Genomic DNA, 64,550 nt, shown 5'->3' with positions numbered 1-64,550 from the left:
CCACATGAAATAACTGGAGGAAGTGGTATAAATTCACCACTTGCTTAAATTCAAATCTGCAAAAGAGAGGAGTCCCAGATACCCCTTCCTCCTGCCGGCCACGGCTTTTGGGCATAACGTGGTGCGTCCCCCCAGGGCTCTGTGCCGCGGTACCCATCCGACAGCGAGACTCGAGTGAGATAGAAGGACTTGGCTTCCCTCCACCTCCACCTCCTGGCGAGGCCGGTCTGGTGGGTGGTGATGGGAGCACACCAAACCCAGGCCTTGCGGGATTTGCCCTACCAGGAGAGGCGGCAACCGGTTGCGTTCCAAAACATCGGCAAAGTCTGTGGTGCCGCGTCTCTGCAGGGAGGCTGTTGTAGACCCAGGGAATGAGGAATTTTCCATTCTTCTGCTAAAAACACAAGGATTTAAAGTTTCTTTGGGCCAGCAGGTGAACTCAAGAGCCGGTCACCCCTTGGCGTAGGGGCTGGGGCTCTGCCGTTGCTGTTACGGCAGAGTTAGTTTCTCGGGAGAAGTGGGATGCAGCTTTGAACCTCCTGGGCTGAAGAGAGCACTGAATCCAGATCTTCCCTCTCCTAACTAGCCCAATACCGTGCAGCTGAGCGAAATGGGAACTTCTGCCCTGTGGCTGAAAAGAGAAGAGGCGTTTCATCCCTAGGTTTGAAAGGCCTGGGTTTCCTCTTCAATTCCAGCAGAGGAACACGGGCAACCCCAGATCTGGGCACCTCCGTGCACTAGGGTTAAATCCAGAGCCTGCCTTGAAGTTAACTTCAAACCATCCATCAAGCATTTTCCTTTTGCATTTGCCTGCACCCCATCCCTCCTGGATCAGCAGCTGCCTGCTGGGGACCCTTCCCTGGCACGTCAACTCCGTCCTCTGCCTTGCAAGGGGTGCGCAGGGCTCTGGCTCGGGGCTGTGCAATCCTCTCTACCTGCACGCTTGCAGTGAGGCCCTTCGTAGGAGCAAACGTTCAACTTTGGTCACAGGAGTCAAATTTATTGGGATGGCTCACATCAATGCCAATGACTGGTTTTGTAGGGCAAAGATCTAGATCATTACAGTTATATATTGCTAAGAGAACGTTTGCTTTTTTTTGATGCCTACTTTGAAATAATTTCTGAAATTTATTTTAATGCCGGTAAGATGGTATTTATTGCTAAATAATAAGCCAGAGCTTCAAGTATTTGCTGAAGGTCAAATTCTTGCCCAGTATAAATTCGAGTTTCTCCATTAAAAGCAGTATGTCTGTGTCTGTTAGCAACATCTGAAAGATCTGGTTTGGAAACTTGGGCAGGGGAGAAACAATTAGTGTGTTATTAAAAAAAATTAGTGTGTTATTAAAAAAAAAAAAGAAAAAAAGAAAAAAGTGAGAAGCAGAGAGGACTGTGCAACGCTGTGCGTGAAGTCTGTACAAAGCATCTCTGTGGCATTTCTCATCATTGGAAGAAGGAATTGAGAGCTGCAGTAGATTACTGAGAGCTCACATTTATCTCTGTAAATTCTTTTGCTCCTGGAAATTGCAAGATACTCTGAGAAAAAGACATCAAAATGTATTAGTGAAGTATATAGAGATGTAGTGGGTCTTGATTAATTATGTAGTCAATTATATTAAAATGTTGCATTATTCATGTTCCTTAAATGTGATTTGCCAAAAGTATTCCCATAGGGCACTGATATTTCATAGTATATTGCTTAGGATTAGGAGATGAAGTTCCCAGGTTAAGTTATTTACTGTTAATGAAAACACCACTCAGTATATACGGCTTGAAAATCCATTGTTAATTAACAGCATTCAATTCTTAATTGTTTTTTTTACCAGTTCAGTTGAAATCATTGACACAAAATACATTGTTAAACTGCTTAATCAATCATTGTAGAAAAATAGAGGTGTTTGATAGGGACATTCTAGTACAAAGATTACGTGAAGCTTCCCCGTTGAAAGCTTTGGAGGCTTCTATTTTTTTTTAAGCTTATGTTACAAAAATGAGATTTCATAAACTTTACAGTCCATACTACATTAATACCAAAGACAATAAAATACAGGGAGGGAGAGAGAGAAAGGACGAACACATACACCTTAAGCTTTAAGTGCCCTATTCACAAAAATATAGCTTACACATGCGCATGCCCCAGTGGCGGAAAGTCTATTTTTTTGTGCTAAAGGACAAAAAAAAGGTTTAATTAGGGCCCTGAGCTGCTGTTCTAATTAATGCAAACTTTTGTTAAACTGCAGCGATGAATTATAGAGTGGCCCAGTAAATTACAAGAGCAAAAAGCAGGTTTATCCTCAGAGGAATGGTTTGCTTTCGGCTCGCGCACCTTTCGCTAGGACTGACACACGTGGGCGGCTCGTCGCTACTGATGCTGCGCTCCCCCCGGCTCCTCTGCTAGAAGGCTTCTGTCTTCTAGTGGAGCTGTGGAGCCACCCTTCCTTCAAAATGCTCAGTACCTCTCACCGGTAACCTTACGGGTGGGCTGGGCTGGATGAACTGGAGCACTCGGCAGCTGCTGGTGCTGGGGCAGAACAAACTTTGAAAGGTCTGTAGCAAAATGAGTGTTATTTCACAAAAATTCAGTGTAAGTAACCTTTACTGAGTTGGCAGAATCAGCCGTGCCAGGTGGAGGGAACAAAAATCCATATTCTGCACCATTCCTTACATCATGCTGCTTTGTAAAAGCCTTTTAGGGAAAATGTTCAGAGCTGAAACAAAAAACTCTTTCCATCCAGCCTGATCTGCCAGTACCTGGTATGCAACCCTTTCCCCACACCCTATGCTGCCCGCCTCAGCTTGAGGACCTGCAGAAACCCCTGCCGATTAGCCACAGTCCGTGAAAGTTAACAAGGGGCAGTTGTTTCAGCAAAAAAAAAAAGGAAAATAGATGTGAATTTAACGTGAAAGCTATATCACAGTGCAAAATTTCCACCTGCCCACTGAGTTTCTCCTGAGGTTATTTTTTTTCTCTTCTATTTTAACGTAAATGTTTCTGTACAAAAATGCTTCAGATTCTCTTCAGTGTATTCTTTCTTTCCGGAGTAGGCAGGTATAAAAAAAAAGAAATTAAGGCTGCAGCTTCTTCTCCTTTGCTGACAGAAATGCTGTTCTCGACGGGCCTGAGTGAAAGCCCACCGAAAGCATTGCTTTTTTCAACAGGTAGTATTTTATGCGCGCAGGGCCTGGCTGAGCGGTCCTTAGCACTGGGCAATGCTGCACGGCGTGAGCAGCCCCCGACGGAGCGTGTCCGTGGAACTGTGACCGTACACGTCACCTCCCCTACTTGCGTGAGTGTTGCCGTGTAAGCAATGCAAATTATCGCTGCCCCGTTTATTTTAAAGTTGTCAAGTCGGAATGTGCAGGATTTACATGGGTTTACAACAGCCAAGGAGCTAACCCAAGGTGGAGAAAGTCGTTAGGGAACCACTCTCCTGAGCACGGGTGGCAGGAGCTGTGTGTTTGGCTGAGAAACCCTGCTGAAGCGTATACCCAGGGATGTTGCACCCTCCGTGACTCTGCCGGACCGGCCAAGCACCGGCGCTGTCAACAGATGAATTTCATTGATTACGGCTTCAAATGAAATTCAGCTGTTTCTCTCCCAGCTGAGTAGCTAAAAACCTACTTGCTAAGGTGCAACGTTGGGTTTTCAATGGCTTGTGCTGTTTGTGTAGCAAACTACTCCGCTGAAATCCCATGGTTCGGGTGGGGAGAAGGGAGAAGTTTCCCTAGATATTGCACATAAAGGATAATACCTCCACATGAAACATGCTTGCTATATTAAGAGTATACAGGAAATTCTGGCTTGCCATGAGTTTGCCACAGCCTAAATTTTAGGTTGAACTGCCAAAAAAAGGAACAGTTTGCCTTATTTGTAAACATTTTCACAGTATATCAGTAATTATGTTACAGTTTCTCTACTCTGCCCTCTCCCAGACTTATGGCTTTTTAGAGTCAGTGAAACGATCTGTTTGGCAAACAGTGAGGTACTCTAAATAGCTGCCAGTCTGGTACACTGAAGAAAATGTCATGCACTAGAAGAGCCATAGATATAGGGGGGAAAAGAAAAATCAATATTACACTCCAAATATTTGAAGAGAACTGCCTACTCAATGGGTAGTTAGTTTTTGCATCCCAATATTTCTAGAACTCTGTTTCTAAACCTACATTAATTACACATCTATGTACATTATTTAGAAGTTCTTTACTACAGTACTTTTGTACATGCGGTGTTTATTACTAAATGTAAAGAGAAAGTAATTACATAAGGCATATGTACAGTATTGTGTTGGATTGCAGATCCCTCTGCTCACCTTCGTCTTAAAGCTGCAAGGCCCATTTCATAGAGGCCTGTCACTCAGTTTGTGAAACTCTCCTGAAATACATCAAAACTGGAGCCAAGGCCCATTACTTTGATGAGCATTAGTTAGTTTTTCCTTTTAAATCCCTTGTATATATTCCCATTGCTTTGGGTTTTTTTTTTGTTGTTGATGTGAATAAACCTGGAGGTCTGAACTCAGAGAGGTGCTGAGGAAGCCAGCAGTCATTACCGGGGGGCGATCGAGATTCCACCATTGATAATGGGTATTGCAGCTCTAACTCACTTTGCTTAGTCTGTGAATCTCTTGAGTTTAAATTGGGCAGGTAGGTATTTCGCATCTTAAGTATTTATTTTCCTGGAATTAAGAATAACAAGGAAGAGAAAAAAAAAAAGCATGTTGGAGAAAGAAAAGGGGAGCAAAGAGGGAGAAGATAAAGGAGGTGGTGTGGCCCTTATGCCTCCGGTGGTTCTACACTTTGGACTCATTCTCCAAGTTGGCCACATCACCATTTCTTTCATTTTGGTCTTCTTGATTCTTTTCTTCCTCTTCAGTTTCCAGCTCAGCATGCTGGTCCAGCTTGCTGGAAACAGACCACGTCAGGGGCAGTTCTGCTCGGCTGGCCATCTCTGCCAGCTCTTTGGCACTGTAAACTGGTGTGTTGGTCTCATACGTTTCATGAAAACTGTTGTAGTCAACTTCATAAAATCCATCCTCCAGAGTGAGGACAGGGGTGAAACGGTAACCCCACAGGATCTCACTCGTAATGTATGAACTTCGAGCTTGGCAGGTCATTCCTGTAACAGAGAAGGAAGAAGTGCTGTAATAAAGACCCACTGCTTTCCCAGATCCTTAATTATTTTTTCATATAGGCAGAGAAGTGTATGTAAAAAGGCACATGCCAGAAAACAATTAGGTTTGACATCATATGAGGTTGAGCTTAGAAGGCAATTTTACAGTGTGTAACCTATTTGACGCCCTTTCCTTCTGTGTGTGCATAATAAGTGGTGAGTCTGTGGGCAAAGATTAACATTTCTTTATTAAATGCAGTTCTTTTTCCTGTATTTCATCAACGAGTCACTCACCCGCTGACGAGTCTCAGATGGCTTATTGAGAGCATATGTGACTTGCACCATGCCATCCTTTGATTCCCTGGCATGTAATGAACCCACGCTGCCATGTTCAGCACTTGCCCAGGCTAACTGAGGAACTCGTACAGAAGTTTTTCTCAGCTGGAGTCAGCCCCTGAGCCTGTGATCCATGTGTTGACTTGGTTCCCCTAAAGGTTGGAGCTGTCTCTTAGTTACACTGCTTGGAGGTTTGGGCTGGTGGCCAACACACAAACACCAGCAAAACTCCTGAAGGACATTGTGATAGTGTGTGGTGTCGAATTCAGGTAACTGGAACTAACTTCATTATTACCTTCCCTTCACAGCTCTGCTGAATCTCACTCTGGGAGCTGCTATAGACCAAAAAAATCTGTAAGATACTATATTTTGTTAAGAGGCATGGAGAGAGGCAGCTGTTCCAAGCTGAAAGTGTAGTCCGGAGTATCCTCCGGGTGAAGAAACACCTGGCCGTGGCAGGGACTTGTGACTTGGAGAACCTGCTCCATCTCAGACAAACAACTCAGGGAAACGCTACAATAAAATATTAATGCTCACTAGTGGAAGCGGAAACCCAGCTGACCAGGAAAAGGGTCAGAAGAAGTGAATTTAAGAGGCAAAAACTGTGCTGCCAACAAAACGGGAGTACACGGAGAGAATGTGATGGTTTTCCTTTAATTATTTGCATATTATTAACTATGTATTACTAAGCAGACATCAGCCAAGCAGTATATGTCAGATACTTAATAAGTAATGATACATAACCCCTGGACAAGCCTGCCACACATCAGTTATTTAGAAGGTAATCATAATTAAAATTGTTTAATTTTGGGGGCACAAATGGCAGCCTGTAGAAATACACATCTTTTCTCTACGCTGTTAGCATCATATAAAGGCACATGGAGAGTCTCAGGAAGAGCAAACATTGGCAGTTTAATGTCTCCAATCTTCTTCAGGGCTGTGTGAACTGCTTTAGATAATTCTGCCCTCATTCTCTTGAGCCTCCTCTCCAAGCTCAGATAACTTGCTTCCAATGGGTGAAAACTGCTATTTCTTGATACTCTATCTTTTTCACGATAACATTATGTTTAGAAAGACATTTACCAGCTGTTACCGCACTGTGATACTTCAACGCTTCTCCACCAATTCCCTCCTCTTCCCGCAGCACCTCAGACCCTGCGGAGGGGTGACTGTCACGGAAAGCTTTAGCATGAAAACTGCTGCACCGTACCTACCTGCTACAGCCAGGCAGAAAGGCAACCGTACTTCTACTGTGCTTACTGATCTTAATTTCTCTTTCTTTTTTCCTGACAGAAATCAACAAGCCTTCATTTTTCTCAGTTTTGCAGAGCAGGACATGTTTGCATTTCAATTCTCAAGTAATGCACAAATGGTAATACAAAGATCTTACCATTTTTCTGTTCATTTCACAGGTGGGAAGGGCTGAAGGACACAAAATCATGTCTTGTGAGATTTCCTGTGTGATTTTTAGTCTGAAGGAGATCTTCTTTCTCACAAAATGACAGAGGGAGATGAACTCGCCAGCTCACAGAGCACTATACATACGAGAAAGGCACTAGCTGTGCAGCAGCTTCCCCAAAGGGTCATTTGGGTTTTTTTGCAGTGCTCTTCTGGGCAGACCCAGAAGCGTGGGTGCAGTACTCGGTAGGGTCTCCTTGCCCCCGGGAGGGAGGCATCAGCAGGCTGGGGGGCAGGGAGGGCTGGCAGTGACCAGTGCTGGTCGCGATGTCTGCCCTGCTGTCTGGGGCATCCGTCTGGGCTGGTCTCCTACCAGCATCTTTGCGGCTCCTTGGTGGTGCTCTGAGACCAGTGACCCCCTGGATGGGTTTCCCCAAAGGAGTATGCTGTTCCTAAGACTCATGTGTTTCTAATCCCTTTCTCTGCTGCTGAAATTTAACTTCAAACTGAGTGGGAAATTTGGAGTTCTCATTAGAAGGGCAATGAGATTAAATAAAGAAAAAAAAAAAATTGAAGTCCCTCTGAAACAGTGTTACCTTCCTGTGCTCAGACCAAGTACTCAGTGATCCTGCTGCTTTGGTTGGAAAAATTCATTTCACTGGTGGGAAAGAGGGGGGCAATTTTCTGCAGAAGTCAAGAAGATTAATTGAATTACATTAGAGTTACAGCTCATTGAAAACAAACACTCATGTGAAATTTTGACCTGTCTTAGTTTTTAATTTAGTCTCCCATTTAGCAGTGATTGAATACCTGTTTCTTTTCCACAGCTAGACAAATTACTTTCAGAGCTAGCATGAAGAGTTAGGATTTTTCAAGCAAGTAAAGTTGAAATCAAGAAAAAGACTTTATCTAGTGAGGGACATGTGTATGAGAAAGACCTTCCAATGCTCTCTAAAGGTTTGAGAAAGCTAATACGGAAAAAATTTGTAAGTGGATCACAGGGATTCCAGATTAAAATGTGGCACAGTTGTGGAGACCCTTGAAGTGATTGCCAGTGCGCCTGCGTGGCTCTGGAAGCAGAACAGAGAGATTTCTGCAGTTCTCCATGGTGTGTCTTTACCAGCCTCTGCCTGTGCTGGTTCAGAGGTCCTTCAGCTCCACAGTCAGCAGAGCTTCTGGACCGTCTTTTCTGCACTTAAGCCCTTATCATATATTATGGTCCAACTGACACATGTCTCGTTATACTGCATGGTTTTAATTGTCCTGTAAAAGGAAATGTGACTTTTATTATTTGCTGTAATTTCTGAACATGCTCTTGGTTGACGAGGAAGGCTGCATCTTGAGTGAGGGTGTTTTAGGCTTTAGGTTTCCAAGTATTGCGTGATTTATTCAGTAATTGTGTGGTTTACATGTAGCCATAGATCTGTTGCACAATGGCTTTAAAAATGATTGTGGTTTGACATTTTGACTAGTGTCTCATTTTAATTGGATCCCTTCAGGGTCGATGAGAGCTAGGGAGCCTTTGGATATACTTAGCTCAGCATTAATTGGACTCTTTCAAAATAAGCCGGGAAATTAAGAGACCCAAATAATTCATTCTAAATTAATTAAAACTATAACTGGAAGGAACGGTCTATTTGAGATGGAGTGTCGGAGCCCAAAAAAACCTGGAGGCGGGACTCTCAGGCCCCGCTGTGACGGAGATGGAGTGAAGCCGGGGCAGCGGATGGTAGCGGAGGAGCATTCCCGCTGGGATGGGCAGCCGCTTGCCCCTGCACGTCCCGTGCGGCGGCTCTGCAGCTCCCAGCACCATCTGTCCCTGCTGCCCGGCACGCGGGGCCGGCAGCGGCAGGATTAGGTTGCAGTGCAGTGGGCTGGTTGCTTGCACCTGTTCACCTCGCCGCATGCTGTATTTTAAATACTCCGTGAGCTGATGAGACCTCTGATGGTCACCCGTAACTGCTGTCTCACTCCCTTAAACTCGAAGCATTTTTAATGAGTGGTAATGAGCCTTTGTATATGTTACAGCTTTCTGTTAGGTCTTAATGGCAGTGTTTCGGTCTGTTTGTTTTATGTTTGTACAGGCTAGGGAATCATGACCGAGTGTTGTGCAAATACTTGATTGCTGGACCAAGTTACTTAAGTTGTAAAATTAATTGCCATCTTACTTCATTGTGGGTTTTTTTATTATGTTTAATTTTCAGTTAGAGCTTTGTGGACTGTAACCAGCATCATAAGATTTACCACTTCTTTGTGAAAGACACACCATGGTGGACACTGTGCCTATTGCTCCCCTGTCCCCGTTCCTGGGTCAGAACTATGGAAGGCGAGTTGCAAGCTGAATTTTGGTCCTTGTTCAGGAGGACAAGGGGGGGCAAACTAAATTATGGGGATTGGGTGAAGGAGACTTTTTTTGAGACAGCCAAGCTAACATGGCAACATTTTTATTGTTTTGTTTTCAAATGGGAACAAAAAAAGTCCTGCTGACAGTGCTGGGATTAGCTCCATGTATCTGAAATCAGCAATTAGTTACTACTTTGGATAGTCTCGTTAACATACAACCAGTGTAATTAAAACTTATTTATCCTCTAAATGCTTATTATTCCTGTTCAACAGGTGAGTACCTGAACTGCACAGAGATTTTGGGTAACACTGCAGAGTTAAGAGTCGCTCGTGAGCAGGAGCCAGCCTGCTAAGCCACTTTCTGTCTGCATTGAATTTGTCACACAGCTGGGCTCCTGCGGCCAGGTACCTGTGCTGGGGTGGGGATGCTGTAGGGGGCTTGGTCACATCTGTGACACTATGTCCTGTTTGCTTCAACAAGGAGTTGGGACCACGCTCTGGTTCCTGATAACCTGTGGGCTGTTCCTCTCTGAGCACAGGCTGCAGCGGCTCCCTCTGCCTGACTGGGAGCGTGGACACTATTTCAGTGTACCCCATCAGCAATTTTCCTTGCAGCTAGAATGAAAGGTTTTATCAAGCTTAATGTTTGCACCACGCAGTCTAAGAAAATGACAGAATAATTCCCCTAAGCTGTTGCTGATATGCGGGTAAGGTTACAACCCCACCTTTGACTGATTAGAATTAATAACAAAGTTGATGCCACCTCCAGATTCATTACTCTTGAAAAGTTGCCCTGTGCAGTTATTTTGAGGTTACAGTTTGTTCATGCTGTCTACTGCTATTTAGACTTATGCTTTGCACTGTCTTACAGTGCTACAAGGGTTTGGTGTGGTGACCCAGAGTGACTTGATGCATTTCCTCACAGTGCACTTAATTTAAGATTTCATGGTAGCTTACACAATAATACGTTGTGTCATGCACTCTTACCATATATTATTTCACTTTGTGATGGGAGCCATCAAAAATAAAACGCTATTAAAAAGTCAGGGGAAAAAGGGTACTTCAGAATCACAGAATCAAATACATGTTTGGGCCGAAATACAGTGATTTTCAGCTCCAGGTCAGCCTACTGCAGATTGCACACAGACACAGCTTCATTCAGCTTTTGTTTTACTTGAGGTGGTCTTTATTACAGCAGGACTTTTTATTTTCGAAGTCCACTCCTGCGATAAAAAAAGGACTCTAAATGAAATGAAGGGGGCAAGAATTATGGCCCATTATTGACTGCATCTTTTGGCTGACAGCCACAACGTCAAGCCAATTTTGAGGTTCAGCGATTTCCTGCTGGCATTTAGCAGAACGAGGCAGACTTTCTGCTGCACAAAATTGAATGGGATTTCCCATAAGAATGACCCATTTTCAACCATTGCATGGGAAGTTTGCTTCACAGTTCAGCCTGGAGTAAGACCTCAGCGGCAGAGGACTCAGATGTGCACAGAAAACAGTGGTGGTCTCATTTCTGGGGTGAGTGGAGTTTTACTCTTGTACAGGAGTACAGAATTTGGTCTGGGGTCTCCAGCTGGGAGCTGAGACTTCCACGTGCGTTATGTTGCTTTCACCCTGTCCTTATTCATAACATCCTTTGCTGAGGTATCACTGTAGAAGTTTTGATCTACTTTGTCAAAAGGTTCATTTGTATTGTAAGAACCTTTTAAGAACAAAACCAAACATGTAGGAAATTCTCACCCCTTGAGATTAATTCCTACTGCCTCTGTGTCAGTGCTCAAGATGAAACTGTTTTGCTGTAGGAATTACGAAGAAGGAGGGGTTGCTGACCCATAGCATTAAAGCTGACTTTTGCACCTTGCCTGGGGCAAGGGTGTGAAGATGGGGGGGATTTTACTTAAACACTGTGATAATGGCACTAATATTGAGGTAATTAGATGAATGTGCAGCAAGTGTCTGAAACTTCAGTATGGTGCTCAAAAAACCTACAGTGACTTCTTGGGTTTGTATCTGAGCATTGCTCCTGTGTTCGTTAAGTATCACCAAGCAGCGTGCTACAAGGCAGAGAGACGGTGTCTGCCTGGATGACCTTTTGGTCTCAAAGATATTTGGTGCAAGATTTGTCACTCTGCTATTTTTAGATGTTAAAGAGAATGAGAATGCAATGTGTGCTATTAAAAACAAGCAAAAGGCTAGGAGTCAAGAACTCCTGATTGATACCTTGGTTCTCCTGCAGATATCGTGTGGGCTTTGGCAAATTACCTAGCTTTGCTGGGTCTTTTTTATTGGGGTGCCACAAGGGATATGCTGAGATTTAAAGGCAGTAGATGTGCTTGCAGTATATTGTCTTCCTCATCTAGACTTCCCCTGTCAAATTTGTACTAAGCAATTCTCCCTGGTGTGAAAAAGATTGTCTCAAAAAAGAACAGAGATTTAGAATAAAATTTTTATAGTGACACCAAGTTATTGTCAGAAACATTCCATATTAATTAATTTGTTATCTTTAATCAGGCTAAAAAAAAAGAAAAAAAGAAAAAAGTCATGTTGTACCCTGAATTCACCACTTTTTGCAAAGCCCAAAGTATCAGTGGTCATTGCTGGAAAATGTTGCAAATACCACGCTGTGGTAAGACATTTTCCCCCTCCTTTTTGTATTTGTGTACATCTGACAAGAAATCAGTGGTTTTTTTCAATTTTGAGTAAAAATAATTAAATACACATAACCTCTCATTCAGCACTAGCAATGGGTAATTCCCAGGGGTTCTGATAACTTGATTCAGAACACACCTGGGAATTGGATGCTTATCTCATCCTCAGCAATGTCTAAAGCTCTTGAAAGGAGTGAAAACTGGAAGGGTGCCAGTGACCATTTCAACGTATCTGTGTTTCAGCATGCCTGGGAATCTGCGCACGACATCCTCGTGTTGTGGGTTGTGAACAGTGTGCGTGTCTTCTCCACGTCCCAGCTACATCGCAGCATGGCTGCTCCTGGCTCTGGTGCAGTGACTGGAGAGAGGAGCGGGTGTGTGACTGGGAGAGGAGGGGACGGGGGACAGATGTTTTTTCCTGTTAGAATATAAGGAATTAACTTTCACTGGCTTTTTTTGTTTGTTTTCTTTTTCCTTTTCTAAAGTTAAAATTGGTGCTTTATTTTCTGTATATGAATTGAGTAATTTGGTATTTCTATTTTCACAATTCTTTCTTAATCAGACCAAGAAGCTGATCACTATATTTTAAATTTTATGGCTTTGACCTAATGCTATCTATGAATTCTGATCAAAGAGGTCTGTGGTAGCTGCTGTCTGTCTCACAGCTGATGACGGGACCAGGTACAAGCTCCACATCAGAAAATGCAAGTTGCCATGGAGTGGGCTGGAGCAGCTGGCCTGACCGCCACCAATAGTAATAAAATCACATCCCCTGCGGGAGAGGGTGTATATTATTAGGTCATGTTTGCACAAGAGGTGAATATGCATAGGAAATTGAGCTGGTGAGAAGCCATAATTTCAAGTCAGTGGGACTTTCTGACACTCCAAAATCTATTTCTTTCTAAACAAGGTGAAAACGAACAATAAGTATAAAAAAATGGAATTGATATTCAGTTAAATACTAAACAAAGTCTAACTTGAATCAGTCAAAGCATTCTGTTTTCATTCTGACTTCTTCAAATGTGATATATTGTATAATGCAGCATCTAAATTAGAAAAAGATGGCTATGTTTTAGTCTTTTTCAAAATATTAAAAAACCCCACATCCCCCCCAGTAGAAGATTCCAATGCCAGTAAAATTATATTTTCCAATAGCAAAATGCTGAGTTAGAAATGTTTGATATACTTGGATAATATTTCTCCTATCAGGAATTAAATATACCTCACTGACTATTTTGTGTCTAATTTCTTACCTTCTAACTGCATGTAGCTTAGTCTGAGAAATGGTATGCATAAGGCAGAAAAGATTGTCTGATTCAATCTCAGATGTGCTGCCACTTTTAGCTAACAGTACCATATACATTCTCAATAAACAGCTTCTCAAAGAGATGGTACAATTACTATTCAGCCAATATTTAACCTTCATTTAGCCTTATATTGAGGCCATGCCCAGCAGATCAAGCTGCCTGATGTTTATGAATTTTAATCATTTTTTCAGCTGTGCTTCTTCAAATGGATGATGATTACATTTTTCTGCCTAAATCTGTGAAATTTAATATATCAAATAACGCAGTGTCTGACCAGAGAGAGAAGCTTGTTTCAGAATTGGCACTGGGAGTCCTTGGAAACGGGAGACTCAATTCAGCGGAGCTGGAACATGAAGTACCAGGATTTTGTACCCTACTCTGTGTTTGACTGTTAGGATACATTTATAGATTCAGTGGTTTCTAAGACATCGAATCAGCACCACTCAAGTGCTTTATTTCTCCTAGCAGGTACCCACCACCGGAGGATAGAGGGGAATTTTGTTTAAAAGAAGCTGCAGCACACGGTTATATCTACGGTGGCTCTGCTTTCAAAATGCAAAGTGCTGAGTAAGCAGAAGAGCTGTCCTGACCTTTTAAAAATACATTGCTATTAATCCACGGGCTTCCTCCTGAATTCTGGCCTGCAGATGGGATGCTCTGTCCCGGCGCGGTGCGCAGGCAGCCTGCTCTACGATTCCCTGGCAAACGGCCGGGAGCAGGCAGCAGAGGCACCGGGCTCCAGCTGAGCCGCCTGCCGATGCCTCACCAGAGAAGGATCCTGGCAGGATTTTTCGCTAAGCAGTGCAACCTGACCCACCAGAGCGGAGGTACGTCATGGAGCAGAGAGGATCCGAGGTGGCAGGGGGTGTGGAGAAGACCCCTGGTGGTACCTGCAGGCTAATAGTCCTGTTTATGGTTTTGGACCTTTCCAGCTGTCTCGTTAGGCTGCTTCCATAAAAGAGAGGATGACCAGCCAGGAAGAATCACAGCCGTTGCATGAGTTCCTGTTGGCTCTGTGTTTCTTTTCCACAGTCATAAGCAACATCTTTAATTCTTATACCAGTGAACCTCAGAAAATACATAGTTCACACAAATATTCCGGTTTAGTTACCTTGGCATTTGAAAGCACTTTGGGCTTAGTCTGTTTTATGGTCTCTCTCCAGTCACTAGATTCACTGCCGTTGGGGAAAAACATCTCATAAAAGCACCAGGAGAGGAGAGGGTGCGGGATGCCCAGCCGCACACTGGTGTGCAGTGATGCTGGGCTACAGCTGGCTTCCTGCAGCATGATCTTAGGCCGAGAGGAGCTAAAGGGAGTCCCTTTTCCTCCAGGGGCTCTGAGTCCCCTGCCCTTTCCCTCTCCTTTTATGAAGAGGTGGAGGGCCACAGGAAAATCTAGTATTGGATAAAAGAAGGGTGAACAAGGAGCTGCCTGAGTTGCTGCATTGCTCATCTTGGGGAAGAAAGCAGTAGAACAGCTTCTGTTCTTCCCTGTTCTGCATAAACCCAAAGAGATCAGCACCTCAGAAGCAGGTTTCTCTCTCTCCACTCCTTTCTGGGGAGGCAGAAGATGGGAATGGGGTAGATATAAATTCCAGGCAGGAAATGAAGATGAGAAAAACCATCCTCTAACACTTCTAAACTTCACAGTTTGATAAAACCCTATGTCTTTCTGAAAACTCCAGTTTTGATGTGCAGTTTGGATGGGAACTGCTGCTTCTCCAAAATGTTCAGGCTAACATTGCAAGAAGCAATTGCTCTGATGCACCTGCAGCAAGCTTCCCAGGGCAATGCCCATGGATGGCATCAGTAGAGCTGGATGCTCTGCAGGTTGCCTGCTCAACTGCTGTGAATATAGACCCTAAATGCATTTGGTCTTGGAAAGGGCTAGACGCATTGTTCATGTGAAAACTCTTCTAAGATGGCATCCTTTAAGATGTATACCTAGAAAGCCAATCTTTTGTGGAAAATATAGCTGACTGCTATATTGGCTCTATGCTACCTAATGCATAGCATATGCCACCCTCTTGAGGAACGTGGATTTAGCACACAGTGGTAACTGAGACTGAGACTAGAACAAGGCGTGTTTGGGCATTGCTGAAATCCCACATTAACATTAATGCCAGGGGATGGCTGGGAGAAAACCCCCTTTAGCTGCTTGCTGTGAAAGAAGCATTTTCTGTAACAGCTTGTACCTGCTGCACACTTGTGCTGTCATGACTGTGAGATAAACATTTAATTAAAATAGATGTGTGATCTATTTCACCTCTTGCTGTGCAGACTTCTTAAACGTGTAATTTGAGTCTGCATGTTTAGATGGCTTTTGTTTCTCTTCTTAAAATGCTGCTTACAAAGAGAACAGAACATCCAAGGTTTGCTCTATCCTGAACTTCGCTGACTTAGAGCTTTTTATAAAAATGTCACATTTTACTGTGGAAATGTTTGTGAACCCAGGATTAAAGACAAAACAGTGTGAACACGCAGCTTGGCATGCTGTAAAATTCAGGAAATAAGGAAGATCACTAGCTTTTTGACAACAAAATCTGTGAATCACCCACAAAGTATTCTGGTGGTTGTTTCTAGGTTTGTGGCTAATGGCATTGCTGAAGCTTGGTTTAGCTGTTGTGAAATCGGAGGAGGAGATGAAAGAGACTTCGGGATAAAGCACTTGTTTCTGCCAGGCAGCTGTTGGTGAGAAGTGATGTTTGGAAATGCAACACAAATAAAGAGAAATTCTAGTCTACCCAAAATCACTTGGATGTTTGGTAAGCAACAAAACATTTCAGCGGGGTTGCCTGAGCAGTTTCGTAATCGTGCATCCTTTTAGGTGGGCTGGAAAACAAGCTAAATGTGGGTAGGTGGTACTTGCTTTTAGAAGAGACAACTTGAAGAAATCAGTTTTTCTAAAGATATCTTAGTTTCAGAGATTATGTTTTTGATTTATATTTCACCCGAAAGAGTACCAAGAGGACTGGTGTAGAGGTGCTTCATGGTTTTCAGGAGAAAGCTCTAAATCCTGACGGCATCACTGAAACCGTCATAGCTGCCATTTGAGAAGGCCAGCTACTATCGCACGTCAGCCTACAAAAACCAGCTGGGCATGGGGATGTGCGAGAATTGGGTCGATCCAGCTCCGTAGCACTGGCTAATAACAGCACAGCTGCTTTCTGGTTCTTTAATCAAGCAAACGAGCAACAGGCCCTTTCTCTGGGCATTTTGGATGAAGCTCAGCTCCTTGAAGGTGTTGTCCTTTGGTGATGGTGGTTGGACCTGGGCTTAATTCAGCTGGCAGCTCTTCCTCTCCATGGCTTAAGCATGGACCTGCCTCTAGCCCTGTTGCTGTTCCTATGACCTGTTGGCAGTATAGCCCTTGGCAGGTGGAGAAATTTTGCTCAGATACTTTGAAGCATGTCCCTGGTTTTATAAGTCTTCAGTGTAAGAGCTGAAGGGGCTCAGCGCTGCGGTCCTGTCTGAAGGACCCCCCCACTGTACATGGCCCAGAGCTAACTTACCTGCTCTGGGAGGAGGAGGAGGAATATCTGGGCTAGTTTTGTTAGTATTTCAAACAACGGGTTTGGATACTAGTCCTTATACCCTTTCATTTTCTTAATGGGCAAGAGTTTAAGCAACCAGTCATGTGTTCATGCTATTATTTAGCGTGATTGGTCAACTCCTTAACAAAAACCTTTCTAAGGGAAACCGTTAAACACACTAAGTTTAAAAATTCATCTGTCGTAACAATAATCTTTAATTAAAATTTAAATTAGGTTTATTGATTCAGCTATTGTTATCTTTATCATAACAAAAGAATCAGCCAATTCCAGACTTCATGCAGCTCTGATTTTTGATGAACTTTTGCAGGCCTTCTAGCAGTTATGCAAAGAAAATCATCTGCGCTGTTATATCCTCCCACTGAACAGCAAGTGGGTTTTGATTTTTTTCTTTTCAGTTTATAGGATGAGACTTATTAAGTTGATGCTTTCAGGTTAATAATATTGGCTATCTGTCAACGTTACCAGCACATTTTTGAAATGCAGGACTGAGCAAAAACTGGCTGCCTCAGGGAATGAGATGCAAAATCTTTCACTTCTGAAACACTATTTAATATTCAAGTTATGTCAAAATTTGTATCCACATTTTAGCTGCTTGGCATCCTGTCTGATAATAGGTGCTATTAATATACCTGCTAGTAGATCAATGACCATTTCAGAAAAATTAATACTTCACTTGGTTTTAATTGACTTTGGTTTTATTTGAGGTGGTGAGGAAGAAGCTGATTCTGATCTTTAATTATTGCCTAGCATTTAGCAATGAGTCCAGTAAAGGAGAATAGCAGCAGTAGAGTTGGGATTTTAGGAAAGCTTCAGTACTGCTCTCCTGATATTTCTATTCTGGGAAAATATAGGAACAACACATTTCAAGCTCTAGCCTTTTCAATGTAGCACTTTCCTTAATGGCTGAATTCATTTAAAAGGAAAAAAAAAAAAAGAAGCAAAAAACTAGCAAAAGCCTATTTTCCTCTATTCCTTGTTCATGTGTTGTAAATATTTAAAGTAACTGTTTCTGGGAGGAGCATAGACAAATCAATCCATGAGAATATGTGTCTGATTTTGCCATGAACATTTCCAAGTTGTGATGGAGCAGAGAAATTCTGAGTTTCTTTCACACATGCACCTCATATATGGAAGCAACAAAGAGTCATTAGGACTTTTTAGCACCCTGAAATTCTCCTTAGTTTAACAATATTTATCTCAGCTGGTGAGAAAAATTAGTTGTCTTAGTAAGGAAAAAATAATGAACTTGAGAAGAGGTGGCTATGTATGGAGAGAGCTATCTGAGGAAGCAAGTAGAAGAGGGTGCTCACACTCGAAATTGCATAGTTCTCAGAGGAGAGGTACCTGAGATAGCGCAGAGCAGTCTGAAAAAAAAATAAAATACCTGGCTTTTGAAGCAAGAAGCACCTTGTATGGAAGCCTGCAAAATGTCTGTTTCTCCTGAGTAATTAATTTCTGTTCAAGACTGAGGATGGGCTTGGTGTTCAGCAAAGATGCTAAGCTTTTTCTCCTGGAACACGAAACACTTGTTTGGCAACGGAGTGTTTGTCTCAGGGTGTTGCAGTGCTAGATGGTTGGGTACACAGGGCATGAGCTGTTCTTGTCCTCCCCGGCTGCGAGGACTCGAGTGCTTTCAGCTTTACTGCTGTGGGTTGTTTCATTCCTCTCTATCAGTCATGAGGTGGCACTCTTCTACCAGAAGAGATAGCTTACAAAGATTTTTGAAGCGTGCATATATCTAAACTAAGAAAAAAGAAGATGCCTGGAAAATATTGTTAAGAGATTATTGCAAAAGTTACTTTCAAAATGTCCGGCCCGGCAGGCAGATGAGACACCACCAGGATGCTGTGTGTTTGTGGCAGGAATGTAGTATTTGAAGGAGATACCTTGCTGAACTCTCTCTGAGCTAGAGGTTAGTAGCTTACTTGATTTTCTTCTGACTCCCATACAGATTTGAGGCATTTCTGTACACCAGCTGCAGACTATATTCTTCTTCATGACAAGCACAATTACACAGTCTCTTTCTTGCAGCTTTTATTACTGCTGCCAGACCACTGCTAATTTGGAGCACTTCATTGATATATGCTTTGTACAATGAGCACTTGGCTAAAACTGGACATCCTTCAGTCTGGTGGTGTCCTGCTTCACAGAAAATAAACTAGACCAGGCTCCCAGTTTCAGAGGTAAATGGGGGGGAAAAAAAAAACCCTCAGGCATTTCTGGCTAAAAAGATCTGTCTCTAACATCGCATACGAGTGTTTAACATGAGGTTTTAAAAAAATGTATGCCATAGCAAATGGAAAGCACGGCGCTAGATTCTAGTCTCAGTCAGCAGCAGTTCAAACCGGCACCATCTTCCGTCAGGATATAGCTGTTCCAGACTGTGGACCTGACTCAGATCTCCACAGTTTTACACCTCCATGGGATCCTTGCGACGTCCCAAGCAATCTAGCAGATGTCTGCTCGTGAGGCAGCATCCTCTGGGTCCTGCTGTGTTCCTAAGGCATGCTTAACCTCCAGGGTGGGAGAGAGAAATAAGACTTGGCATGCACTCTCCGAAAGCTTGCTGACCCCTTCTCTCCTTCATGCTTGCCATGAACCAGGCTTGGGTAGTAGGGGAGCTCAGGGGTGGCTTTAAAGCTAGTCGTGCTTCCTTCAAACAGTGTAAATCACAAAGCCTGGGAGGAATAATGCAAGAGTTTGGAGACAAGGCGGGCTGACGAAGGGGCTGTGAGTTTGGGAGGAGTTCAAGAAGGCATCGGAAGAATGCTGAATCCAACCAGCTCTGTGCCATGCAGTGAGCCCTTCTCTCTCCTCCCACCGTGATAGAAGTTTTCCCTGGCTGCCACATGAAATACACCACCACCGCCTTCACTTTGTACTTACTCCAGGCAGAGCTTTTTTTAACCAGAGAGATAAAAGAAGCAAAAACTCTGCATAAGGCACTTTGTTATCTAACCAAAACTGGGAGGTGCTCCTGGGACAGATGACAGATTGATAGGGCCACTTTGGCTTCTTCCCCTTGCTTCTCCTCAAAGTACAGCTGAGCATCTGGGCCCTGATGTAAGTGTTCATCACCCCCCCAAGGCTGAACTCCTGCCTGGCTAATCTGATATCGGCACGGGCAGAGCTGTCTCGAAGAATGAAGACTCTTTTTTTTCTTTTTAATCACACATTTCTAAAGAGAAAAGGGAGAAAAAAACCACAATTGCTTATTCCCTGCATGCATGTGAGTGCTGGAAATGAATTGAAAAATGCAGCTGCACCCCAAAAAGCCCAAACCCTGACATTACACATTGCTTTAAGAAGAGACTACAGAGCTGGCACATGCTGGGTCCTATGTGCATAGAGCATTAGCTGCAACTTATTCGGTACAACCTGAATTATTTGCCTCTTGTGTTTCCTATCAATTTTTAAATTACGTTTTATTCTGATTTTGCTGGAGATGGAGGTCAATGCAAATACAACAATACAAGCACAGAATGTATTATGCCAATAAGTTTGCATCAGAATCCAGGAGCCCAGTGGGGAACTAATTACTGAGGCTCAGAAAGGATAGTACTAGTAATGTTTGGCTCTTATTTACTGTGACCTTTTATCTGAAAGTCTCAAAGGAAGGGAAATATTATTATTTTGGTTTTACCAATGGGGAAATTGAGGCAAAGAATGGCGACTTGCCCTAAGGCTTCATAGAAGGTGTGTAGCAAAGAAAGGCTGCTGTGGTAAGGATACATACATTCTGATAGTCATTTTGGGGCATGCTGGCTATCTGCTCTCCTTTGATGTGAGCCAGGAGGAATTTTTGGCCTAAAGCACTAATTCAGTTTTCATGGAGAGCTAATGTTTTGGAACAGCATTTTTTTCAGATCCTGTTATTTCAACACAAGGCAAGCTTCTGCTTGTTACCAGGGTCTCAGCAGAGCTCAAAATCTTTCCTAAGACCATTTCTCTCCTTTGCTTTAAGCCATGCAGAGTATGGATGACAAAACTGGAGAGCTTGTTTTGGGAACAGAAGGCGGATGAGATGAATCACGTCATGGAATGTGAACGTGTTTTCCTGGAGTCACAATTGTGCTTCCTCAGCCTTTTCCTGTTCTCTGTGCAGCGGAGCTCTCCCCTTCTTTTAATCGTGATCGAAAAATTTCTACTATCAGAATAATGGAGATTTTGCCTGTGGGTTCTGTGACGACATGAGGCTGTGGCACGCGTACATGCATGCACACACATACAGATAGAGAGAGATGTACAGAGATACCGAGGTCAGTGATTTTGCATTTTTCCTATACCCAAAATAGCAAATCCTTGATGTGTGAGCTTTGGAAAGCCTCAGTCCCTTCAAATGCTTAATGAGATATGTTGATTATCATCAAATGAAAATTACTTCTGTCATATGAGGGGAGGAGAAGAGAATTTAACTGGCAGCAGTGAGAAGACAATTAACAGACTTCAGAGAGGTACTGGGACAGTTAAGACATTGTTACAAGAAAATAACGGGGAAATGATGGGTAGATCAGGCTATTATAAGCATATGGTGAAACGGAACAACAAATCACCACAAAATACTGTGGTATGATGGGATTAAATGAGCCAACACAATAAGCGAAGCTCGGTTGCACCATCACAGTGCAGAAATATTTGGGTTTTACATTTTTGGGAAAGTTTAATGACATTTCCTCCTTCTCCCCACACACAGAAACATTTGTCGTGCAGAAAGCTTCACTTGATTTCTAATTTGGGAAAACGCTGTACCAAAACTCGTAATTCTTTTTCTGCACAGTTTACCAGGGTAGTATTACACATTTTGGCTGCAAGAAAGCCCTGTAATAAATGATAGCTCTTTCAGCCTGTTGGCAGTATACGGTCCAGCCATCAGTCTTGTAAATGTTCCCATAACCATTGAAAAGTTGAAATAATTTGGAACTGTGGCTTAACACACTATTAATCACAGAGCAAAGGGTTTGCTCTGATTTCACCAGGCATACTAATGTAAAAAAAACTATGATCCTGTCAGATGTCAGCACAGGGATAAAAGCACAGCTAATCATATGCAGCTCCCATGATGGCATACAGGCTTCAAGTGCAGTATTTCAGGGAGAATTCCTCAAAGTTTGGTCAGGTATGAAGGCTTTCATTTAATAAATCCCTTTGTGAACTTGGCCAGGTTGTTTGCGTGTCGATGCGTGTTTGTGACTGAAGGAGAAGCTGATTAATATCGTTTGCTTTCCTGACTGATAAGGAGAAAGAGAAATATGATATGGTCCCCTCGTGAACTGACTGCTCTAGCTGTGATGTGTGCCTTTTGGGCTAACCAGTGATCGCATTTCTATAGGCTTTCAACCAGCCAGCTGATGGGTCCAAAGCCAATGACAAGGTGATGGCCCAATCCAAGCTTCAGAAAAGTTGAGAGTATCTTCTTACTGCATTTCTTGGCTTTTGGAAAGGAGTGGTTTAAGTCTGGATGAGAGTGGGTTGCAAAAGTCTCTATAGGAATGGCGTTGCTCTTCAGGATCCCTTGCCTTCGGGGAATTTCTCCAGGGTGACTGGAGAATGCGACTGGAGAATCACATGAATGTTTCTGAATCCAAGTGTGGTAATACATATGGAGTGACAACAAAAGAACTCATTCAAAGGAAATCAGCCCAAGGTAATGAGGGTGCCATGACTTGGGTTATTCATCCCTAAAAGGTATAATTCAGCTTCATGAACTCTGCAAGACCTAACAATAATACAACAGCTTTCCACTACATACAGTGCCACATTGAAGCCAGATCAGAGTGGCCTGCTGCTGTTTGGGTTATTGTTGTACCTTGAACTAAATTGCTGTGAACAAATATCTCAAAAGAAGGAGCACAATCAGAGCCCTGACACTGCAAAACTCCTGAATAATGCTGTAGCTTACAGCTCTGTTGCTAACGGGAGAAAGATGGAGATTAAGATGGCAGCTGCAGAAGAAAAATTCACTTTGCAGCCTTTTTACACCGTTACATTTGAGAGAAAGCTACAAGTACAACTGATGAGGTATGATGGTTTAGAGGAGGACGGTTTGGATTTGCAAGAAGCTTTGAATGTCTTGTTTTCCCACAAGTACTCCCATCTCCCTTGATAAGCTAATTTTAATAGTTAATGGACTAGATCCTTCAACGTGTTAATGCTGCATTGTACTGCTTCAGTGACGCGGAAGAGCTCTAAAGCAGTCTCCTTGTGTTGCTGGAGCTTTTTGCCTCTCCCAGGGAACTGCTGGGCAATACAGGTCAGCCAGAAGGGATCTTCCATGAGCCCTGATATGTCTGAAGCAAAGACTTCTGGGGAAGAAGTAGGATGAGAGGGGTAACCATACACCCTGATTCTGAGTGACTACTGCTTTAGGGCTGTAGACTGCCAGCAAAAATAATTTTACAAGCTACTGATACAGCAAATATTCCTAAGACTGGAGGAGCGCTGAAAGACTCCAAGCGGTGTTTTGCATTGCCACCGCTCCTCCGCCCAGTCAGGAGATGTGGGTCCCTGCTACTTTTGACTGCATACTTGGAAGGAGGCATGAAAAACCGTGAGGGATAAATGATTCTTTGCAACTTGTTTCCTCAGCTGTGCTGACTAAACAGCCGATTCCCCTTTTTGTGTGTGAGTTACGCCTACTGGCACTTGGCTGTGGTCGGTGCACACTGCGCTGAGTTAGGCACCAGCTGCTCTGGGATGGGGGGAGGATGCTGACCCAGCGGGGCCCCGACACATCTACTGTGCAGTCGAGGAGCAGTCTGAGCTAAAGGCTAGTGCTGTGGGCTGCACCACCTACCCAAATCCTGCAGTGCACCCACTTACCAACTTCATGCTTAACATGATCCGAGCCAGGGGTTTGGGAAGGTTTTTGTAGGTACCCTGGAAAACCGCAGGGTGCAGCAGCAGCGGTGTCCATTAAAACAGCACCGACTGTGACAACGTTTGTCAGAAAGAAGAGGAGGCTGGCAAGGAGCAGTAAAAACTTTAGCTGGCCAGGTTTAATCTGCTGTTTTAAGTCAGTCTGACTCCAAGCCAGGGAGAGGCACTGAAAGAGGGACTGACTGGACGGAGAGAGCCCTGAGCCCCACTCTCTGTTTGCCTCATCCTTCTGATGAAAACGCAAGCCCATGATAAACCAACATGAACGGGGCATCTAAAAAAGGAAACAGCAGTGAATAGGCAATCAGAGTGGTCACTGTTACAACTTGGTGCCATTATATAGTAATAGTTGAAACTTCCTGCAGCTTAATTCTGTCATCATTCAAGAGTCTAGGCAGGCTCCCTGCTCTTCTGATTCAGACTGGATGTTTTCCACACAAGAGCTTAAGGTTATTGTTGCTGTTTTTCAGTCGAAGGAACAATTTAATTGGAATTAGTCCAAAAGTAAAGATGTGGACAGGTCTTAAGCACAGCTGATGGTTCTCATCCATTTCAGGGAAATGGACTGACTTTGGGCCTAGATAGTCCTTCTTCATCTCCTACCTGGGCAATGCAACACAGTTTAGCAGGGCATAAACCCATGGGTCCAATCCATGCTGAATGCCGAAGAACTACCGGAGACACATCGCACCTGTCATTTCATCTCTACACCAGGAATAAAAACCTGTGCTTAGTTTCAAGGTGCTCATTCCCTGAGACCAGAATAACTGTGGACTGTTTCCATCTTGGGTAAGGGTGGTCAAAATGGAACTTTTCTGTTTTTACAGAAGGAAGAGACTGAGGAATAAACTCCAATGACAACTAAAACTCAGTAGTTTTCATCTGAAGCGCCAGACAGACATTTTTGACCTTGTCTTTTTAACACAAACACAGAATAGCATGGATCAAAGATTAAAAAGAACCAGCCATCACATCTGACACACACCTGATGCAGGGAGGCTACGGACCACTTATGATACATTTCAGTTGTGCTGCATAAAGTCTTTAGATGCTGCAGCAGCAGGGGTCTGTCTGAGAATGGGACAAAAAGGAGCTCCCTGGGTAGACAGTAACAAGACCAATAGGGAACACTTCTTCCTGGGAAAAGTATTACTTACAAAAGGTGTTCTTTATTGGGGCAGTCAGGAAGGGCCAGCGGAAAAGGATACAGCACTGAGAAATCTAAGGACAGAATAGCAACTTGACTGGTCAGAACCATCTTTGCTTTTTTTCCCCAGGGTACATGAGCTGCTGAGGACAGGATGAAAGGGCATATCTGAATTTTCCTTTTCTGTTCCTATTGTGCCAGATGTGAGGATGCAGAGGGTCAATCAGCTGCACCACCCATAAGCAGAGTTGATGGCTCAGTTGGACAAGCCCTCAGGATGCATGACCATCTAAGCAGGTGGGGTTGAGGGCTGATTCTTTGTTTTGCATTAGGCTTTGATACTCTAGAGGGGACAAAATCTCTAGGCTAACCCAAAGACTGCTGCTAACCCACTGCCATGCTGCACTTCCATGAAGGACTGCCATGCAGGAACAGCACAGGTAGATAGCATCCAGGCTAAGCAAAAATGCCGTGTGATTGAAAACTGAAGCTGTAGAGAAGTGGCTGGCATAGGAGCAGACATGCCCCTGTAGGCTAGTACAGCTTCACAGTGTGTCATGGAGAACTGGAGAAAGATGTTTCGATTCCAGAAAATGTTAGTCCTGAATCTCAGTGTTTTATGGCAACATGGAGAGTTATAACTCTCAGGGTGTACCTGTAGGTTGTCAGCACTAGAACACAACCTAGACTGTGAATAACAATAGCTGGAGAGGTTTTGAACTGTGCACACCAATGTGAACTACAAGAGCAGAGCAAGTTTCACAGGCTCAGGAAGGATGTGCATGCGTTTTCTGTGTCCTGAGCCATTCTGGTCCTGGTACCACTAACACTCCTGCTACCAGTTGTACAATTTAGTGTTTTGAGACGATCAACTCAGGTAAATCTGAGTTGAATGTAAATCTGGCCTCTGTGTGGCACATCTGTCTTAAGGGAGGGCAGAGGGGAACATAAGAAAACTTTCTTTACTTTTTCCTTTTGTCTGTTTTTTTCTCTTCCTCTCCTTGTCAGAGAATGACAGATGCCTGTGTGTCAAACTGACACACCATCAGGTATAATCTTGAGCTGAATGAAGGCTGTAATTTGATTAAGGGGCTCTGACAGGTTTTGAAACAATGGCAGTGTTTTAAGAATGAACCTGGAGGATTTAATTCATTAATAGTGTAGGTGCTGCATAATACAGTTTTCATAAACCTTTCCTACTGTAGCAGCTGGAACATCCCTCTGTCTACTCATCCTGCTGAATTCAGAGGGACTGAACAGAGCTGAAAGATCTTGTGAAAGGGCAGCTAATGAAGTGAAACTTCAGGGAGGTCAGATTCAGCAAATGGAGACCTGCAGTGATTTGACAGCTGCTGAGAGATCTGTGCAGAAAAGAAGCTGAGACTCTTACAAAACACAGAATTGGTTTGAGATTAATTTCTCAGCTCTCAATTCAGATCATTGTCACAAAATTAATAATCCACTGTTATTTGACAAAGTCTGTACTTACACGTGGGGGCTGGTATAAAACTGGTATAAGTTGAAACTCAGTAAAGTTGATTAAAGTCCATGATGCTGTCTGCACGGATACAAAGCTTGAGGTTAAAAGCTGTAAGTCAGAATTGAAGAGATTTTTTTCACTTCTGCTTCTTCAGAAAGTATTACAAAATTATTCTTCTGTGTCCAATATAAGGGGCTTAGCAGCTGGGTGGGAATCAGGCATATGGATCAGCCCTAATTGGTCTTAGCTCTAGCAGATCAGGTTCACTTGGACTGTGGTTCTCAGATAGGTAGATAGAATGGCTTTATGGAGCCTCAAGGGAAAGCTGGGTTCCTATATTGCCCATCATCTTAATGTTTTGGCTAGAATACTTTGGATGTAAGCAAGCTAGTTAAAATAACGGAGTAATTTTCTGTTCATCCAGCACCATGAAGGACACATGGAGGAAAGGTCTGCAGTTTCTTTCTATGGAGCCAGTGTTAGATCACTGGGGTCTCTGTGGGTCATGGGCTTCACTTTGGAGACAGCCAAAACATTGTAATAAATAAAGGTGTCTCCTGGCCCCAGAGAGAAGGAAGACCCAATCCTCTGGTAGAAGGGAGGGAATCTCTTTTTCATGCCTGAGAGTCTACTTCAGTAGTACCCACGCACTGTTCCTTGTATTGGAAACTTAATAACTTCACTTGAAAATCATGCCTTTTTGATGGCAGTGGAAATAACATGACTTTTAAACAAGTAGAGGAGACTGTCATTGAAGTCGAGCCAGTTATGTGGGAGTCAGATGATTAAGGTAGATATGATGTAGGAGGGAAGAAATACTATCATTTGGAAAAAAATACTGTATTTTGAACAGGTTTAATGTTCTCTTCCAGGGAAGCGGGGTTGTTATTATTAAGTGCATTACCAACATTAGATGCAGGGCTTGATTCTCTGTTGATGTGCCTTCTCTGTAATTATTCACATCCATGCAAACTGCCTACAAAATGAGTCTAAGTTGTTACTGAGTTGTACAGTTGAAGTCTAGGGGAACTGTGTGCTCACTTTTTCAGATGTAGAACCAAAGAGGCAGCAGGTGAGGTGAGAAAGAATTGCTCTTTCATCCAGGTCATGCCAGCCTGCCTGTCTGTAACGCAGCAGCCCAGGGATCTATTTTCCGATCTGGTCATAAGGCCTGTTTAATTCTTGTCAGCCCAATCTGAGTCCTAGCTCAAGGCTGCGTGATGCTGTTCCCATTTTTTTGGGGGGGGGGTGGGGGGGGTGGACAGTGCTGCTCCAGCATGGATAACTTGCCCCTTCCAGGGTTCTTGGACTTTGAGTCATGTGGGGGTCTCAAACTGGCCTCTGAGGCTGCAGCCTGTTGCATCGGTGTGTGCGAACAGCCCCATAAATTTTATGCCTTGGCTTAAGGCAGGTGCTCAGCTCATGCCCAAAGCTGGTGGCACCGCGGGCAGCTGAGTGCAGCGAGAGCAGCTGGAGGGCAGAGGCAACATCGCTGGGCGAGCGTGGTGCTGTGTGTGAGCTGGGCGCTGGCTGATGCTGAAAGGTCTCTTCTTGTTCTGAAGCAGGTTACACCTCTGAAGCTTGAGGCCCTCTGCTCCTCTCTTTGCTGCCCACTGAATACATCTCGCTTTTGGAGCATGGCTACTTCACTGGGCCTGTTCCTGGTTTCTCTCTGTGGGACCAACCCAAAGCCAAATGAGGCCAAAAGTCTTGGATCTGAGCATTTTTTTCCCCCCATATCTTATTCCAATGTGGAAGCAAAGAGCATTGTGCACAATTTGGGAGTTCAAATTTAGAGCTTGAGGTATTCATATTTAGGCTTAAAGTATTGCTCACATGGTACCTTTTGTTTTTCTAATCAAATGGTTTTGCATTCAATTACTCTAACATGAGAAAGAGAGGAGGAAGTAGAAAACCTGCACTGAAAACCTAATAAATACAACATCTGAGATAAATAGATGGAATGTAATATCTTATGGTCTGGATGCAATAAAATCTCAGTGTAATGATTATGCAAATGTAACAAGCCCCAGTGACGATGTGGTTAGACTTGACTCAAAGCAACAAGAGTCTTTCTGTTGATTTCAGGGAACTCGGGGTGTTCTCACACACCCTGGCAACCACGTCATCTTAGGGTCTCAACATTTTAATATAAACAAGTGCCCTCTGGGTAGCAGCCCATAGGAATACCTTTCAAAATGTTGTGTTTTACTATCAAAATGGTTTTGTGCTGTAAACAAAACTTCTCCACAAGCAAATTTCCTTTTCTCCTCCTTGACAAACTTGTACAACTTTCAGAAGTAGAAAAATAAGATAAACCATAATCTGTGTTCTAAATACTTTATGCCAGGTTGTAGAAAGCAGGTGCCTCCTTACTTAGCACAGTTACTGGTCTCTGAGTTTGCGGTGGAGGAGCTAATTGTCCCTGAACTATAACGAGAATGACAACCAACTGACTGCTGTATAACTCAGCCTCTGAGCCTGCAAGATGTTCTATGTTAGCAAGTATATTTTGATTTGTATCAGTTGCTCTACTTTTCTCTAGCCTTTTTTTCCCACATATGTAAACACCATAACCACAAAATGAGTTAGAGGACCCCATTACTCATTTGTTACTTTGCCTGGGATTTGAGTGACCATGTATATTTGAGTGGCCTCTGCCCAAACACTTTCCCTGGTGTTTATTGCAATCTTATAAACTCAGGGTTTTTTTAACAATCTGTAGTTAAAAATTCATTGAGAAAATTACGTTTCTTCATTGGCAGATTACAACTGTTTTCAGGGTCCCTTTAGCACCAGGCCTTCACACTCATGATAATGAAAGCTCAATTTTACAGTCTGGAGAACAGGATACTATCCCAGTATGAATATTACTTTTACAAGATTTTCTAGACTGAGCTTACTGTAATTACACGACGTATATGGAAAATACAGTTTCTGTATATTATCACCACCTGCTTGTTATATCCTCTTTATATCAGCATGGCTTCATCATTCAGTTGTAGTGTGATGCTACAAGGTCTCATGATAAAGATATTATAACACATATTATAAATGTCAGTATGGATTTATGAGACAACCTGCACTTTTTGCTTTCACAGCACCAGTTGTAGACTGAGTGCTAATCTTCTGCCAGTACACCTGTTCCTGCTCAGTGCTATTTTCTTCTCTTTTTGTTTAAACAACCTACAGGTATGTTATGTATTTTGTCCACTTAAGCAAGTTATGTCTGTCCTCAAATTAAATATTAAATTGCTTTAAAATTGATTCTTCCTTATCTTCTCCAGTCCTGCACAGCTGGAATAGTGGAGATAAGGCATTCTGTATTGTATTGTGCTGTTTTTGCCTGGAAGGTATCTGGCTGAAGTGTACTGCTCTCCCAGTGGCTGGTGATAGCTCTGTGTTGGCTTTTTTTGGGGAAATGAGGCTGAAGGGTGCTACTCAAGGGCAGACTCCAGCTGCCTCAGGACTGCCTGGACCTCCATGGGGTCCCACAGGTGTGGTACCTCCTGCATCCCTGCAGGAGAGTGCACTTTTTTTTTGGTGTCCTCACATCCTCCCAGGTGCTGGGGGGGGAACGCAGTGTGCTGTGGAGGGTCTCGACTGTGAGGAGGGAGAGAAGTGCCTGGCTGCCTGAAATAGAAGGTATCCATAAAAATTGGGTAGCGTCACTCAGTATCTATGGAATAGACTGCTGAGAGGCAAACCAGGCCTAGAAAGCTTGCCTTGGAGAGGATGCCAATTTGAGCCTCTATTCTCCTGTTGGGGCTTCTGCATTCTGCCTTGCTCATCTCTCCAGGCTCCCTCCCCTCCGGTCCCAAGCCATCAGCCTTTGTGTGACCAGTGTGTGGCAAGGAAACAGCTCTCCTGTGAGCTGGGTGTTTTGGCACCAATGCGCCGAACAATCTCTCTCACGTTTCCATCGCACACTCAAAGCAGCGGTTCATATTCAGCAGAAAGAACATTGGATATTTGTACATTTGGTTTTTAGGTGTTACTTTTTGCTCTGTCTTCATTCTTCCAAAGTTCGGGGGCTCTGTGGTAGTCTTGGCATAAATAATTTCTGAGATGGCAGAAGAAACAACTCATACAAGAAGCCAGTTTGGCTGAGCAGCTCTCTCACATCCTCAGGGACAGACGCCATGACTTAACTTAAATATTTTGTTTATATTTACATCCAGCTGTGTTATATATACGCGCACACACACACACATATGTATACTTACTTTACCCATATTAATGTATAAGATGTGGTATTGCTATAGTAAATTAAAGACATCATTCCTAATCTATGCCTAAATGCCTCTTAAGTGCCACATGCCATCCCTCCACTTTGTTGCAATTCCTCATACCAGTCTTCCTCAGCCACACACATCCTGTTTCAGCTCGGTGTGAATCAGCCTACAATATTTCACCTCTAGCTTGGCTGCTGGTATTGCATCACTGGAGATTTACATTTCTGTTTTGACCCTCAAAAGATGCATGTGGCCATTTTGTGTTCCCTCCACATGGGTTTCTACGCCACAGTGGGGCATCGCATAAAGCTGGAAATCAAAACTGGTTGAAGAACATGGGAATGGGAGACTCACAGCACTAACCTGTCTTGCCCTGACTGTTCTGTAGTCCTCAGGTGGACGATGCTGTATGAGTTTCTGGATGGAAATTACTATGATTATTTATTGCTTTCTGTGCATTTTATTTTGGTTGCTTTGTAGACTTCAGTAAAACTTGGCTGCTGTCTTTTCAGCATCACAGGTTGGGCTGTTGGACTCTTCAGAAGACTATTTTGAAATATTAAGATTGTCTGACTATTGGGTCCTCCTAAAAAGAAATGAGAATATAAAAAAATGAGGGGGAGGTGAGCATGGCAATGCTAGAAGAGTGATATCCAAACCTCATATTATAAACAGGGTTTCATGCTCAAGAAACCTCCTTGCCTCTGAAGGGAGAAGGGCTTAGTTTGGAAAAAATTTCCAGGGGAACTCCTGGAGATTCTTTAATTTTTTTTCTCTTGGTGTTCCTGTGGCCTGCTTGATGTGATATTTACATAGTGTAATGAAGAGTTTTGAGCGAGATCTGATCTCTGTCTTGGCTGCCATAAAGAGGATTAGCCTCGAGATCTGTGTGTGTTTACAAGAATCTCTAGCGCTCTGCTCTAGTTCTGTTATCTTTTAAATGAAATCATTAGCACATATTTGTAATGGACCTGCTATACCTGGTGAAATGTTGGCTCTTGGTTCCTTTCTTGGTAACAGATTATGCACTAAACCACATATGACAGATGGAAAGCGTGGTAGGAGGCGGTGAATCGAGTACATAAGAAAGGGAGATAGAGTAAGGTGTATTTTTATGGGCTGAGCATTTTTGTACATAGCAGTGTTTGTATTTGCAGCGAACAGTTTGTGTGATGAAATATTCAAGATTTTTTGGGCCTGTGTTTGTGGACGGCTTGTTCCATCCATACGCAGAAGGAACAGTGGCTGCAGAGAACAGAACAACTGCAGGACTGCTGCAATACAGCATGCCTGAGGGAAAGGTACCCTGCCTGATACCACCGTTCCTCCCATAGCTATGGAGTCTCCTCAAATGTCGTGAAGTCCCCTTTTAAGAGACAAAACTTCCAGTATGGGTACTTTATCTAGATTATAAACATTTATCTGCTTCTAATCTTCCATTTACCTTTTAATTAGAGTCCTAATTGCTTCTTCTCTGAGGCCATTAGGGAGCTGACAGGCATTGCACAGCTCAATTTATTCCTTTAGGGTCCTAATTCAAAAGCCACGAGAGACCGAGACCTGCTCCACAGGTTTGGGAGAGCTTTGGATCAGGCTCAAAGCTGTGTATTAAACATTTCATACACATTAGTAGGGGGTATTTCTGGACTGGATTTCTATCACTGATGGCTTTTGAATACTTGAACAGTATTTTGTATCCCTTTGGAGGGTAAAGGAAGGCAGATGTAGTAAGGTTAAGATTCATGTTTGTGTCTTAAAACCTGGATCTTGACTAATTTAACAGGATTTTAAAATCCTGTTGTAGTTGTGTTCAAGCCCTGAGGGGAGAGTCTTAAAGAGGGGTTTGAACACAGTTAGAGAACAAGCTGTTCTGGAGCACAGACAGGCAACTGGCATTCAACTGTTTCTAATTCATCTCTAAGTTGAAAAATGAGGACTGGATCTATTTTGCAAGATTTGTCTTTTGAAAGGACTTAGATCTTTGCCTTATTATTCTTTGCTAAAGAAAGAAAAAAAAAGCAGTTTAACTGTAAAATCAGAAAGGGGAACAGACCAGTTGTTGTTCTTCAGGGGGATAGTTGGAGGAGACCGGTTGTGAAGGGTGGGCTTGTGCTCATTCTGCACTAGCTGCTGTGATGCCTCCCTTGAGCTGATGTCAACCCCTCTCTCTTGGTGTCGACTCCCCTTCCTGCCCTGCCCCACACCGCAGATCATGGTGGAAGTGCTGTGAGTGACCGCTTTGCTGTAGTCTTGATGCACAACCGTAATGGTACTTACAGCCTGCATTTCTGAAATGAATACTCTGCAAAAGTGCTCTGGAAAGGCTTGAGCTGCTGTAATAAGGGCGCACAACGTGAGGCCAGATCAATCACTCGTAAAGCACCAAACTTGATTCGTCAGGTGCTGGTGAACTGTGGGGCAGTTGTGTTGTGAAGGCAGCTGCTGGCCTCTGTCTTCCCAAGAGAGCCTGCCCTTGACTCGTGGTAGGAGAAGGGCATTTTCCTCAGACTGCAAAGCTAAACCTCCTCCACTTCACAGCTGTCTAGATGTGGCTACTGCCTTTGAAGCAAATTTTTGGCCAGACAAGAATCCTTGACTGACTCTAAACCTTTGGCTTTGGACTCTTCTACACTTTTTCACGATATCTGTCATGGCTGTACTGGCAGTTAGAAACTCATTCCCGCACTTATTATCTGAAAAAGTAGCTCGTTTGTTGTCTTCTCACTTTAAAAAGAGACTAATGGAAAAAGAATCTGAAAATTATGAAGAGGGTAGGGGGATTTTCACATCCTGGGGATCTAAGTGTAATAAATTAATACTTCTTATGCAAGGGTGAAAAAAATTGAACCTAATGGCTGGTTAAAAAAAGTGCCAGCACAATTTAATTGGACTGGCTGAGTCATAAATCTTTTTTGTTTTGGAGGTGCCTGGCAGCTCTGCCATAGTCAGATTGATTTTTTTCCTTTAGTGGTAAGGCCCTGTGTCTTCAGTTCACATCAGCCTGCATCAGTAAGGAATGTGGAATAAAAGTTGTCAACCCTGATGTGCCTTAGGGCTCCCCCCACAAAGACAAATCTTAAATGTCTTGACTCTGTTATTGGATACAAGGCTACCAGTTGTGGTGATGGTGATGATGACGATGATAATAACAACAATGATAATTGAGCAATTTCTTGTAGCTGGATTTTGTGTTGGCAGCTTGAATCACACAAAGCCTGTCCAATGGAGTGAGAAGCAGGCAATCACAGCAATGTTGGATGCCCATCTCAACCTCCCTCACTGTCTAGAGGGGCAGAAAGATGCAAGAAAGGGTGACTATGGCCAGGGGAGTGGGACAAAATCCAGGATGAGTAGGGAATGCTGTGAGTTAGTGCAATCTTTGGATCACTCTTCAAAGACTAGTTGTCTGATGGAGTGCAGCCTTACAAGTTTAAGATTTGATCTTCCATCAGACCTCCTGGAGCAAAGCTTGGTTGCACAGGCTGCCTGCCTGCCCACAGCAATGAACTCGTGCTCCTTATCCAGTTCTGCCTCCCCTCTCTGAGTCACTACTGTCTCCAGTGGTTCAATGGTGGCCACAGAACAGCTTTCAAGTACATAAACCACAATTTCTTAAATGGCGACATGGGAGAACAATGAAAGCTGTTAGCCGGGCTATTTATTTTTTAAAGCCATTCAATTCTTCACAGTTATTAAATACTAGGAGGAGCTGGCTTTGAGTTTTATAATCACAGACTGATTTAGGCTGGAAGGGATCCATGGAGTCATCTGGCCCTACCCACTGCACAAAGCACAGCCAAATAGTTTGAGTTGCTTAGGGCATATGCAGTCAAGTTATGGATATCTCCAGGGATGGTGATTTCCCTATCCCCCTGGACCCCTGTTTCAGGGTCTTACCAGCTTTACGGTTAAAAAAAAAAAGGCTTTCCCTAGTGTTTAATCAGAATTGCCTGCGTTGTGACTTGTACTTGTTGCCTCTTGTCCTGTCCCCTTGCCCCTCTGAGGTGTGCCTGCCTCCATCTTCTCTATAATCTCCCACTGGTAGGTTCAGACAGCAATAGGATTTCCCTGCACTGTCTCTTCTCCAGGCTGAACAGTCCCAGCTCCCTCTGCCTAGCCTTGTGTGTGTCCTGTGCTCCAGCCTCTGACCATCTTGGTGGCCCTGCTGGACTTGCTCCAGTAAGTCCATGTCTGTCTTGTACTGGAGCCTTGAACTGGACACAGCACACAGGAGGTGACCTCACAGGTGGTAAATGGAGAGGAACAGTCACTTTCCTCAAGCTCATGGGTATACTTTTACTACCACAGTCCAGCATGCAGTTGGCCTTATTCACCAAAAGGACTTATTTTGGTGTGTATCATTCACTTGCTGAATAGCTTGTGCTTAGAGTTATAGTTTAATGAATTGCTTAGAACTGTGTTTGCAGACACTTGTACTCATTTTACTCCAATGACTTTAGTGTGGGCAGCAATGTTCATTGTATGTGTGAACCTGAGCCCATTCATCTTCTTGGGAAGCCCGTACCTAAGGGCAGAGGTAGGCAGTGGTGCTCGCCAGCTTCCTTCCGCGTCTTGTCTTTTGCCTTTTTTATTCTCACTGTCACTTCAGTGACATCAGGGGCATGCTGGCCTCTTCCAACTCCATTTAGTAACAGCTATGAATTCAATGACAAATCCCTGGGGCTTTGGATCTCCTATTAGCCTTGGCCAGTGCTGTGAATTGTCCTGAAGCAGATGTCTTGGCTGCCCTGACCCCTTGCCTTGCTATGATAGTGGCCTGCATTCACACTGACCTAACTATATGCTGTTGCCCTCCTCTAGTGCTCATGATGTGAGATCAGGTCCTGATCAGGTCTGTCTAGGGAAGCTATTTGTACAGTTCATGGGTTTGTAAAATTAAACTGCTGGGAGAAGCCTGGGAACCTACAACCTGGCATCCTTTGCAGGGTAGAAAATACCCTAGAGTGTGTGTTACCCTTCCCACTATTTATTTCTGAGAAGTTAGTGGGGCTGATCCAAATATTCCCTCTGAACTGGTTTTCCAAATAAAATTTTGTCATTCCTCAGAAATCTCAAATGAGTTTCTCATAACGACTGAAGATTTGTTTTTGGTGGTCTCTAATTTTTGCTTTGTTTTCATGTTTTGAATGTTTCTTTAAATCAAGTTTCTTTATTGGCTAAGTTGTAAGAATGGAATATCTCAAATTCAACAATCCTATATTTATTAAAATTCTAATTTTTAAACAAAAGTTTTTTTCCATTCCACAGAAATCCCAACGAATGAAAATTGTCAAAACCAGGAGGAACAGAAATCTTGGAAAGCATCGTGACTCGTTTTCTCTCTAATTCTCTTGGGAATGGTGGGAATGAAGGAGAGAGTGAGCGAGCAAGAGCAGAAGGCTGATCACACGAGCTTTTTGTGCCTTTCGCATTTGTTGTCACAATGGCTGCCTCATCGCTCTGGGAAGATCCTCTCTCTTTCCATCTCTTCTGAAAATACAGCAGGTTTGGAGAAGAGAGGGGTGAAGTACAACCAGAAAAATGAGATGTGGGTTCCTTGGCAGTTGCACAGGTTGTCACACGAAGAAATGTTTTTTATATGAAAGTCAACTTTGTAATAATAAACCACAGATATTCAGCATCACTTACTGGGACATTAGAACCTAACATTAAATGACCTGTTAAATTAAGAGAAAAAAAGCAGGCCAGCCTCCCTCCAGCTGCGCAGCACAGGTTAAGACTGCTACGAGTTGCAGGTGGGAGTGCTGAAAAATGTGCGGCTGCTTGGAACAAGCAGCCCATGTGCATATCCTGTAATCGGTGCCTACGCTGCTGCTTGGACTTGGGCTCAGACTCACCAGCGTGGTGTTAGTTTACTCCTCTTCAGTGACACAAGCGAGCAGCTCCCTGAACCCCCTTTGGCTACATGGATAAACTAGAGCTCAGCTGCTTTGTGGTGTCAGGGTGGTGAAAAACAGGCAGAGCACATCAGCGACTCTGAACTTGTGTTTGGTTTTCCTTAAAATGCTGTGATTGAGACCACTGAGACCATTGAAATTCTTTGTGACTCGTTTTTGCTGGAACCCCTTGAGGACTTTTTTGTAGTGGCCTTGGGAAGCCCAGAAGCTATGCCATAACAGGAGTTTTTAGTGCTGACAGCAGCCTTCTAGAATAGAAAGCATATACTCGTAAGTCTTTTCTCTCTTTTTCATGTAGTTATGTAGCCAGTGGAGTTAGCTGTGGTCCATAGGCTTGTTCTTTTTAATCTATCAGGTGTTGATTTTGAATTTCTGGTTACTTAACAGCTTTGCTTGCTCATTCTTCAGTCTTTTAGGTCACTTTTGACTTTACAGTTACTGCTCTATTCAATTTTGTGAAAACTTTCGGCTGAAGGTGAATAATCTATCTGCTTACATTCATTAGAAACTGATGTAAATATCTGTAATTTGGAGAGGTCTTACTGTTAAAAAGGAGCGTAATGTAACATGTTTATCCTTCATTACAATTCAGTGAGAGGAAACAATATTATACAGCTGGAAGTAAATAAGCACCAAGGGGACAAGTGAAAAGATCTTTTAGCAATATAGGTGAGAACAGAGTTTGCCAAAAATATTTCCCACGGTTTTGAACTGCAGGCTGTTTAAGTATGCTTCATATCTGGAGATCAAACACAAGTGAACGAGGGAATCAACATGAAAGAATCAGTTCATTTTGGCAAAAGTTCCAGGGGTGAGACACTGCCCTGACTCAAATCAGTGTGTGCCTGGGATTTCATCACAGGTGCTCAGCAGCCTTCATCTCCAGGTTGGTAACAACCTTGGATGACCAAAAATGAATCTAAAATAGAAATTATAGCTATATTTTTCTTTTTCCAAATCAGCCATTTCAGTACTGACCCTTCATTTACACTGTTCCAAGAGCAAGTGGACAAACTGAGTATGCTCAGGTTAATAGCTGTTTTCTTGAAAAGTGCTCAGAAATGCAAAAGGCACTTCATTGTCCTGCAGCACTTCTCAGGAGGGCTCAGAAATCATGCCTCCATTTTGTAAGCAGGTGAAAAATGTTCAGTGAGCTAATTCTGCCTGGGGTATCCTTTGACCTGGATAACACTGCTGTGCCCTTTGCAGAGAATCATCCCTTTGGTTTTGCAAAGTGGAGATCTTTGTGATGGAGACTGCATGGGCACAGGGGTGACAAGTACTGCTCAGTGCAGCTCAGCCTCTGCTTTCTTGGTCCCCCCGGGTAATACACAGTCATCTCTTAGTGTCTGAGCTGGGTCTGGAGACCCAGGGACTCCGCAGTATCCTGAAACTAGGACAGGGGAGTCTGCTGGTGGTGGCCCGTGAGGTTTGGGCTGGTCAAGGAGGAGGGTGCCAGCACAGCTTCCCGCTGTGCCCTTCTGCTAGGGAAACAGCAGCAGGGCCAGTGTTAAAGCACAGCATCGTGATCCTGTCATTCCTCTGGCTGTGGAGATCGTGAGCCCTGCAAGGGATAATGTGTGTAGGCTCACAAGTGAGAAGGAGTGGCGAGCAAAGATAAAGACAAAATTTTCGGCATCTCTCTCTGCTTGCCACTGTGCTAGGAAAGGAGCAGTGCTGACAGCAGAGGTCTGCAAGAGTGTGCGAAGAACTGGCAACTGCCCTTTCTCTGTGCTCAGAGAGACCTAATATGGTTTGCAAGGACATGATGTGCAAAATGAAGCTGCTTTTCTGCAAGTTTGATTTGTGTTCAGAAAAGAATTATTTAATAATATCTAATTAGCTATATGAAAGTGGTTTTTAATACAGAGGGATCTCAAACCTTTTTTTTTTTAGGGATCTTACTTTTAATGTAAGAGTTACTGCTTGAAACTGAGTATTATTATGTTTAGGGGTGAGGGAGCAGCTGTAGTTGTGAAAAGCTGAGCAACTAATTGGTGAGAAAGGTATGAAAGATGGACAATAGGCTATTATCAAACACTCAGCAACATGTTTGTATAGTACAGCACTATTCAGAGAATAAAGCTGTTAAACAAAATGTGTAATCCCTTTTCCCTGCCTTCCCTGAAAGTAATATAGATGATCTCATCAAAATTTTGGTTGAAATACTCATAATCAGCATATCTCTTTTCTCATGAACTTTACTCCCTGACTTCTTGCCATTTTGCATATTGTTTTGACTGTTGTGAAATTGTAATTGCCTCATTTAAGCCTTATAGTCTCCTTCACCAAATAGACTAATCTTTTCTACCTGTAGAGAAAGCTTCCTGAAAGAAACATCACAAGGAAATTGAAGTGCCTTTCTTTGCCGGCATTCAGAACTCCAGCTCATGACTGCAATCACTCATGCTAACAATCCTAATTTTCTGTGTTAGAATTAATAACAATGAAACATTTTGTTAGAATTAACAAAATGAAAATGTGAGCAAGGATTATAAGTGAAAGGGATTACTAGGGAATTGGGGCTATATGAGAAGGTGAACCTAGATACCTAAGTCTAGCACCTAGCATCAAGAGATGTTAAAACTATTAAAACAGAAAGAAAGGAAAACTAAGACTGTAGAGCCATTGTATTCTGACCATTCCTGAAATGATGATAATCCAGCTTAGAGCAGAAGCCATTTATTCTTAACCCTGTTTAAATTGTATTTCCGTCAATGTACGTTGGTCACATCCCAGAGCACAACAATCAAATCTACTTTCACCAGTTGCCTTGCAGAAACACTTGGGTGTGAGAAATTCTGGTTCTTTTCTTCCTTTCACCTACATCCCCTTAAGAAGCAATTTGAGAGCATAAACATCTCTTCTTTGAAGACCAGTAAAAAATTCTAGTGAAAAACTGTAACCCGAGCAACGCTTATTTGGAGAGCGAGCAAAGTCTGCAGAAATGTTTTGAAAGGTTGGAACTGCTAACATACATATCAAAGGGAGATATTTGTTAGGATTGGGCAAGGATAAGGGCTAAATATGGCAATTCATCCGGGAGAAATAAAAAAGACAATAAATCGGTCAGTCAAAGGGGCTGTAGTGAAGAGTGGGAACAGCTTTATACAATGTTTGTCTAGTTGATAGCATCATTTACAACATAAATAACCATCTATGTGAACATTTTATTGCTTTCCACACACATTTTCCACAGCTGGCAAGTGTGTTTGTTTACGTATCTATAAACCATTCTGCAAATACTGCTCTCAAGCTGCCTGTGTGTCAGGATTATAAATGCACACTATTACAAGTTTTTTTGTAAAATTATCCATATGAACCTAAAGTTATCTGCCTAGCTTTGTTACTTATTTTTTGACAGTTATAAATGTGTAGATAATTTTCTTTTCCTTGGCACTGTTTCAATTTTCATGTTTTTATTTTTAGGCAGAGGGAATTGCCAGAGTGTCATCTAGTGCACCCTACTGGCCAGATACAACTTCACAAAGTTTGAGGGTCTTGCCAGCTTAAGTCGGTTGAAATACTTCATATTCCTTTCCTGTGTTAGAAAACGCTGTTTTCTGTAAATTAATGCAGGTTTAGAGGAGGGAATTGAACCAGGCTGCTTATGATTCAGGAACTGCATTACCAACAAGGCTATGGGCTGTTCAGGATACTCCTCTTCCGCACCTTTTTTTGTTATCCCTCTCTCTGAGTTTCTCACTTTCTTTCTCTCTCAGTTTCTCTAGCTGTTGTAACATACCTCACTTTCCCACTTCACCTCCCCAGATTTAAAAGACTTTCCTTTTCTTGATCTTGGTTTATTTTCTATATCAGAATTATACATTTGGAAGTCTTGTTCAATTTTTTAAAATGACTAGTTTGCTTATGATGATAAGACCTCCCTTAAATATAGATTTCACTAGGCAAAAAAAGCTTAAAAATTTCATGCCTATTGTTAGAAAGAAGCTGTTAAATTATCACAAAAAAATTCTTCAATGTAGATTTTTTGAAAAATTTAAAACAAATAAATAAGTTCTTCAGATCCAAGCTTTTGTGCCTGCTATTTAGTGGGGACAGGGTTCAGGATCTTTGAACCCAAGTTTTTTTGTTGGTCCAAGGAAAAAAAATCGTTTTCTCAAATTCCATTACTATAAATGTGCATACTCTAACAAATCTCTTAATTGGTCTCTAACAAATCTCTTAAGTGGTCTCCAGAAAATAATATGAAACAGTGGTGGCACTTTAATATAAATGATCTATTTTGAATGGCAAATATCAAATACTGCTGAACTGAGATCAGCGTGTTAGTCATGTTCTTTCCAGTTAGTTCATTTGCATTTAATGTTACAGCTCTCCCATAAGGAGCGGAGGGATGCCAGAATCCTGTTTTTTTAGTGCTGCTTAAGTGTGGGACCAGAGCCTTTGCTGGTATGGGGCTATTCTGTCAATGCCACAGCTGTAGTCTGACACTAAAAGAAGCATAAGTGCCTCAGAAACGGCTTCCCTATTAAAGATGGACGTTACTTCAGTTTTTTTCAGAGTTAGTGTCAATCCTTCCATTGCACTGGCACTCCTACCTGCTGTTAGCATGGTGGGAAATGGAATGGGGGCTGCAAAACGTGGAAATAACAGATGTGTCCTTCAGATGTAGTGACACTTGGTTGGACTTTTGCCCCCTGTTCCTGAAGGCTCGTTGGTTTCTTTATGGCAGTCTAATGTACTTCTCACCATGATTGGGTTTTTTGGACACTTGAGAGATGTGCATCATTAAGCCCTTAACGTGGAAAGTATTATATATGTATAAAATGATATCACCTGCTCAGTAAAACTTTAAACAGAATAATATCAATAATTAATAAAAATAATAACAAATGTTGATACTTAGCATTTTCCACTGTGTTACTTCTCATGAAAGGTATAAATGTTGTCAGAGTGGGGAAGCTCTGAAAATAGAGAAAGGATTGTTTTCACTGGACAAACTTGGGAGTGGCTTTTCTGATGAATAACATAGGCTAATGATCTCAGTCTGGTTTTGACCCATGAATGATGATATTGCTATAGCCAAGGTCACAGTTTCTTAGCTTCAGTTTTAATGTTTTTTGTATCGTGTGACTTTGACCAATGTTGGCAGGTATGAAGGGTAGTGTATTGCTTGCTCTCCAGGGTTGGAGATTGCTGCTATAAGCAACTTCTTTTACTGTTCTCACTCTACATCAGGTGTAAGAAGGAAATGTGAATATATGGTGGCCTAGATTTGCTTTCAGTGTTTGCCAGGATGTAGCTGGAAAATATTTGTAAATTAAAAGAAGGAAAATGTCTAATTTTGGTAGAAAGTTGGCCTGATAGCACCTTCAACAAAAATAACCCAATGCATGTTGGCAAAGCACAGAACAAGTGGCTACTTCCACACAAACATGTTTTAGAAATTGTGCTGGTATTTATGACATTAAACTTTCTGATGCCATAGTTAAACAGCATTATTCGATGCCCTCCCCTTATATCTCATGCAGCTAGAGAGCCGACCCAAACAGGACAAAATGGAGCAGCTTAAAATGGTAAACGTAGCTACCTATGCAGCGCCAGGGTAACACCTTAATCCTGGATGGCTTCAGTGGGTTTTCAGATCACTGCACCCAGTTTCTTTGTTAATATGGACTCTTCTGGCATTTTAACTTAAACTTTGCCAGCCCAAGCAGTCTGAGAGGTAGTCCCCTCTGGTGAAGGCTGATAATGGCTGAGTGGAAGATGTGGTCAGTCTCAGAGAAGCAAAGGAGACCCCAGAGAGCTGTGTGAGTGTGCAGGGGTGAAGCTGAGGTAGGGGAGGGAGGGTTAAACAGTGAAGAGTGGCAAGGCTTAAGACAACAAGACTACATTTGATGCACTGCAGAAGTATACGGTCTTTTGACCTTATAGGTATTTTCGGTGAGATGGTTTTTATACTTCTACTACTTGCCAATAATTTTTCTGGAAAACATGGTGTTCTGTAAACCTGAAAACATCCACCGCTCTTTGGGATGTCAACTTCATTTAGCTGCAATTCAGAAATTTCAAAATGGTTTCAGCTAACAAACAGCAATTTCCTCATCGTCTCACCCGAAGGTGATGCAGATGTTTGAAACCTCTGTGCCTACTGCACGTATCAGAAACACTAAACATTTCATCTTGATTTCTCTTCAGTACCACCTACTTCCTGGAAAATTTGGAAGCCTTGCATTTACCACTTCAAATTCTCTGCCAAGTTCCTTTCAATTTTTTTTTTTTTTTGCTCCATTTTTGTCTCACACGTTTATTATATGGTGACAAATGCAGTTTTCTTCTGACACCACATAATAGATGTGTGAAACACACACACATGTTCTAGTAAGAGACTGCTCTTTATTTCCTGGCTCCAGTTGCAAAACATGAGTCAGGGTTAGAAAGGTGGTACCTCTGTCAGAGATGTGTAATCCACATCCTCAAACTTTCCTAGCTTTTGCTACAGTAGTGGGGAAAAATGGCAAATCTGGTTCTTCTATTCCTATACTCAGCGGTTCCTCCTCCCCAAGCACATCTTTTCTGCATTTTCTAATCACCATTCTGTTGTATTGATTATATTTACTCACTTCAGAGATTGATACTGTCATTAACAGGAAAAAAAGTACCTCCAGCTCGTAAAACAAGTGTACCAGCACTCTGACTGCAGGAAACACAGCACTTTTAGAGAAAATATCATCTTACTATTCTGGCTTTAATGTTAAGAAAAACCATTACTAGTCCATTTGCTGTGAATTCCAAGCACTATTTTCTCTCCGTCAAGTGATATCTGATGTTCTGCTGTATAATCATAGGTAATGACCAAATAGCCTCCCAACAAGACTCTGGTGACATAACATGACTTATTTATATATACCAGATTTAAATGTTCTGTACGCTTCTGCAGTGTGTAGGGGGCCTCAGCAAAATACAAAATCAGACAGATCTTTTGTGAACTAAAGTGGAACAAGCCCCATGTTACAAGTTAAAACAAAAACAAGTAAACAAGCAAGCAAAAAGAGAAAACTGAACACATTATCACTTCCTACTGGATCCAAACAAGCTAGGAATTTCACATGGCAGGCAGTTATTCTGCAGTTACCCATGGGTGACGGGAAGCAGCAGGAACTATGGTGCTTCCGTGTTAATCATAAACAGAGTTTTGTATTGAATTTTTTCTTTCTAAATAATTTTATCCCACAGGGTCCTAGTGGTTGAGTTGCTCCTGCAATAGAATGACAAATAACTGGGTGACATGCTGTGAAAAATTTAGAAAATGAGAAGTGCTATCCCATTTTCCAAACAGAGCAGAAACAACACTAATTCCATTAGGCAAGATGGAACAGACAATTAAACTGGGCATGCTTTTAATTTTGAAGCTAACCAGATAACTGATGCCTTTTTCAAATGTAATGACTATTGAAGGGATTCCTTTAAAGTGAAGCAAACCCACTGATTTTCCTTTCTAAAATTAAAGCATTTACCTTATACAAAGTATAAGAAATGTTACCTGTTGCCTCCACCATTCCTTCTAGGATTACAACAATTTCTAGCTCCTCTTTGGGCAACTGGGCTTTGGAAATCTCCCAGAAAGGACTCTGCTGGTTAATTTCATGGCTGATGATCAGTGGTGAAACCAAAAAGAGACGATCATCCCCTGTGTAATAACCTACGTTGATATCTGTCTGGTTGAGTGGTATAAATTCCCCCTCCTTTGTCTGTTTGGATTTGATCAACTTGGCTCGTATTGATGCCTCTACAATGTGTGAATTCCTAAGGTCTCCTACTCGGAACATCAGACACAGCTTTCCATCCCGCATGGAAATAACTGCGTTTGTAGAAAAAACCAAGGTTTCTGCCCTCTTCTTGGGTTGGGATATTTTCACAAACATGCAGCCAACCATGAAAGCGTTGACGATAGAACCTAAAACAGACTGCACTAAAAGCAGAATAATTCCCTCGGGACACTTGTCCGTGATGACCCGGTAACCATACCCAATGGTGGTTTCTGTCTCGATTGAGAATAAAAAGGCTGAGACAAACCCATTGAGGTTGCTGACGCATGGGGTCCACGTGCTGTCCCCTATATGATCCATATCTCCTCGCATGTAGGCAATTAGCCACCATATCATTCCAAAGAAGAGCCAGGTCACAGTGTAAACCATGACAAAAATCAACAGGTTGAACCTCCACTTGAGATCGACTAAGGTAGTGAAGATGTCAGTCAAGTAACGGTAAGTCTCTCTGACATTCCCATGGTGGACGTTGCATTTCCCATCTTTCCTAACATACCTCTGGATTTTTCTCTTGGCACATTCTTTGTTTATATTTTTTGGCAGATCCTCTCTAGCTTGTTTGGGCAACTTTGGCTGATGAATAGTGACAGGGCTCTCTATGTCCTGCTCCATTGAGTCTTCTTCCAGTACGTTAGCTGCCATGAAAAACAAACAAACAAGAAAAAAGGCAGGCATTATTTTTCTTATTATTTCTCTAAGTCAACACACAACTTCTTCCTGTATTACTGGCATGAAATTGCTATTAATCAATAAAATTATCATCCTTGTTCTTTGCTCACCTCTTAGATGCACAACACGGAAGTCAAATGATGCCAAGCATCCTCAATTTATTGCTAAATAGAAATACTTTGAAGGAAAACTCTCATTTCCTATCTATCAGGTCATCCTATTTACACCCATATTTAAATTCTGCAAGATGTGTTTAAGCAGAACTTTCTTCCCCCCATCCCCCTTTACAGTTTAATAAATGAGATTTCTTATGCACCAAGAAAGATCTTCTGGGAGATAGCAGATATAAATGAGGAAATGGATTCACTTGGGGCTTTCAGTCAACAAGATGAGCAGAGAAAATGAGAAATTGTTGAGCTATTTTTTCTTTCAATTGCATTGCTATGGGGAAAGTATTAAATAAGTATAAGGAGTTTTAACTCCCCCCCGTCTTTAGAATGAACCAATCTTACTCTTGTTGAAGACAGGCTACAGTGTAATAGTATACCAAGAGCAATTCAAGCACATTTCCATAGAAAATCAATATCTTGCTGATACTGAGACAGGGAATTGTGCGTCCTTCTCCCAGTAATGTAAAACATACGGTACTTCAGAAAATGATTTAATTTTAATTCAGTATGCCTGTGGCCTTAATTCAAGGGTACATTTTTTTTCTAATGGTATGGGCCTAAACAGCATTCCTCTGTGTCTTACAAGAATTTAAAACGCAGAAATGACAGTAACTGCCTTTTTTTTTTTTTTTAGTTTCCCAGCCTTTTGAGATAAATAGCTTCATTATGTTTATGTGCAAGAAAAAAGACTCTACTGAGGAGGAGAGTGGTTTTATCAAATGTGTTTTGCATGAAGCTGAGGAAACGGCAAGGTCTGGGGTAAGTGTTGTCTTTTACTGGAAACCTTCTGCACTCTGGGGCTTGTTCCTGCAGGAATTTCAGCTCTTGAACTCCTAATTTTCTCTCTTCTGGCTAACTGCTATCATTCTGCTGCCAGGCTGTGAAGGGAAAAGGCTTCTGCTGGCTCTGCCTAGACGCTTGGCTCTGAACAGAGTAGCACTGATGTGATGTTGTACCACCGGTTCACGGAGAAGCTCCTCCTGAAGAGCCAGGGCGTTGACACGCGTGTTGCCGGTGCGCCCTGCGACGGCCACCGTATACACCAACAGCCCACCCAGTAACTGACTGGGTGGGCTGCCCACTCCTGCTGTGAGGGGCCACCTTCCAGCAGAGAGCTGGGAGCAAACAGCTTGGCTTGGGAAGCACTTCGTTTCCCTGAGCTCCGGTTGCCTCCGAGTACCTCTTGCCGGGCTGGGAAATGGGGGCATAAACCCATCAAAGCTCCTGCTTGACACAGCAGCCCTGTCTCTGGCACCCCAGGGGCTTGGGGGTCTCTGCCTGGCACTGCCCTGGGCAGTGGGGCCAAATCCTTTCGCACGGGGGAGCTACCAGGGATGCCTGGGCTCTCGTCCAGAGAGAGGGTTGCGCAAGGGGCTGCTCTTGGTGGGTCGGTGTGGCTCGAAGAGCATTTTAGTCTCTCCTTCTTAGAAACATGTGCTACACGGCAGATCGTCTGTGGAGTCTCACAGCACCTGTAGCTTTTTCAAGATGTGCAGACTCACCCCTGTGGAGGAAGATGACAGACCCTTGTAAGGTTTTAGGGGTGAGTGAAATACCCAGGAATAATAAAAAAAATGGATTGTAGACTGTTTGTTTCTCCTTCTGTCCTGCTCCACTGCCAGCCAAGCCTCTGTTCAGCCCCATAGCCCTTTCTGTGTTAAAAGAAAGGCTCGAAGGTCGACAGTAGCACGGAAACCTGATAGCAGTTCTGTGTTTTAAGACTGTGTGCTGCATCCTGTGCCACCTTTTCAGGTTGCTGCTGTGTCTAAAGAGAGCATTATTCAGGCTGATGGTAGCGGCAGCACTGGAAGTCATGTCACAAGGCAGTCAGTTCTGAATGAACCTACCCCAGTTGGTGACAGTGTGCCTACTTGCATTATAACTGATGCTATATAATGTATGATGAAATAAACACAATAAAAAGGCATTGCAGGAACCTTGTGAGGCAGACTTAAGCCAAAGACAGAAAATTTGAAGTTAAGGCTTCACACTTTCTGCTTAACTCTCTATTGTGCCTAAGGAAATTTCAGTCCGCAGGCGCTATCACATCACTGCAGTAACAGACCCCTCAAATACTTATGAACAGCCTATGAAGGCTCTGGCTTTTGAGGTTTTAACGGACTGTATGTTAGACTAGTAACGCTGGTTTAAAGTTGTTCATTATCTTTAAGGCATTATGAATATTTTGCTTTCTCCTACCAGATAGAGCCTGGCATGAACACAGAGACAGGGTGCAGGTTTCCCCTGTTGCCTTTGAGAATATACCTTACTTCTGACCTTGCTATTAAAGGCAACCATGTCCTAGACCTCCCTGCCTGAGCATCTCTTACAAGAAACGGCGAAGTGCATTAGAAAAACATAGCAGGGCTGGGAGGGGACACAGGTGCTGATTTTGTTACTGGCATCAGGAAATATCTGAAGGGACATCCCCATCCAGGGATGCCTAGCAGTCATACGCTGCACCCATCTAGCCTGCTTTGCATACAGTGTTTATTTCCTGTAGAAGTACTTGCTAGCAACGAAGCACCTTTTACTCATACAACAAATTTTCACAGTACATGGGCTGACCCACAAAGAGAGGTAGAGGCCACATTTTCTCAAGCAGCTATAGGTTTTGTAGCAGGAGCAAGGAGCCGCTGTGCTCCCCAGAACACGGTGTTGGCTGTCACTGTCACTGTAAGTGGGCTTCAGAGACCTGCCCCTTCCAATGTGGGAGGATTTTTCTTAACTCTGAGAAGTTGCACCAGAGCTGACTCCCATCTGGATACGTGAGAGGGCAGCTTTGGACAACCAAACCCAGTGACTGCATTTAACCTATGTCTCAATCAGTATAGCATCTTGCTAACACTCTTGCGGACATTTTAATCTCCCTGGAGGCATCTGGCCATTTTGTAAGCTCTTCAGGCTCCTTCCAGTGCTGTCATTTCTCAACTCCCAGGCAGTCTCTAAGAGGAAAAATTAAGGTCAAGTTTTTAGTCTTTTTCTCTTATGCAAGATGCCCTTTGACTCTTTCCCTCACCCAAATTCTCCTCCTGTGAGACCCAATGAATACCTGTATGGGAAGGTTTCTAGATCAGAATCACAGTCCGTCACCCTCTCCTGGTCTGAGTTCTCACTCCAGAGTGAACCTTGGGAGCAGCAATTCCTGAAATAAGTGATCCAAGGATTGTGCATCTATGTGTTTCCATGGAAATGCTTGATGAATAAGTTCTAAACACATGGCAGGATCCCTGTTCACCACTAAGGCTGAGGAACAGCCACATATTGTCAGCGCCTTTGCCACAAAACACTTTGACTAATTATATTTTTACTTGATATGAACCCAATTAGCTTATGCTGTTTATTTAATTTAATTTTCCTTTTGGTTATATAATGGCTGTCATGGTTCCAGGAACAGGGGAGTGAATAGCAGCTATCTCACTTGAGAGCTATTTTTACTCTCTCCGCGTTTCTTCACGACAAAAATATATACATATTATTAATCTGCACTGAAAAAAAAAAGTACTTCTGAATGCTTCCCCCTCTCCCAGTAAACATTATGTTTGTTTGAACACAACAGCCAGGTAGCAATACTGTGCCAATTTAGAGTATTCTGTTCAAAGTATTTGTTTCAGTGAGTCTTTTAGGCAAATGCATACATGACATATGAGATTTCAGTGACTTGTTTCATTTTCCAGCAAATGACAAGGAGTTCTCTTAAATAAGTCCCTGAATAGTTCGCTTGTGTTTCATCATAGCAGTAGGTACTGGCTATGGCTATATTAGCAAATTAACTGTGCCCAGGCCTATTTTTTAGCGTGGAGGCTAAATGGAGTAGTACAGCCCACACTTGTATTATTGAACTCCTGTTGTTTTCAAAGCAGGGTAGTCTCATACAATCTGCTTATTAGGAATAGTCTGTGTCCCATGATAACACCCAAAATGTAGCCAGGAATTGTGTGTACTCAGTTCTGCACTGGTCAAAACCATGCCAGGGGCTTTTCTAGGAATTTTACCATACAAGGAGTTGGCTGCCAGTGCTTGGGAACATTTTATTTTCCGGTAAAGATGCAACCAGTGTTGTTACCCTTGTCTTCTCTATTCCAGAACATCATTGGAAAGGCACAATCCAGTGTTTCCAAGCACATATTTTTATTTAGAGTCTGTAGAATAACATGAATCTAGTGTCAACAACAAACTATAAGCTGTACAGAAGATGCTCTCATGACCTCTGTGGCTGTGAATGTAACATATTACTATAATCCCTACGCAATCATTTTATCATTAGCAATGTGATTTTTCTGTACTTTGGTAGTGCTTCAGAGATCTTGTCATGGTACTGTACAAATACAAAGCAAAAGGAGGTATGTAAAGGGCATACTTGTCTCATTTAAATACTTGTAGCCTATTTTGATTGTATACTATATTAGAGTTGTATGATGTCCTGCGAAATAGTTAAGAGTTTCAGCAGAGAATATTACAAATTATAACTGACCTTTTTGTAACACAAGCTGATATAGAGAGTTCAGTGAATGTTTCACTGTAATTTAGTAGACTAATTTTATCTCTTGTAACATAGTTGTAAACGGTTTGTGTGCAAATTCATTGAAAACTCACTAATTTCAAAAACGTCAAAGATTTATAATCTACAAATTGTTCTCATGGGCTTTATTGCACGTATACAAATGTCAAGCAAACATCATTTTGACTGTGATTTGTCTGCATGCACGTCATTCCCCACTTTCCCGATGGGATGAGGGCAACTTTTATGTTATGCAGCTGTTTGCATTTGTAAGGTCCAAGTTTGCCTTCTGTGAACAGCCTTCAGTATTCACTTCTCATTTGCTGTGATCACAAGGCTCCCTGACACTGAACTCATCTGTGGAATATTTGGCAGAACCAGGTGGCTATTTCTGTTCCCTGCTGCCTCTGCAAGGTTGTTAGGCTTTGACATCAGGAGAAGAAGGCATAGCACTGCACAGCACAAGACATTTTCTGCAATGTTCAATCCTCTGCTCTACGTCTGGGTCTTTCTGTTTCTTCTCTTGCTTGTGGTGCAAGGAGAAGTCAGGGAGAGGAAGCAGACTGGGAGCTTTTGAAATGCTTTGCCTAATCTCCGGCTGGCTTTAGTCACCGTTTCAGAGCTTTGTAAAATCTTGTGTCTGTTGAGCACTGAGGGCACAGGAGCAGATATTCTCAGAATAGAGGGAGATTTGCCTGTTTGATGAACTCAGCCTGTATCGCTCTCAGTGAGACCAGGTAATCCATACTGCGAGACACTGTATTACCACTAGATATGAGGAGAAACAGTCTTGTTTACAGAAAAAAATGGAGCCTTTTATGATCAGCTAACAATCGTAAGTAGTCATTATCACAAAATGCAGATTTTCTTCTGAAAAAGAAAGGAATTAGGATCTGGTCCTGTGCTGTTGAAATCAATGCAAGATTGTCTATTCACTCTGCTGGGAACATTGTCTAAGTCCTCGTTTTGAAATGTTGAAATGTTCAATAAACACTGACTTGGCAAATTGCTTCAAGAACCAAATTACTTATTTGTGCCCATAGAATCACAAATATAATTTCAGAGAGAATATGCATATGATTTAAATTTATTTCAACAGCAGTTTTCACTAGAAAAGAAACGCAAATTGAAGTATATTTATGATTAGAAAAGAGGTGGTAGGATGATACCTTGTTTTTTCACACTACCTGCTTCATCATTGCCTTCTAATCCAACTTGATAAAAATAACATTCTACTATTTTCATTTCTTCTAAGCCTGTACAGCTGCAAAAAATCAGCCTGAGTAACGCTTTGCCTCTATGCAGTACAAACATTTCCATTCATTTCTGATTCTTGGCCCTTTTATTATGGAGGACAAAAATTGAAGCTGATTGATCATGAATTTAAAATCCACAACTCCAATTTTGGTAGTCATTTGACCTTGTAGTTTTTGTCTTGGATTCTAACCAATTTCATTACAGAATTTACCACTAAAGGCTCCAGAATGCTGTTTTTACATCTGCTTTGCTAAATGTAGCTTCATTTGAAGCACAGGGAAGCCAAACAGCCTTGGCTTTGTTACTTATATGGGGCAGTGTAAAAAAGCTACACATTCTGAATCTGGAAAGATGTCTGGAGACAGTTGATTATCAACGTATTCTGCCTTTCATTAGGCTGGGGATCCCAAATTGGATTATGAAACTTGTTTACTACCTGAAGTCTGAGTGCTTGGAGTCAATGTTAATTCAGAGGCATCTCTAGTGCAAATGCCTGACATCGAAAATAGATTTCTGGAATAAGGAGAGTTTGTTGTTACATGTCTCTGCTCCTGTCTGATTAGCCTAGTTATACATGATTTTTACCAGACTTTTGGCTTCCAGAAAAGCTTGAGCTAGAGGTTCAGAGCAGTTAAGGGTTCTCCTGAAAACCTATTGTTTTTGATGTCAGCATATATGCTGGTCATTGACCCCCTTATGTATGTGGTGCTGGGACCAGTGTCCAGAGTCTTTTTAGGGGGCCCAGTTCAGTGCGGTCTAGATGTTATTCTTCTGAGCAGACTCAGCATTGCTAGTATGGGCTATTGCTGATATCGCACATGTGCTATGGCTTGTGCCGTGTGATGGTACAAGTAATCTCTGTCACAAGCTATATGTTAAATTAAAAACTCCTTCTTATGCTTTATGGCAGGTGGTCTATCACCCTTGTCTAGCACTCACTACCTCTTCATGCTCAACATCCCCACTTTCGTTCCCTTGCTCTTATCAGAAAGGCAAAAGCAAAGACGTTTTTATCTTAAGCAGGTAATAAATAGGAAAGTCCGAGAATGACTAACCGATAGAGCTACAAAAGGGAAACAAATAGGTGTCCTATGCAATTTCAGAGAATGTTGAACAGTGGAGACTAAGCTCAACAACATGGAGGGAGCAGTGGTTACTCCGAAAATCATAGCCTACCAATGGAAGACTGGACAATGGAGGACTACCAGAAAGGCAGAATGAAGATTCCTGGCCATGATAAGTGTGCAAGACTGGCATTAAAATCAGAGACTCTTGCATGCAATTGCTCATAGCACTGTGCAAAGAAGTCAGAGAGGTACTCTCTCTCTTTTGAAAAAATCAGACCTCAGTCTCCTTTGCTATAGTGTTCTTGTCCTACCCACAACCAATAGGGAAAACAGCCTCCTCGGAAGCAGTGCTTCTTCTGAGAAGGTAAGAAAGATAGAAAGGATGCATTTTTTGCACTTGGAAAATGCATACTATTGTCACTGCTGCTGCAAGCAGTGGAACAAGGTCAGCTGCAGAGACAGGCCAGGTGTCCTACCCTGAGTCACGTCACCTGGCAACATCAGACCTTGGCTCATGTCTAGTATTTCCATGTGGCAAAACTACTGGCAACTGCTGTAGTAGGGATAATAGGGATCATTAATGATTCACAGTGCTGACAGGCTTTAATAGCTGCAAACACTGGCCACATGCTTGCTTTCTGATGCCTCTGTGTCAGATGTATGTCTCCCTGAGTTGCTGTAACATGTTATTGTCTGGTGTGCCCCCCTGAGAGATTTCTTTTTTGCAGTTACTGAACTCCATCTATTTCTGTCAGTTATTATCACGTGCACTAATGCCAAAATTTTTACTTGTCAGTTGCACTATTTCTTCAGAGGTTTACTAAGAACTCAACTTTTCATGTCTGTGGGGTGTACCAGGAAAAGGAGAAAGCACGAAGGAAGTATATTGACCTGAGTGTTATCAGTTTTAAACTGTTTGTGTTTACATGCTCTAACTGCTAGAAATAAACAATAAATAAATCTAAAACCTGCTTAAAATCATAGAATATTTTGGGTCAGAAGGTACCTCTAAAGTTCTTTTGACTGACCGCCTGCTCAACACAGGACCAACTTCAAAGTTAGATTATGTTGCTCAGGGCCAAGGATGGGAGTTTCTGCAGCCTCTCTGGGCCCTGTCCCAGTGCTGCATCTCACATTAGGGACTTTTATTTTTGTTTATATCCTATTGGAATTTCCCTCACTACAGCTTGTGCCCATTGCTCCTTGTTTTTTCCCTGTGCAACTCTGAGAAGAGTATGACTTCATCTTCTCTGCAACTTCTCTTTTGCATCTGAGCTGTTGATTTACAGCTCAGCCTTCCAGGGAAGTTGTGTGAGAGCTGGTTAAATCCTGGTTTCTCCACACATTTTCCTTACTGGTTACATGGAAAAAGGGTATTCTCAAGTTTTGTGAGAAGAGATGGGGAGAATCAGTTCCTTCTTCTCATGATTTTTTTCCCATTAAAATTTTCCCAACTGAAAACTCTAGAAACAAAAATTAGCTGATCAGCTGAACATTTCGTATAGATAATTCTGACTCATTTAATTCTGCACCTGTAATGTCACTGATAGGTGGGGAGTGCTCCTGGTTGCTTTTGGAAGCTGAAGTGTAAAGAGGAGCTTGGTTGGCCTGTCCAATGTTGATTATCTGTACTGCTAAATGTTAGCAAGCTACCCGTCTTGGCTTTGGCCCATGCCAGCTAGTGATCTGAGACAATACATGGCAATAGTTTGGAAGACAGTATGTGCCAGGGACTGCTCCCATTAGACAGGATGGATAGGATTGCATCAGGTTTGGCTTCTTTCACTTTTATCTGCCAACACTGTGCCAGCAGGCTTTGCTCCCTCAGATATCTCCACAGGCCCTCATGCCACCTCTGTGTTAAGCAATGTATAACCTTGGTCTGCAACACAGACGTCATGTTATTTCAGATAATTTGAAATTTGATACCACCAGTTTTCCCACTTTCATGCCGGCAGGAGAAGCCAGCCCTTCTCTCTCCCTGCTGTTTTCTATCCCAGCTGTATTCCTGTCCTTTTTTCCTCCCCTTCCTGAAGTAAGGGTGGCTTTACTTGAATCTTCATCCTTGGGATAGCCAAATACAATTTTTTGCCTGCATTGCTGAACAACCTTGAGACAGCTTTGTGCCTGAATATTCATAGAGCTCCTTGGGCAGGTATTGGAACCATCTTGACTGCAGCACAAACATACTCTGACAGCTTGCTTTGCTTTGATCAATGAACTATCATAAATATAAGGCATAGGAAGAATGGAGAAGAATATTTTTATCAGAAAGGAAGGACTTGATTCAATCAATGTGCTTACCAGTCGACTGAAGCTAATAATTTATGCAATGAAGTAAGCCTGCAGACCAACCACAAGAACTTCTAGTACTTTCCTACAGAAATGGGCAGAAGACACTATATATTGATACAGATCTTGGACCTGATCAGGTTAGGGTTAGGGGATCTGAGTGAGATGACTTTGAAAGCATTTACTTTTTCTTTGTAAAACATCACCTACACTGAGTAAACTTTTCCTGGGTCAAGATGATTGTTCACTGGGGAAACCACCTGGCATTGCTGCTTTGGGTAGTGTGTGTGTGCTATGATGCAAAGTAGCATCACACTACTGACTACTACTTTGCAGCTGATTTTGCCCACCAGCAGCTTCCTAATGAAGCAAAGCTTTGGGAGAGCAGTTCGAATGCCATTGGTAAAGACGAGGTGTTTGAGCTAGAAAGAACTGTCACTTGCTATGTCTGCTTTTTAAAGAAATATGGACTACAGAGAACAGAATGACTTTGAAGTACAGTTACCTGATTCCTCCTACCCCCCAATTCTCAAAAGAAGAATGAAAAATGTCACAAGCTTCCTTCCTTAAATTTTATTTTTCCCCCCTCAGTTTACACCCAGCTGCACCCCAAACAGACTGCCCCTAGGTCACAGACATTGCCAAAACATATTGGTTTTCCTTCTGCTATTACTGTTGCATGAAGTTACAGAAGGGGCTGGAAAGACGGGGAAAATTGAAACAGCCAAGAACGTTTTTGTTTTTAATCTGGTAATGGAGATTTCTTTCTTGATAGCTTCTTTGCAGTCAAAGGAGGATTTTGGTGGCTTTTGCTTCTAGGCAACTTATTTCACAAGAGTAAGGTGCTCCTCCCTTACAAAAATCAGGCAGGATTTTAATTTAACTTTTCTGCACACTTGAGAAGAAAATTACTAAAATTTTTCTCATAGATGCTGGGGAACAACATTTCTGTGATTGCTGCTGTCTCTCATGGTGGCGACTCGGTGGATATACACAGTTTTCTGTTGGCTGAGGTGAGTGACATTGTTCATTTGGCCTAATATACAAAGCCAAAGTCTTGCATCCAAACATTGCCTCACAAATAACATTGTCTCAGAGACCAGTTACCCCTCTTACAATTACTTAATTTAACTGAACAGCTGCTATGTTCTTTCCATCACCTTCCTCTGCCATTTCTTACTGCAGTTGAAAGCGGGATTCTGGCTGCTTTCTTTAAGTTAAATAATTAGGCCATCACTAGCTTCATCCCCTTTCCCTGCCAAAAGAAGTCACGGTGAAATACAAAGACCTAGTTTCTTGCTACTGATTTCCCATTTCTACTTTGTGCAGTTTATAGACTGCAGACAAAAAATAACTGAGAAATAAGGCTGGAAGTGACATTTAAAAAGACATTTAGAAAAAGAAATTTCTAAAACCTCCATAATTTCAGCTGGGTCAATGTTTTGTTTCAGGTTGTGGTATTTTGATAACCTGGAAATGGTAAATGCAGAATAGTACTTTAGCCATGTTTCCTAAGGAAATGAGCCTTATCCATCACTCTGTCTGGCCTCCCCCCAGTCACTTTTGAAACTTTGGCTGGTATTTAGCCTTTTAGATTTCTTTCAGATCTTCAGTTAGATTCTGAAAGGTAAGCATAGCAGCATTTGACAGTCTGTGGAGGTCTCAGAAATACTAAATTCCTACCAGTGTCATGAAAACAGACTGAGTTAACCGCACTATCAGGTGCCAAGGAATCTATATAAAAGGGAGCTACAAGAAATGTTTCTTCTTCATGAGCGCTGCTGCTCCCAAAGCTACAGTCAAGTATTTTCTCAAATAGCTATTCCACTCAATGTCCCTGTGAAATATCTTCAAAAAAATTGCTCCTGCTTTGTGTGGAGCCTGAACAGTTGTGTGCTTTTATTTTCAGGCAGTAAGAGTGCAGCCACAGGCTGGATCTGCCTGATGCTGATATTTGATAGAAGGACTTCCATGTTCAACAACAGGCTTGTTTAGGTCAGAGTTTGTGGCTTTGTCTACAAAGCAAATTGAGTGCGAGAAAACAAAACTGACTCAAGTAATGATTTTTTTTTTAAAAATAATTTGTTTAGTTGAATCAGAACAAAAGATTGAATGAACATATGTTTGGTTTCAATCCAGAATTTTTCTTACCTTTATTTAATTTGAATGAAAAACCATATACCCTTTCTGCAATAAGCATCAGCTATACAGGAGTTTGTACCCATCTACATATGAATTTGTTAAAAGATGTATTCAGGCAAGTACAATGTCAAACCCAACATGACTGAAAATATGAGTCAAATCCACCCAAAAATGCTTCTATGTCAACAAATAGCAACTTTTTGTCTTCATATAAACAATTCAATGGTGTCTAAACTACCATTTACTATGTTATTTCACTTAAGCTACATAATAAAGTAAATAGGTCTATGAACTTGTTTGAAAAAAAGAATCAAAGGAGTTGCTGTGAAATTGCTATAATTGCTATTATCCTTTTCTATAGGGAACTAGGTAGCAAAAAAGAATTGTAAGCACTGAAACATTTTGTAAATTGGATTCAATTTGACCAACAGGATTTTCCAAAATATTTCATGAAGGAAAAGACATTTAATTTCAGACTTTCAAAAATGTGGTGTTTTTATCTGTGAAATACTGAAGTTTAGGAGCTTTTAGCAACAGTTTCAGAATTCAAATTTTCACTCCTTTTTCACAGTAAAATTTTGCCTAGGTGTAGGAAACAAAGTTGTTCAAAAGGATTAAATAACCTCAAATGGAGGGATTATATGAAAGACTTTGTAATGCATATTTTGGGTGAGGTAGGGTGTCCTGGTTTCAGCTGGGATAGAGTGAACTGTCTTCCTAGTAGCTGGTACAGTGCGATGTTTTGAGTTCAGTATGTGAAGAATGTTGATAACACTGATGTCTTCAGTTGTTGCTCAGTAGTGTTTAGACTATAGTCAAGGATTTTTCAGCTTCTCATGCCCAGCCAGGGCACCTGACCCAAACTGGCCAACAGTGTATTCCATACCATGGGACGTCCCATCTAGTATAGGAACTGGGAAGTGGGGGCGGGGAATTGCCGCTCGGGCACTAGCTGGGTGTCGGTCGGCGGGTGGTGAGCAATTGCCCTGCGCATCATTTGTACATTCCAATCCTTCTATTACTACTGTTGTCATTTTATTAGTGTTATCATGATCATTATTAGTTTCTTCTTTTCTGTTCTATTAAACCATTCTTATCTCAACCCACGGGTTTTGCTTCTTTTCCCGATTTTCTCTCCCATCCCACTGGGTGGGGGGGGGGGAGTGAGTGAGCAGCTGCGTGGTGTTTAGTTGCTGTCTGGGGTTAAACCATGACATAGGGGTTTTCTGTTTGGTTTTCTTACTTTGTTAAAAACTGTGTAAAAGTCTTTTTGTTTTGCTCTTAATTTTTCCTATAGTTTTTTCTGGTCTAACTGAAAATAACCTATCATTCACCAGGATTGTCCCATGCACGACTCACTAGATCACCAGTTTCCTCTCTAAAAATAAGGTACTTTGAGAGGTAACCGGAACCTTTCTGAAAGAGTAGAAAGATTTGACAGTGCTGGGCTGTTATGTTGTCCCAGCTGGTTAGATTGCAACATCCAGTTTCTGCAAATCTGTTAAGGAGTCTTGATGACATTTGATTCTGGGTGGCTGAATGTAGAGTTTAATGCAAAAATAAAATACTAGTGTGGATTTAAATTTTCTTTCTACAGTATGTGTGGATCTTACCAGAACAGGCTGAACTGGTATTATGTTTTTTAAATAATTGATGTTTTAGATGGTACATTAGCCTTCAGCTAGCAAAGCCCATCTATCTTTATTGGAACTAGCAAAGCTCAGCATGAGCACAAATAATTCAAAGTTTTCATAGCCTTTAGATGTCTTGAGAGAAAAGAGTAGTTCTGCTTTTCACATATCTCCTGATTTGTGTAGGAAGAAGGTCTACCTCTGAAGTGTATGAGCTATCTTTCAGGGATTTGCTCATAGACATCAGAAGTACAGATTGCTCTTGTTAGAGCTACTACGTGAAACAATAAATATGCTGGAATAAAATGCGAATTCCATGTCTTTTTTAGTCAGGTACATGTAGTCAGACTCACTTAAAGAAAGAGTTGATAAAGGGGCTGACCTTTTAAAGAGAACACAGCTCCTGTGCAGTAAACAAAAGTATTGAGCCCACAGAGGAGAGCTTTTGATAAATGAATAGACTGGTAACAAAAACATACTTCTTGTGCATCCAAAACCAAAATTAAATGGAAAACTGAGATGGTAAAAATAGAGCTTGGCTGCTTCAGAGCGGCTTTCCACGCATGAGCGGAACATTTGCAAACAAATTAGCTTGTGTATTGGGTACGTTTCTGGTTTTCTTCTGTTTAAAACTAACTCAAAGCCCATTTGTGAGGCTGAGGCCAGTGGCAGAAGGATAATGCTTTGCCAGGAATGATGCAGGATTTCAGCTGCCCACCACGGTGCCTGAGTCCCCCAGCAGCTCAAACGTGATGGGAGCCCACCTGGCTGGTCTAAAGGATGTGACTAGTGGCTTTGTAGATGCCCAGGCTTTCTCAACAGGGACAGCAGTTGCAAGAGAGGGCTTCCAGATCACAGCACGTGAAGTGGCAGAAATGCACATGGATTCATTTTTAATGAAATAACAAAAGCTTTAAGGGCCTTCCCTAGAGGTCTGATTGTGCTGTCCTGGTCTGTGTGTCTATGTGGGAGCATCAGAGGATGTGGGTGTGTGGGAAAGAAATGAGGATCCTGGGATGCCAGAGATGTGGGGGGTGGTAGGCAGGCAGAGTGAAATGTCTGGGCACTGGCATGGGTATGTTTAAGCAGGCAGAAACAGAAAGTGCAGGCAGGCAGCTGGTGAGAAAGGAGGAAGGAGGCACTACAGTAACAGAGATAAGGGACAGGATTTGTATTTGAGAGGGTGATGGGAAAGAGTCTGCTGCATTCAGACTTGTCTGTGTTTGTGCATAGGATGAAATTAATTTGTGGTGTAGAGAGTACCTTTGCTTCACTCCTTTCAAATCTGGTGGCAAAACAGCCCTTTTATGCTAAAGCTGTAGCTTCCTTCTCTTTGTCCAGGACAAATGGTGATGGGATGCATTATGATGGCACAAGGAAAAACGGGTGACAACTCCTTTCAGTGACTTGCCCAAAGTCTTACTCAACTCCTTGACTCTCATCTGGGGTCTCAGCTGGTGCTGGATACCTCAGGACTTGGAGGTACCAGCTATGAGCATAGAGTACCTGCACAGCTCCCCTGGCATCCCATGGATGGCCAAGGTGAACCTTAATATTCCTTATTTCCCATCTGAGACCTGACACCCAAGGGCTACTTGGCTTCCAAAAAGAAAAAAAATGATAGTCACAGCTCCATTTGTTCTCAGGGCCAGGAGCCACCTTCTAAAACTAGGTAACATCGTGTTGTACTGTGTGTGTGCATCGTCCCTGAACCTCAGGAGAAGGCAATGGAGATGGGCAGCCAAAGGGGTGGAGGAGTCCCAGCACCTGCCGCTGAAAAAGATGGTAAGAAAAGCCTGGAGTCTTCAGTCTAAAGAAGGTGAAGGCTGAGAAGAATGCCATGGAGATGGAGAATGGACAATCCGCCGGTACCATGGATCTCACACGACTAGTAGGAGATTGGTTTTAAAACAGTTAAAAGAAAGTATTCCTTTAAGAGCAGGTAGTGGCTTCAGAGGCTTGCAGCCCCGGGAGGCTGTGGAGTTGGACAATATCAGGAAGTTTGGAAGTGGTTTGGCAAGCCCATGGACAAGAGGGCTTTGAATAGACAGTGGAAGGATGGGGCGGGGATGCTGCCTCCAACAGGGCTAACGCAGGAGGTAGGGTTGTGGGGGAGTAGGTGGGAAATGGTCTGTCAGGCTTACGTGCTTCCTCTATCATGGCACGGCAGAGCACTTTTCTTCTTATATTCTCCCAGCTGTGTAATAAACATGTTTCAATTTTTGAAGTCATTGACACATCCTCTGAGGTTAATGGGGGGGGTTCAAAAGAAGTGGACAGATGCTAAGAAAAATATTTTATCCCTATTCTGATAGGAATAACTTTGTTATTCATGTAAATAATGGGATCAGTTGACATCAGGGGTGATTGGGCCTTACTTCACTGCTATAAAGCCATTTCTGAATTCAAATACAGAGTCTTAGACTTATTTTTTTCCTAGCCTTGCTAGTTTCCAAGGAGATCTAACCATGTAGATTGTCTGCAAAGGTGGTAATTAGCCAGCAATGAACAAGATGGACACAAGAACTTCTTGGCAAAAATCAAAATTTCAAAGCAGTTCTTTCTTTTAATGGCTAGTATGCAGAAGCAACCTGATCAGTTCTTTTCAGACTTTGAACACGCATCCTCATTTGCCTTCACAGAATGGTTTTGTAAACAACTGGCTTTCAGATTGGTGGTTGAACAGAAGAATGAAAAATGTCCTCAGATTGATTTGGATGGGATTTTTTTCAGAATATCTGACAATTAAAAATAGGATCCAACAAATTATTCTGCCTGTCTATAAATAATAATAGTTTGGATTTATAACTCAGTGTTCAGAAAAATGATAGAGTCATAAGGCAGGGAGGAGCAAAGGCAGGTGCCATTTATAAAACATGTTCATCTTTTCACACTGCACAGACTTGGCTGTTGGGGTGAGGAGTCTTGGATTTGCCTTTGAGTAAGGCAAAGCCAGGATTTGAACTCAGGCTGTCCTTTATGCCTGATGCTTACCATGAGTGTTGGGAGTGAAAAAAGGGTGAAGGAGAGGTAAGAAGGGTTTTAACTCTTACTGACTTGGGAATGCCACCTGCATTTCTTTATTAATCTAACCCACAAATATAATACTTTTTCTGCATATAATAGCTATATTTTCCTCCTTAGGAGAAATAAAAAAAAAAGTTGAAAAATATTTACCTAGTTTGACCCAAATGTACAGATTTTAAGCTGGAATACTTAAAGGATCATTTGTTCACTAAATAAGCTATTTGCCATTAAAATACCTCATAGCCTATGTCTCAATGTAACTTTCAGGCACATCTAGGATGATGCTAAAAAAATATGCTTTAGAAGATGAGTCCTTTGCAATATCAGTTGTGGAAGGGTGTCCTCGTTTTGGCTGGGATAGAGTTAATTTTCTTCTTAGTAGCTAGTACAGTGTGTTTTGGATTTAGTGTGAGAATAATGTTGATAACACACTGATGTATTAGTTGTTGCTAAGTAGCACTTATCCCAAGTTAAGGATTTTTCAGTTTCCCATGCTCTGCCAGCACGCAGGTGCACAAGAAGCTGGGAGGGAGCATGGGCAGGACAGCTGACCCGAACTGGCCAAAGTGATATTCCATACCATAGGACGTCATGCGCAGTATATGAACTGGGGGAGTTGGCTGCGAGAGGTGGATTGCTTGCTTGGGCATTGGTCAGTGGGTGGTGAGAATTGCATTGTGCGTCACTTGTCTTTTCCTGGGTCTAATTTATCTGGTTTTGTTACATTCCTTTTCATTACAGTTATTATTGTTATTGTATTTGTAGTATTATTATTGTTATTATTATATTTTAGTTATTAAACTGTTCTTATCCCAACCCATGGGTTTTACTATTTTTCCTGATTCTCCTCCCCATCCCACTGGGAGGGAGGAGGAGTGAATGAGCGGCTGCAGGGTGCTTAGTTGCTGGCTGGGCTTAAACCACGACAAAGAGTCAGTGTGGCTGAGAGTTACCCAGAGACAACCTGTGGGTAGAAAAGTGGAAAAGCTGCCAGTTTACTCTGGCCTTGTCACTTTGGGAAGTTTTATCATTATTATTACAATTTTTATAGGGACTGGATTAAGATTTTGAGCTCGTTGCTGACTTTCACACCTCCCATATATCCCAATACAGACCTTATCTGTGTTAACAAACGCATATTTATTTCCATCTACACAGAATATGTGGGAGTCACGTGTGAAATGAATAATGAGGACCTGAGGTACTTGGAATACAAAACAATGAATATGTGTTCAGGAAGAGTGCGGGAGACACACAGGAACCTCTTTCTTATCTGTATGCAAACGCAATTTTAGTCCATCGGATCCTGAGCTCTGAAATGGTGACTAAGCCCTTTATTTTGGGGCTGTTACTCCTCCTCCAGCTTGTGCAACTGGTATTCCATTCTGAAAGGCCACTACACGAAGCTGCATCAGCCATTTTTATCTGATGTTTCCTCAAGCAGGCAACAGGGAGCAGTAGCAGAGCAAGCTTTTCCTTCTGCCTGAGGTGTTTGGCTGCTGGAGAGAGCCCCGGACCTCCTGTTCTCCTCTGAAGCAGGAGAGAGTAGTGAGTTTGTAAATCAGCATTCCTGGAGGGACCTGAAATGATCAGCAGCACTAAAGCAAAGTGGAAAAAGCACTGCTTTCCCTAGTCACAGACTGCCTCTCTCTCGTTGGGGGGTGTCAGAGGTAGTGAGTGGGATTTACCTGCTCACATACACAACACTGGGAAGGCAGCCTGGAAAGGGTGTTATAGGAATGCAATGAGACATTCACTCCCTTGACGCCTCTGCTAATGTTGGAATAAAAAAGGTAATGGCGTAAGTACTTTCTGTGTACTGTTGTCCGATGGGAGATAGCAGTCTCTTCACATTTCTCATTTTTGTGTATGTATAGAGACCCTAACGAGAGCTTTGTCTGAGGGTTCCAGACAAGCTTCCTCGAGGTTTGGTAAACAGGGGATTGGGAACAAAGAAACTTTCTGCTGCACGGCCATCTAAGCCTTCCAGAGACTCAGTCATCACCTCTGAAATAGAGAGAATGTCACTTACGGACCTTCAGAAAGAGCAAGGAAATGTGTAATGACCCACACTGAGTGTTACTCGTGCAGGTACCAAAGAAGCTGCAACCCCATTTCTAAGCTAATCTTCAGTTTGAGCTCAGATCTGTACAAGGAGCTGATGCCCTGAACTGCCACAGGACTGCCTCCAGTGCCCAACATGACAGGCGCTACCCTTTGGCTGTGTTAATATATTTATTATCACTGTCAGCTTATACAGAGCAAGCGCTGCTAGCAACATCTGGCAAGCCATTAATATCAGCTGACTGTGATAAATGTCTATTAGTTACAACTGATTTCAGTGTTTCATGGCTGACCTGAGCATAGGCAATCAGAGAGTAATACTATTCACATGTAAATTAAGTACAAGTTCCTATTGCAGGGATGCTGTGGCTAAATGGGCAACCTCTTGCTTTTCATCTGTGATCGATTTTAACAAATTGCCTGACTTGCTTGCTTTCACCTTCCTTCTCTCGCAATTACCTTGATTATTTGTTTTTATATTTAGCATTAGTATGCCTTCCTTCTGGTAAAGCCTCCCTGTCAAATCAATAAGGAACAGTGCTTCCTCACACACCCTGCTCATCCTCTCAGTACTGTTTAAGTGTGCTGACATTATTGGGTCCAGACAAAATTAATAACAGGAGCTAAAAATTGCAGCTGGGCGTACTGGTGAGTATGTTTGTAGGAGGCAGCAATGTATTATGTTATCTCCACATTGGTGGGGAGTGCTCAGTGCTGTTCACAGAACACTCCCTTTCTTTGGCAGGCTGAACGCATTTAATCTTCTGTGGTGTTATCCTAGGAACATTAATGCAAATAAGGGTGGCCTGGAATCTCCTCTATGAGAAGTCATAGCTTAGTCAGGAACTGCAGGGTGAAATTTCAGGGGCCATACTATGCTGTGCATCAGATGTAGTGATATTAAAGGACCTTTCTGACCTTTTGATTAAAAAGACTCCCAGAATTTGTTCTCCTCCACCTCCTCATAAAGCTGTCACTGTTTTCAGTCCTTCTGTTCCATTCTCATCCTACTTAAAATAAAATGAAACTGTTGGCCTCTGGTCAAGGGACTTTGAGCTGGAGAACAAGCCCGTATCTATCGGAGGGCACACCTACACTCTATTTTCCTACATAAAGCCAGGACCAGTGGATAAAGTAGGGGACTGGAAATTATGCAGCATGGGATCTCTGACCTGGCAAGGCACTTAAGACTGGACCCAGTATTGGCCTTGAATCCTGTTTTGCTTGATTAAGTGCTCAAATTCTTGTCAGACCCAAAGCACAGGATGAACCTGCCCCGGACACTTTGTACCACTGGTGCCTACGTGCTTTTGTCCAAGTGGCTGTTCCTGAAGTGGGCCTGGTATTTTCACAGGGGTTACAGAGAAGATACGCTGCTGTAATGTGGTGGGGTTTGGCACTGACAACTGGGAGCCAGCGATTGTCAGAAAGAGGTAGCCAGCTCCGAGCTGTAACACTCCTGGTTTGGGAGATGATTTTTCTTTTTTCTTCCCTTTTACAAGATGCAGCTGCAGAGGAGAAAGAATGTAAAAGCTGCCTCTGTAATGCAGTAAACTCTGGGACAGATTATTTCCTACGACCAAGG

General features: G+C 42.5%; 1 protein-coding gene and 1 long non-coding RNA gene across 3 annotated transcripts; one reads left to right on the top strand and one right to left on the bottom strand.

Annotated features, from left to right (window-relative positions):
* Window positions 1-4,036: 4,036 nt before the first annotated feature.
* Window positions 4,037-54,007, bottom strand: KCNJ6 (potassium inwardly rectifying channel subfamily J member 6). Of its 2 annotated transcripts, XM_075033700.1 has the most exons (3): window positions 53,992-54,007; window positions 43,860-44,780; window positions 4,037-5,110 (listed from the first exon to the last, which is right to left on the bottom strand). In XM_075033700.1, the coding sequence occupies exons 2-3, from the start codon at window positions 44,755-44,757 to the stop codon at window positions 4,785-4,787; spliced, it is 1,224 nt and encodes a 407-aa protein (XP_074889801.1). In that variant the 5' UTR covers window positions 44,758-44,780; window positions 53,992-54,007; the 3' UTR covers window positions 4,037-4,784. The 2 variants fall into 2 exon arrangements, with proteins under 2 accessions (XP_074889801.1, XP_074889800.1); XM_075033699.1 differs by lacking the exon at window positions 53,992-54,007 and having other exon boundaries at window positions 43,860-44,787.
* Window positions 10,478-15,748, top strand: LOC142033627 (uncharacterized). Its single transcript, XR_012651275.1, has 3 exons — window positions 10,478-10,705; window positions 13,611-13,969; window positions 15,726-15,748. It is a non-coding gene; the product is annotated as an uncharacterized LOC142033627 (long non-coding RNA).
* Window positions 54,008-64,550: the final 10,543 nt, after the last annotated feature.

This window comes from Buteo buteo, chromosome 8 (genome assembly GCF_964188355.1).
Source record: "Buteo buteo chromosome 8, bButBut1.hap1.1, whole genome shotgun sequence".
NCBI lineage: Eukaryota > Metazoa > Chordata > Aves > Accipitriformes > Accipitridae > Buteo > Buteo buteo.
The sequence above is the reverse complement of the archived record's forward strand: the minus strand, read 5'-3'. Positions and strand labels throughout refer to the sequence as shown.

Coding starts and splice junctions, on each gene's coding strand:
- KCNJ6 (XM_075033699.1), bottom strand. CDS start 44,787: ATGGCAGCTAACGTACTGGAAGAAGACTCAATGGAGCAGGACATAGAG. Junction 5,111..43,859: donor AGGAATGGTGGAGGCAACAG/GTAACATTTCTT, acceptor TCTCTGTTACAG/GAATGACCTGCCAAGCTCGA.